This window comes from Rhinatrema bivittatum, chromosome 5, assembly GCF_901001135.1.
Source record: "Rhinatrema bivittatum chromosome 5, aRhiBiv1.1, whole genome shotgun sequence".
Taxonomy (NCBI): Eukaryota; Metazoa; Chordata; class Amphibia; order Gymnophiona; family Rhinatrematidae; genus Rhinatrema; species Rhinatrema bivittatum.
In genome coordinates this window covers 11,198,662-11,270,750 of record NC_042619.1, presented here as the reverse complement: position 1 = coordinate 11,270,750, position 72,089 = coordinate 11,198,662, and the positions used below count along the sequence as shown (strand labels likewise).

At 44.9% G+C, this 72,089-nt stretch overlaps 1 protein-coding gene across 1 annotated transcript; it reads left to right on the top strand.

Annotated features, from left to right (window-relative positions):
* Positions 1–55,779: 55,779 nt before the first annotated feature.
* On the top strand, positions 55,780–56,724 carry LOC115091672 (olfactory receptor 52E2-like). Its single transcript, XM_029601836.1, has one exon. It carries the CDS (start codon positions 55,780–55,782, stop codon positions 56,722–56,724), a length of 945 nt encoding a protein of 314 aa, XP_029457696.1.
* Positions 56,725–72,089: the final 15,365 nt, after the last annotated feature.

Below are 72,089 nucleotides of genomic sequence, written 5' to 3'. Positions count from 1 at the left end.
TGCTGCGATTCACTATGCCTTGCGGCATTAGTGAATCCAGGCGTTTGTGGGAAGGACCCCCCCCCCCCCCCCAACCAGAGTGTGATAGCTTCCCCAGGACTGTGGGGCCACCATTGTTTAAAGGGGCTGCTTGGCCCCAAGAATGATGCCTAAAAGTATTAAAATCCCTGGGAATGAAAAGACTTCCTTTACAAAACATTCCCCCACCCCCGCTACTCTTGCAGGCAGGCTATAGCTGCAAACTAAATAAATAAATAAATAAATAAATAAATAAATGTGTATTTATGACTGAGGTAAGCCACACTCCCACCCCCTAATCGCCCACCTTTGCTGAAAATCCAGACTCTGGATTCCAGGAGGCTGGGACCTCTTCCCTCAGACCCTGCTGTTTTTGTAAACCATTTGCCCTGATGCTCTGGTGGACCCCCCCCCCCCCTTACACAAAAAGAGATCCCTAGCTCTCTAGTGGACTCATGCCCCATCCCCCAACCTATTCCACCCCCTGTACCTCCCTTCTGTTATACTTGAACTTGGTTTGTGGGCCCTTGAGTGGTGGAGAGAGCTGACTCCACCCACAGGGAGGAACCCTGTGAGGACTCTCCACAACAGGCGGGGTCTCAGCATGATGGACACAGGAGTCAGAGATATATTTATTATACAGCAAAGAGAAACCCGAGGAGCAGGTTAGTAAGCTCAGTCCAGAGTAGGAAGACCTGAGATGGATTCTCCGGTAGTGGTCCGCAGAGTGGGGTAACCCGGATAGTACTTCCTTCTTGGTAGCTCTTGTGCGTGGTAGCTCCGGTAGTGGTCCACAGCATGGAGTAGGCCAGAGATAGATGTGGGTAGCAGGCACAAGGCAGCATGGATCCCGTAGTGGTCCACAGAGCGGGGTAACGCGAGGATCCGTACAGCAAGAGAGAAGCAGAGTTGTAGATCAGGTCTAGTACTCACTCTGTAGTGTAGCAGTAGAGATATCATCGTAGTGGCAGTGGAGACCCGGAGCATAGGAACACTGAAGAGTCATCCGTAGAAGTAGCGAGAGGTACTCACTAGGATGGCAAATGTGAGACTCGTAGAGAAGGCTCTCCGAGAAGCGGACAGCCCTGAGTGCAGCAAGGCCCCCGAGGAGCGGGTACCTGAGTCACTCAGTTTGGAATGCAGGAACAGTGAGGCAAAGCGTCTCTGAGGAAAGGCATTGAGAAAGATAGAATCTTTGCTAACTCGTAGGTAGGAAGGTCTGGTAGGCTTAAGTACACATAGACAGTGACATCATGTGGAGGGGACGCCCCCAAGGTTCCCACCATGACGTGGATAAGACGGAGGCAGGTGCGTGCATGCGTGCCCTAAGTTACACCAGATTCAAGATGGCGACTGGGATCACCCACGCCATCCCGGGAACGCCAGGGAGGTCGTCATGTGGAAGCAGAGGTGGCCATCTTTGCCAGAATCGGAGCTACAGGGCAAAATGAGGTGAGCAGCAAAGGTCGCAACCATCTGCGACCAATGGGTGCAACAGAACCTCCCTTCTTAGGGCCCCTCCCAGGGGGTTTCGGCTTCCTAGGATGAGTTAGATGGAATTGGTGTATCATGTCTTTGTAAAGGATGTTGACAGCAGGTTTCCAGATGTTTTCTTCTGGTCCATATCCTTCCCAGGAAATTAGATATTCCTAATGCTTTCCTCTCTTATGTACATCCAAGATGTCATCTACTTTGTATGCGATGACCTCATCAGTATCAATGGGCTGTGGATCTGGAGTCTTGCGAGAGAACTGTGAGAGGATGAGAGGCTTCAGAAGTGAAACGTGGAAAGCATTGTGCATTTTCATGGATAAAGGTAACTTCAGTCTGTAGGTCAAGGGACCTAGGTGACGAAGGACAGAGAAGGGTCCAATGTAGCGTGGAGCGAATCTGACTGAAGGCAGCTTGAGGCGGAGGTATTCGGTACTGAGCCATACCTTGTCTCCTGGCTCAAACTGGGGTGCTGCTCTGTGATGAGTGTTGTAGTGTCTTTTGGCCCATTGTCCTGCTTTGTGCAGAAGGTCCTTAGTTTGGGTCTTAGTTGGTGAATCTCTTCAGCTGTAGCCTGAGCCGCTGGTGATGAACCTGACAAAGATATTGGAAGTGGTGGTTGACGACCATATATGATCTGGAATGGAGTAGATTCAGTGGCAGAAGCAGGATGAGAGTTCAGGGCAAACTCAGCCCAGGGTCATAGTTCTGCCCAGTCACTCTGCCTAGAGTTGACATAGGTACGAATAAACTGTTTGATTGGGGGTGATACGCTGATGTCAAGCCTAAGACGATGCCAAATTTACGACAGAGCACCCTCCAGAACTTGGCGGTGAATTGAACAATTCTGTTGGAAACGATGTGTTTAGGCATTCTGTGCAGGCAGAATATATGTTGTATGAATGGTTTGGCAAGTTCTGGGGCAGATGGTAGTCCAGGTAAAGCCACGAAGTGCACCATTTTTGAGAAGTTGTCTACTGTGACCCATATAGTATTGTTCCCGCTTGATGGTGGGAAATTAACGAGGAAATCGGAGACGATGTGCATCCATGGTTCGTCTGGGACAGGTAATGGCTGTAGGAGACCCCAGGGGTGACCTGCCGGAGGCTTCTGTCTGACACAGGTAGCACAGGATTCAAGGTACGCTTGAACGTCCTTTTTCATAGATGGCCACCAATAGAAGCTGTTGCGTCCATCGGTCGCAGATGGCAGCGACCGCTCTGCCTCACCTCTCTTCTCTCATTCTCCTCCTCCCTTGGAAGGATGGCTGCCTCAGCTGCTGGTTGCCGAAACCCTCGGTGTCTCCGAGATGGCATGGGCATCCCCGTCTGCCATGCTTCTTCCTGAGGCCTCCTAGGGCATGGGCGTGCATGCTGCCTACGTTTTTGAATACATCATGGCAGGAACCTTGGGGGCGTCCCCACCGCATGACGTCAGTACCTCCAGGTATTTAAACCTCAGCTCCAATACAATGAGTTAGCAAGGACTTCGGTTTTGCTACTCTGACTGCTTCTAAGCTGCTTGCTTGGATTCCTCACTACCCTACGGGTTATCTTGCTCCTACAGAAGATTCGGGTACCCGTTCCTCGGAGGCCTCTCACTTCTACTTGCCCCTTGGGGTTCAACTGCCTAACCTTAAGGACACCCACTCCTCTGGGGTCCTGTCTGCTTTCTTTCAGGAACCCTCGGCGCTCCTAGGAACTCGTTCCTCGATGGCCTATTCTACCCAGGGTATCCTGCACCTCGGACCATTTATTTATTTATTTATTTAAAAAGTTTTATATACCGCACAAATGGATATAATATATCCGTCTAGGCGGTTTACAATATTCAAGACACATGCATAATTTTAAAAACAAATACAGACATTTTGAATACAACACAAGAAAAATATGTAGTGTTCATTTATAGATGAATTATAAAATATTACTATAACTGGAAAGCTTGAGTGAAAAGATGAGTTTTTAGTAATTTTTTAAATTCTCTACGGTTAGAGGTTAAATGGATACAGTCTGGTAAAGAGTTCCATAATAATGAACCAGCTACTGTAAAGACACGTTTACGAGTTAACGGGACCATGGGTCCTTCTCTACATTCTACTACCAAAGGAGGTTTATCAGCACTGCAACTTTGTGAGTATCTCTACGCTCCAGCTCTTCCTATTCCACCCTCCAGATTCACAGCCTATCCAGCACTGTGGAATACTACCAGACCTTTGCTACATCTGGGTGAGACCATCTACTACAGAGACTGTCTGAACTTTCTGTGATATCACTGGACTACTGTACTGTCTGTTCCTTGGACAAGATTCAGCCTTATCTACAGCAGTATAATAAAGCTTTCTTTTCTCAGTGTCTGCTTATTAAGAGTCTAGCCAATCGTGTGGTTCCCCACAGGGCCACACCCCATGGGAGGAGTCATCGCCACTTCAAGCAAGAGTCCAAAACTATGCACAAACCCAGCAACAGCATTGAAGGTGGGAGTCATGAGCCCACTGCCATTAGCAATGGTTACATGGAATAGACTTAGTTTTTGGGTACTTGCCAGGTTCTTATGGCCTGGACTGGCCACTGTTGGAAACAGGATGCTGGGCTTGATGGACCCTTGGTCTGACCCAGTATGGCATTTTCTTATGTTCTTATGTTCCAAACATTTTGAGGAACCACTGTTTTACCTGCTGGAACAGAATGGGTAGCAGCCAGAACTATTTTCTCTGGATTGATGATGTGACGGTGTGTCAGGGACATCTTCAGGTGTAAATGAGCGTGAGAGGGCATCTGCCCAGATATTTTTATCAGCAGGACGGTATTTGAGCAAGAAATCAAATCGGTTGAAGAATCATGACCATCGGGCTTGGTGATGGTTGAGTTTCTGTGCATGACATAAATATTCCAGGTTCTTGTGGTCAGAGAACACTGTTATCTGGTGCTGAGCACCTTCTATCCAGGGGTGCCATTCCTCGAATGCAAGCTTGATAGCGAGCAACTCTTTGTTGCCAATGCCATAATTTCTCTCAGCTGGAGAAAAGCATCTGGAGAAAAATGAGCAGGGATGAAGAGTATGTGTGTCACTGTGCTGATTGAGCACGGCCCCTACACCGACATCAGAGGTGTCGATCTCGATTATGAATGGCTGATGAGGGTCAGGATGACGTAAACAAGGTTTCTTGAGGAGTGCCTCCTTAAGGACTTGAAAGGTAGAGATGGCATCCAGAGACCACTGTGATGGGTTGGCTCCTTTTTTAGTCATGGCAATAAGTGGCGCTGTCAAGGTCGAGTAATTCTTGGTGAATGTGCAATAATAATTAGTGAAGCCCAGGAAGTGATGGAGAGCTTTAATACCAGTAGGCTGAGGCCAGTCTTGTATGCTTTTTGTCTTCTGGGAGTCCATTTGGAAGCCTTTGTTAGACACAATGTACCCTAAGAAGGGAACAGACTCCTGGTGGAAAGCACACTTCTTGAGCTTGGCGTATTAATGATTATCCCGCAGCCTCTGCAAGACTTTGATGACATCTGCTTGATGGATCTGGACATCACTGGAAAAGATGAGGATGTCATCCAAGTATACGACCATACACTGATATAACATGTCTCACAGGATGTCGTTTATCATATTTTGAAATATGGCCGGGGTGTTGCACAGGCCAAATGGCATCACTAAATACTCAAACTGGCCATTGTGAGTATTAAAGGCCATTTTCCACTCGTTCCCTTGACGAATGTGGACAATGTTGGAATCACCCTTTAAATCTATCTTTGTGAAGATCTTTGCGCCTTCTAGCTGATCAAACAACTCTGAAATTAATGGCAAAGGATATGATCCTTGATGGTAATTTTGTTCAGACCTCTATAGTCAATGCAAGGGTGAAGGGATCCATCCTTCTTGCCGACAAAAAAGAATCCAGCTCCTGCCGGTGTCTTAGATGGTCTAATGAATCCTTTCTGTAGATTTTCTTGAATATAGGCTGACATGGCCTCAGTCTCAGATAATTAGTGTGGATAAACTCTTCCTCTGAGTGGCTCTGTGTCAGGCTTCATGTTAATTGCACAGTCAAACAATCTGTGTGGTGGAATCACATCAGGTGCTTGTTTGGAAAATACATCTTGAAATGACGTGTACTGCGGCGGTAGACCAAGGAGAGCAATAGTGGTGGCCATACATGGTAATGGGGTTACTTTTTTCAAGCATCTGTCTTGGCAAGTCAGACCCCATTGTGATAATTCCAGTGAAGACCAATTGAACTGGGGAGAATGGTCTTGCAACCATGGGATGCCCAGCACTATGGGATGGATAGCTTTCTCAAGGATCTGAAACATGATGATCTCGATATGCAGGGACCCAGTGCGTAGGCAAATGGGTTGTGTGGTGAGCGAGATGTCTCCTGGCAATGGCTCGCCATGTATGGATGACAGAAGCAGCAGTGTGGGTACTGGTTCGGTAGGAATTCGTAGGTGCTCTACCAATCTTTTCAGAATAAAATTCCCACCTGCACCTGAGTCGACTAGTGCTTGTGTGGCAAATTCAAGAGGCCCAAAGATGATGGAGACCGGGAGTGTCAGTGGAGGAGATAGTGCAGTCAGACCTAGGAAGAGTCCTCTCCAGTGGATCCTAGATCTGCATGTTTCACAGACTTGCCAAAAGTCCAGCGGGGGTCCGGGAGCAACCTCCTGCACCCGGGCCGTCGGCTGCCAGTTATCAAAATGGCACCGATAGCCTTTGCCCTTACTATGTCACAGGGGCTACCACTGCCATTGGTCGGCCCCTGTCACATGGTAGGAGTACAAGATGGTGCCGGCAGCCGACGGAGGGAGAGCAGGAGATGCTCTGGGACCCCTGCTGGACCACCAGGGAAATTAGGCAAGTCTTGGGGGGGGGGGTTCAGGAGGGGAGGGGTTTGTAGTTAACTAAATTAAAAGGGAAATGAGTAAGAATGGCACGTATCAATGGATCAGGGGGCCCCTTTGAATGGATACAACGTATCTGGCCCCGACGAATACGAATGCTGTATGAAACATATGTTTCTCCTCTGCACATCCCTAGTGCATTCGTCCTGGTTCGGGGGACCTGAAACTCTAAACGGATTTTCTCAGAAATTCAGGAACAATGTGTTTTTCGGGTTAGTGTGTGGGGGGGGGGGGGGGGGGGGGGGGGGGGGGAGGGGCATATTTATTAAAAAAAATTACCCCAACCCTTCAAATTTACTTTATTACAACCCCACCACCATCTCGATCCCTCCTCAAGACTTACTAAATGCCATGGTGGTCCAGCAGAGTCCCATGAGCAATCTCTCCCTCTCGGGCCGTTTGGCCGTTGGGCCTGCCATGAATCAAAATGGCACCGGTGGCTCTTTGCCCTTATCATGTGACAGGGGCTACTGGTGCCATTGGTCAGCCCCTGTCACATAGTAGGAGCAATGGATGGCCAGCACCATCTTAGAAAATAGTGCGAGCCATCCATTGCTCCTTCCCGCCATGAAGTGGATAACCCTCTCTGCCCACACTGAACTATCAATGCCTATTTTAGAAGGAAAGTAGGGGTCCGGGAGCGGCTAGGGTGGGATGGGGATCTTGGCCTCTCACTCTCCGTGAGTCAGGTTTTCTGAGTAAAGAGGTGGAGCTTGTACCATACTATATATATTTTTTAATTCTTTATTTTCAAGTTTTGAAATTTACCAGGAATAACATTCCTATACAGAAAAATCAATGTCAAAAAAAGAAAAAATACACAATGAAGTAAATATTATTCATTTGATATATGGGCAGGCTAATATGGAGACTATTGACTATTGCCCACTCACAGAAGCCTTCATTGTCTGTGGCCTGCTTGCAACTTTGGCCATAGGGACAAACCTTTAACTGACCTTAGATTCAAGACTTTGGAAGACATCTGGAATACATTTAGGCTCTGCAAAGCCTATGCTAGAAGGTCATGAGGTTACAGATGTCAAATGGCTGAGGCCACATCCTTAGGCTATATTGTCTCTAAGCGAGAGGCCCAACTGAAATCAGAGTTTCCCATTGCCCCAGGAGGATGGACAAAGATTGACATATTGACAGGACAAAGAAGAAGCGGCACATCTGGCAAAAGCAAGGCTAGTCACAAAGGGGCCTTCACGTGGGTGAAGAGTTTCAGGTTAAAGTAGTTTCAGTCTATCCTATTTCATTTATGTCATACTGCGTAAGTGATTATCATCATAGGCTCACAGGCATTTCTCTATGGTTTAAACCTATAAAACGGAGCTCTCACGATATACTAAGAGAGACAGACTGTAGTGCTTTACCTGTGTTATAGGTCTGGCTGTCTGTGTCTCCCAAGGATATTCAATAATAAATTTATATTTGCTTTTACTAAATTCTGTGTAATATCCTTGTGCCCAATACATGCAGAGAAGCGCCTTTTACAAAGAGAGGTAATTTATACACATTCCATATAGTATGGCATTTATATTATAAGAAAAATAATAGTAATTGGTGGCGGAAAGGAGTATATCATTCAATATATATATATATATATATATATATATATATTTATTTATTTATTTATATATTTATATTAACATTTATAAGCGATGACACGCCGAGTTGCTACCACTTCCTACACTATGTCACACCAGGCTGGTGGAAGTTGTAGTAAGTGACCGTCCTGCTAAGAATGTTCTCAATTGCTCAGGATCAAGAAAAACATAATTTACATTCAAATATCTGATGCTTGCCTTGCAAAGGTACTTTAAGACAAAGCAAGCTCCCAATTTCAAAACCTCAGGTCACAGCCTGAGAAACTCCTTTCTACGTGCCTGGGTGGGTTTAATAACATCAGGAAATATCCATATAGGTTTGCCATAAAAAGAAGATTGCCTATTCCTAAAGAACAGATGCATTACATGATTTCTTTCAGAAAGAAAAGCAAACAACACTAGCATAGGTTTTCTCTGGTTAACCTGCAGTTCTGATGACATTTCTAATATATTCGTCACTTCCAAAGTGGGGGGGGGGGGGGGGGGGGGGGGGATCTTGTTCTTCATTTTATACATTTTGCTGAAGGTAAAAAGCTTTTACAACAACTGGCAAGGCAGTATCTGGAATCTTGAGAACTTGCATCATGTATGATCTAAACAAATCCATTGGAGAAATCAATCTCTCACCACAGAAAAATTCAAGATCCAGAGATTATGGGCTCTTAAAGCGTTTTCGATTGATTCCAGCCTTTTAGTAGTAATTGATTCAGATTCTATCAATTTAACTTGTTTATTTTCAATAGAACTCATTCATTTATCCACTTCTTCTATTTTATTCATGAAAGTTGATATTAAATTATTATTTTTAATCGCTTGATTTTTAATCTCCACTGTTGCCACAGATGATATTTTAATGGAACTCTCAATAGCACTGAGTATTGTCCAAATCCCGTCCAAGGATATTGCATCAGGTCTAGCAGTTAATGGAGAAACAGAGAACATTCTCAGCTGTTTCATCCCTTCATCTTCCCCAGTTCTCCCACTCACCCTATTCCCTGAAGTCGATGGTAGGACAGAGATCTCTGGTACAAACGGCAAAGAAGCCATTGCAGGACTCTCCATTTCTCCTTCTCCTGGGCTTGCTTCCCCCAGCAGCTGTACCTCGCTGGCACTCATGGCTCCTACACATTGGACTTCAGAGGTTTCATCCCAGGCCATTACCATGGCCGCTCCTGCCTCCACCGAGGCCGGGCTGGATATTGCAACGTTTCCTGGGTGAGCGGGTTTACATGGTTATCCAGGGTCAAGGGGGATGGCTTAGGGTCATATCCATGGTCAAGGGGGATGGCTTATGCTCCAGGGCCGTTCCCCCAGCGACCAAGCTTTCTGGGATTGTCAGTGGTGGACTGGCGAAGAATCCGGAGATCTGTGGCTGTTGAGGGTCTTCTAATGGTGAGCCAACATTCTCACCTCTTAGTCAGCCCTTTCGTTTCATATGTGGCATTGTTGTTTAGAAGAATTAGCAAGTGGAAGAAAAATTTCAGAAGCTCTCCCTCCGGCATCTCTCGCAGTCTTACAGCTCGGCAGCATCTTGCCCCTTCTTCTCCTGTACCGTACTATAAAGCTTATTTTGTTTCATTTTTAGGACAATGGGCCACCTGCAATGGTGAAAGGTATGGGACAGGGGGTCTATGTAGACCTCCAGGGATTTCCACTAGTATCCAGGGGAGAAAATTCTCGGAGTTGAGCGGACCCTTTAAGGCATTGGGACATGCATTAATGGCCTGGTGCCCCAATGAAAAATTAGTCACAACTCATGAGCTGTGACTAATTTCAATTCAAATTATGATGTTTTATGTTGCTTTTTAATTGTTGCTATCATGCCCTTGTATGTTGCTGTTTTTATAATTTTATTAATGATTTTAATTGAATTTATGAATATTTTCATAAGTAAACTGCATAGAAATGTTAATAGGTGGTCTAGACAAATCTTAAATTAATAAATAAATAACACAGCTTGTGAACTTTTTGGCAAGCCACAATTTTTTATTTCCATCTGTTAGGCTAGTAATGAGCTCATTTAAATATATGCAGTGCCAGACCAGGATTAATGCAGTATGGCATGTTCTTATGTTCATAATGTTGTTCCCATGCTAGGCATTTACTATAAGAATAACAACATTTAGTGAATGAGCCCCTAAGTTAGGTGACTAGTGCTGAAAATCAGTGCAGATCAGCAAACAAGTTTACTAACACTGCTGTTATTCGCTGCTGTTAGCTTGGCTTACTGATCTGCCACTTTTAAAATGTATCATTTCTAGACAGGAGAAAATCTCTGCTGGTAATGCCTGTTCTTTCCTATGCACTCCTGGTGAAACACAGCCCATTTTGGGGACTGAACTAATAATATTACCGATGTAACTTTCAATATCACTCACAGAATTTGTATTGTGTAGGGAGATATCCCATATTTTACCACTAAAAGCACCTAATATGAATCATAATAGTCAAAGAAGTATGCGGACCAGTGTGCTGACTGGCGAAAACATTGTCACAGCTAAAGAAATGAAACTTGGGCCAGAACTGTAAACTAGAACTGAAGGATATTTATCAAGATCTGCTTGTTTGAAAGAGCAGTGACTTAATCTCATAAGCAGGAGTCATGGAATGGTCAAGGGAAATGCAAAGGTCAGAAGGACCCCCCACCCTTAGATGAAGGGGGAGCACTCTGCAACAGAGAAAACACTGACTCTGTCATACAGCTTGGCATATGCGGCAGGAACATCCCCCCCCCCAAAGAAAAGGGGAGGGGGAAAAGACCTGCAATGTGGCAAAGACCTTCCACCCATCTTATGATAATGCACGTGCTTAAGCACATTTATTAGTTGGAAAGTATAAGATGGGACAAATAAGGAGAAAAGATGAGCGAACCCAGGGGAGGAAGCAAACCTGAAACAACAGTAATAATAGCCAGCACAAAACTACACCTAGTAGATTGATATATCCTGCACACGTGACACTAGCACTATGAAGCACTATGAAAACTAAACCTACCAGAGAACCAGCCAGCATGGATGACATAAATCCTGGGAAAACGAAAGTTAACTTGGTCTTATTCTCTGCTAATAATAACAAGAGGCTCCTGCCCATAGTAACAGGGCACACACACATGCTAAAATGTATTAATTGGCTATAAGGTAATGGGTGGGCATTTGCAGACATCTGTTGATTGGCTGAATAAAACCCTTAAATTGCTGAGCACACACGTCAGATCTTTGAGCAGGCTCGGATACACCACTTGTTTTGTGTTGCTTCTGCTCCTGGAGAAACCCTGCCTTCCTCCATAAATAAACCTCTTACTTTTATGACCTTTTTAGAGCTGGTTTTTATGGGGTCAATTAGTCAGGGGGGAGTCAGCCTTTTTACACAGCCCAGCACCCCCTGCTATCGAGGAGGGAGAAGACTAGGTGTGGCCAGGAGACTGGAGAGAAGAGACATCCTGCTAAGGGTTGGACTGTGACACGCAGTCTAAGGACATGAGGAGCAGAGAGCAGCCTGGTAGCTCTGCCAGTCCCAGACCCAGAAGCAAGTCACCTTCCCAGACCACCCACCAGCTTTTCCAGTATCAGACCCAGAAGCCAGCCTCTCCCCACCCACATTATGCAGACCTCCAGCCAGAGCTATTTTAGAGGTGATCAGAGGGATATCACTTGAAGTAGGGACCAGGGGTAAGTAAGTAAATCACAGGGGTAAGTAAGTAAGTCACAGGGGTAAGTAAGTTAGCCACAGGCTAAGGTTTATGGCATGTTTGTAACAAACCATGGTACAGAACTTTCTTAGAGTAAATTGGTGCTGAGTGGCAAGTATGTTAGAGACAGGAATTATTGCTATCTTCTAAATGCTAAATCCTCCATATCTGATAAATAAATAAATAAAAATCTAATTTGAGGAGAACACGCTGTCTTTTTTTTTTAACTTAGGATTGTGAAGTGAAGTGGGAAGGGAACTGGAATTGTCCTGTAGCAGACAGGTTCTTGCACCCCCAAACTTACAGTCTGGAGTTTCCCTGAGATATGGTTGACCATGTCCACCTGCAGAGATTACATCATATGTGCAGTTAGATTTAATAGAATTAGAAGATGAAGCACTAGTGAAGATTACATAGGTTTTCACTAAGAAAGAGATGTGCAATTGCAGATCTCTAGAGTACATGAGAATTTAAAAGAACATACCTACAAATAGGAAATTTTACTAAAGTAATTTCTACTTGACCACGTTGAAATTTTTAGTTACGGTAGTATATCTAAATTAACCCTTAAGACATTAGTTGAATATGCAATATTTTACACATTAAGAGAATTACTGCAAAAAGATAACTCACATTTACAGGCACTAAATCAAGAGTTGGAAAAAGATATGTCAGCTAAGGATAGAAATGGATTCAAGCAAAGCTGAAAATTGGGTTCAGGAATTAGAGTTGGCTATTAAAACCCAGCAAGAAGAGTCATTAAAAAAGACTAAATCTTTGAAAAATCAAATAACAGACCTACAACATAAATTAGTGTGAATAATAGCCAAAACAGTGATTTAAAAAAAGTTCACTCAGTTGGAATTTCAGGTCTCTCTTCAGGAGACTCACCTTGCTGAAATTGAACTTAGTAAAAGCTGAAAACAAAACATTAATTCCATAACTTGTGCAGTTTCAAATGCTTGTTAGAACACAGGAAGATAAGCAGCTCTCTGCAGATAAGCAAAGTAAGCAAAATACAACTCAGTTTACCAGCTACATGAAACAAATTTAAATTTAGAAAATGAGAAACAGGAATTGTTACTTAATCTAAATAAATCCAGGTATCCAGCTGTCTCAAAGTATGATCCAATTACTGAAAGTCAGATAATGTTATGCACAGCTCTATCTCCCTGAAGCAGATCATACAGGCAGCAGAATATCCCCACACCAGGCAAGTGCCCCTGACCCCACACCTCCCTAAGGATCAATGGGGGTGGAAAGAGGAAGTCACAATACAGAACCACAAACAGCCTTTTCCCCAAGACAGGGAGAAATTACCAGAACCATGGGAAAAGCAGAGGTGTAGCTTCTAAATACAGCCATAGTCTCCCACCAGTACAAAGGCAAGAGAGACACACACCTGCTCCCCCATACAGCCTGGGATGGGGAGAGGGAGCTGTTCCTCCCATCCTTCCAGAAGAGGGGCTGGGATCAGAAGCCAACACCACAACCAGCTTACTACCAGGTGACACTAGGGGGAGCTTCAAACCTCACTAAACAAATTAAGCTCCTCTGAGTACTAAGCACTCCCGTTTGGGATAATTCTGGCTCAAATATTTTGCAGCACTTAACAAAGTTGCATGAAATTTTTGAGGTAGGAGGTGCCCATTCTGAAAAACACCAGGTGGCCCCACTCCATTGAGGTTTCAGTGAAGAAGCGAGACAATACATAGGTAGCATCCCCAGTGAGGTAAAATAGTCCTTAGTAGAGATGTGAATTGTGTGATCGATCGTCTTAACGATCGATTTTGGCTGGGGGGGGGGGGGGGGGAATCGGATCGTCGCGGTTTTGTATTTTTTAAAATCGTGTAAATCGGGGGAGGGCGGGAAAACCGGCACACTAAAACATCCCTAAAACCCACCCGACCCTTTAAAATAAATCCCCCACCCTCCCAAACCCCCCCCCAATGTATTAAATTACCTGGGGTCCAGTGGGAGGGTCCCGCTGTGATCTTCCACTCTCGGGCCACGGGTGCGTTAATAGAAATGGCGCCAGCGCTACCTTTGCCCTGTCATATGACATTAGATACACAACAGCTATTGTGTATCTAATGTGAATTTTGAGGAATTGTTTGTAAAAAACTTTTTGTGTAGATTGTTGTGTGAATGCGTTGAATGGATGGTATGTGAAAGAATATGGTATTGGGGTATTTTTAAATGTGGTGATCCGGGGTATATTTAGAACAAAATTGTTTGGAGGTTTTTAATATTTTTTGTTATCAATAAAGATTGAGAAATATATTTATATGTCATTATATGTTGTTGAATATTACTGTAATGTGATATATTAGATTAATTGCCAGAAGTATTGTATCCTGTCATATGACAGGGCAAAGGTAGCGCCGGCGCCATTTTGGTTCCTGTCCCCCGACGTCACGAGTGCAGTAGATCGCTCCCAGACCCCCGCTGGACCCACAGGGACTTTTGGCCAGCTTGGGGGGGCCTCCTGACCCCCACAAGACTTGCCAAAAGTCCAGCGGGGGTCCGGAAGTGACCTCCTGCTCTCGAATCGTATTGCCGTATTGCAAAATGGTGCAGGCCTTACGGCCATACGGCCAGCACCATTTTGCAATACGGCAATATGGCCATACGGCCGGCACCATTTTGTATGCAAAATACCCCAGGTAATTTAAGACATTTTGGGGGGGTTCGGGAGGGTGGGGGATTTATTTTAAAGGGTCGGGGTGGGTTTTAGGGTTGTTTTAGTGTGCCGGTTATCCCGCCCTCCCCCTTCCCCTCCCCCTTCCCCCAATTTACGATTTTTGACGATAAATCAGGGGAATTCCTATTGTATATCGCCTCTAACGATTTTTGATGATTTAAAATATATCGGACGATATTTTAAATCGTCAAAAAACGATTCACATCCCTAGTCCTTAGACACATTTCAGTTTGCCCTCAAAGAGCACTTTGGGACTTATGCTAACAGCAGTTTGGCACAATCTAAGATGTGGTCCTGAAGAAAGTCCTTGAGCTTTTAGCTATCACTTAAAGCAGACTTTCTTTTATGGGAAGCCTTGTTCCATCAAAGCAGCCAAGATTGCTCTCTGAAACCTCTTTTTTGAGGCTCTTCCCCCAACTCTGCAAACTCCATTATATCTCCACCGGGAAGCACCCTTAAGTTTCCTCATAGAGGAAGCAGAAAAGCTGTATGCCATTTGTCATAAAGGACAGTCTGCCCCTAGGGAGCAAAAGTCAGATAAGAAGAAGGAGAGGAACCAAGTGTCCCCCATGAGTCAGAGTCCAGAGATACACTTTGATACTAATCCCCCTATCTTCTCATCCTAAGTCCCTAAGTCCAGACCCTGAATGCCTCCTTCCCAGGAGCAATCCAACAGCCCAGCAGCTAACCCAGAAAATGACACAGGAGATTCACATCCACCCAAAAGGAATCACAACTGGGGAAGTGGCAAAAATATAGGCAGAGACCTTCTGTGTAGAACCAGCTGACTGAGTTGACAGCCGTCATCCAGAAACTCAATGACCAAAACCACAGTGTGCCTGCTATACCTGAGAAGATTCCCCAGAAAAAAATGGAAAAGGTATGAGGAAACTATTATTTATTTATTTATTTATTTGATTGTTTATTTATTTATTTAAAGTCTTTTCTGTACTGTCGCTAAGTTGTATACCATCGCAATGGTTTACATGTAGGCACATAAGTAAGTTTGGAGTAAGCGTACTATAGTACATTCTAACCGGTGCCATTAGGTTTCGGTTACATTAAATCATAAAAATACGTACAAATGTTTAGTGATGTAGGTTCTGGCCAGGTGTACCTAGAAGGTACTTTTACAGGTCAAAAAAAATCATATTTACTGTGTTATATTATTACATTCATTGTGTACTCAATTTGTTAAAATATTGTGATGCACATTTATGAGAATAGTGCTGTGTGCCGGTGCTCTTCTTTTTATTCCTGTATATTTTCTATTCTCTGGTCTCTTTATAAAAGGCTTGTTTAAAAAGCCATGTCTTTAAACTTTTCTTAAAAGTTTTGAGGTCTCTCTGTAATCTGGTCTCTATAAAGGCATTGTGTTCCAAAGTGTGGGTCCTGCTAAAGACAATGCCCTTTCTCTTACCTGGGTTAGTCTCGCTGTCTTGACTGAGGGAATGGTTAAGAGAGCTTTGTTTGCTGAACAAAGGTTCCTGTGTGGGACGTGTACTTGTAATGCTGTGTTTAGCCAGACTGCTTTTTCATCATGTATTAGTTTATGTAATCCAACCAAGTTGGATTAGTTTATGTAATCCAACCAAGTTGGATCCCACCGACACAAGTCAGAGACCTTAGTGTCACCATCGACAATAAGCTGAATCTCAAACAATTTGTCAAAAACACAACGAAAGAATGCTTTCACAAACTACACGTATTGAAAAAGCTGAAACCTCTCCTACATTTTCAGGATTTTAGAACAGTCCTCCAAACAATTCTATTCTCAAAAATCGATTATTGCAACTCTCTACTAATTGGCTTACCAGCTATCACAACCAAACCATTACAAATGTTGCAGAGCTCGGCTGCCAGGATTCTAACTAACTCTAGGAGAGGAGAACACATCACACCGATTCTAAAAAACCTTCACTGGCTTCCTATTAAATGTAGAATCATTTTCAAAGTACTAACCATAACCCACATGACCATTCATTCCCAAACTTCACTAGATCTAAGTGACCCACTTCGTCCCCACGCATCACTAAGACCTATCAGAACCGGCTACTTAGGCACTCCAAATGCACCTCCAGCCAAGTCACTACTTATTAAGAAACGAGCGTTCTCGACTGCCAGCCCTGCTCTCTGGAATGCCCTCCCCATGGACCTTCGTCTAGAAATCTGTAGTCGAACGTTCAGAAAGAAGCTAAAAACTTGGCTTTTTACAAAAGCCTTCACTTAAAGGTCTCATTCACTCATCTTCATACCCCATCACGTTAGAAGCCAGTCACCGTTAGCCCTTAATTCTCCTGTGTAGCTCTACTTTACTTCAATCTGCACCCATGCTTATTAAGTCTGTTTTAATTCTGACTTTGTTGATTGTTATTTATGTATTTGTTTTTTTGTAATAATTTTATAATTTTATTTATTTGTAATAATTTTATAATTTGAAATTTTAATTTCTAAGTTGTCCTCAGCTCTGTCTATAAGTTCTCAGCATTATCAATACGTTCTCATGATGTTAGATATGTTATTTGTACCCTCTTGTTCGACAGAATGTTCGATGTAATTTCCAACTTTGGTTCTATGTAAACCGAAGTGATATGTACCAGTACATGAACATCGGTATATAAAAGCTCTTAAATAAATAAATAAAATAAATGTATGGTGCATAGTGCTTTGTATGGGTAGCCAGTGAAGTTCATCCAGAGTTTCAGTTATATGGTCTCTTCTTCTTTTTCCAGTCAGTATTCTCGCTGCTGTGTTTTGTAGAATTTGAAGTGGTCTTATTGTTGTATTTGGGAGTCCTAGAAAAAGTGCATTACAATAATCAAAACTGGCGAAAACTAGTGCCTGAAGCACTGTTCTGAAATCTGCAGGAGTTAGTAATGGTTTAAATTTTCTGAGGATCATGAGTTTAGCATAGCCGTCTTTTACTTTTAGCGATATGTGTTGTTTTAGATTAATTTCGGGGTCCATTATTATTCCAAGGTTTATTACTTTTTCCGCTAGTTCTATTTTCTGGTTGTTTTTTAGTATAATTGGGGTTTGAATGATTTTGATATTTTTTCTAAGTGTAGAAATTCCATTTTTTCAATATTGATCACTAGTTCCATTCGATTTAATAGTTTTTTATGATGTCTAGGTACATGTTAGGTAGGATTAATGTTTTTTCAATTGTGTCATCGATTGATAGAATTAATTGAATATCATCTGCATAGATGTAATGTATGATTCCTAATCCTGCTAGTAGATGGCATAATGGAAGCATGTATATGTTAAAAAGGGTTGCGGACAAGGCTGATCCCTGTGGTACACCTGTTTCAAGATTGAATTTGTCTGATAGTGTGTTGTTGATCTGAACTTGAAAGAACCTATTTTTTAGATATGAGCTGAACCAGTTTATTGTTTCGTTGAGTAGTCCAATCTCTTCTAGTCTTTTTAGTAGAATTTTATGGTTTACTGTGTCAAAGGCTGCTGATAAGTCTAACATTATTAGAATGTATTGTATTCCACTTTCAAAACCTCTTAGGATGTTGTCTGTAAGTGAGAGGAGTAGTATTTCAGTACTGTAGTGTTTGCAAAATCCAGGTTGTGATGGATATAGTAAGTTATTGTTATCAAGGTGTTCCGCTAGTTGTTTCTGTACCGTTTTTTCTATTAATTAATTTGGCTAATAAGGGTAGATTTGAGACTGGATGGTAGTTGTTATGATTGGTTTTATAATTACTCCTTTAAGTATATCTGGAATTGTTCCTTCTTTTAGGGATAGGTTTATAATCTTAGCTAAGGTTGGGGAGACTGTGTTGGCTGCTTTTTTTAATGTCAAATGTTGGTATTGTGTTGATTTTGTGTGGAGCCGGGTTTAGATTTTTTAGTATGGATTCTACTTCTAGCTCTGATATTTCAGTGAATGAGGACCATTGAGTAACGTCTCTTTTTTGCAATTTAATTTCTTGTTTGGTGTTGTTTGGAAGTTTGGATCTTAAGTTTGTAATTTTGTCGCTGAAGAATTTAGCTATTTCGTTGCATTTTGATTCTGGTAGACTTAGGGGTGATTCTTGTTTGTCATTGGTGAGATTTGCTACTATGGAGAATAAGGTTCTTGGGTTGTTAGCGAACATCTCAATGTTGTTGCTGTAGTATTCTTTTTTAACGATCAGGATTACATTTTTTTAAAAGGCAAGATGTTTTCTGAATTTGGGTAGGGTTTCGATTGTTTTGAGCTTTCTCAAAAGCTGAAAAGCTAGGCACAGGCCTAGCACACCAAAAGAAGGCCCCAGTACCTCCAGGTCCTCCCCTAGCACACAATGACTAACCAATCCTGTTTTTCCTTCCCAGGACTCTACTATAAGTGCCCAGGAACCTTCCCTGATTGAACCCAGAGATGCCCCTACCTCTACAGTACCAGGTATTATCCAGCCGCAGGAGACTCCTGCACCCCTTCTGGATGTGGATTCTGTCAGGAAGCATAAGTATTTCTTAGGAGAATTAAAGCCTCAGGGACTCTGCTATATGATCCCCATCAGAATACAGAATGCATTCAATTGGGAGGGTCTTCTAGATACAGGGTCCAGGGTTACCCTAATCATGGAAAGCTTTGTTAGACAAGCTCTGTTTCCTTAAAGAATAGGTTCACTCCAAGAGTAGTCCTATATAAAGTAGACATACGGAACTATGGAGGGTTGCCTGTGGAGGTCAGAGGTAAGGCCTAGCTCACCCTTCACATAGGGAAGATGAAAGTGAAGCACCCAGTTCTGATCACCAAGACCCCTGCTGAGGAATTCCTAAATGGGAATGAATTCCTCATGTGACTGTCCCCATTCTTGATTCTATAAATGAGGTCCTGTGGACTCAGGTCTAGTACCCTCTCCCAAATAGAAGATTGGCTCAAAGGGGGAAGGAAGCCCGGTCGTGCTCCATAGAGCAGAAAGAGACTACTCTCAGAATAAATTTCCAGCCAAACCCGCCCTACTAGTACTTTTGTTCAGGCAACCCGAAGAGAGGGGAGATAAAAATGACAATATTATCCTCTTGAAAAAAGAGACCATACTCAGCATTGTCCTAGATACTGATAAAATGGAGATTTGCCTCAACCAAAATCCACCTTCAACTGACCAGAGCCGAGAGGTCTCAAGAGCTCAGGGGATAAGCCCATCTGTAACCAAAAATGCACATCTGGCACAGCACAGGAATCTGACTGACATACTCTGGACTGGAGGTGCCATTTCAGTCTATGTCCAGCTAGCAGACACATAAAACATACAAGCACCCATGATGCTCAGTAGCAAAGACTTCTTCATGAGCAAATCCCTCTTCTGCAAAGTGAAAGGTAAGATAGAACTGGATGCAATAAAACACAGTGACAGTAATGCTTTGGTAGAGATACCTGTACATGAAACTAAATTGCAAGTGGGAGCATGTAACTTAGAGCTGAAATTAGGTAATAAGACATTTAAACTCAATTTCTCCATAATTAGAGGTTTAGATTCACTAATGTAATTGGGCTCAAACTGCCTCAACAGACTGGAAGCCTATGTTGAACTAGTGATTGATGTTGTCTGGAGCAGACTGGAAGGTGATCTGGTAAGTAGCGCGGACATTCTCAACACAACAGCAACCGGTTCCTACCCAACACTTTAAAATGCTATCCAGGTGACACACGAGGTTAGCTGTTGAACCCCCCTCGATCCTCCAACCCCTGCACACATAAAATGATCCCTGGTAGTCCAGTGGACCCCTCAGCCCCAGGCCTCTGTTTACAGACAAAATTCACTCTTGTGGTTTGATGGACCACCACTCTAGCCCACCAATTGGGCACTGTCTTTACCTTTCAAAGTCTTCCTGGCATTGTCTGTTTTCCAAAATGGAGCCACCAGGTCTTTGTTCTTATGACATGAAAGAGGCCAAGGCTTTTCAGCACTCTTTGGAAAATAACCATCGTGCGGTCCAGAGCTAGGAGGGCACTCTAGGCATGCACTGAACGACCAGGGAGAATTTGAAAAGAAATGAGGGAATTTGGAGGGATGGGAGTCCACTACACTTCCAAGTCAACTTGTTTCTGTAAGAGGGGGTGAGGAAGTGTTGGGATCCACTGTACCACCAGGGTTCATTTTATGTGTGTGAGAGAGGGGTTCAGGATATGGATTAGGGTTAGGGGAAGGAGTGCCGGCCTCTGGATATAGGATTTTATTACTGAATTAGAGGGGTTGGGAGTGTGTAGTGATGTATGTACTGTTATTGAAAAGTTTGTTTTTTATTTACTCAATGGGCCACCTCCATGGGTGATGGGGGGAGGGGGGGGGGGAAGACAAGAGATCTATGCAGTCCACCAAGATTTTGCACTTCTCTCGGAGGGGAGACTTACTCAATACTGATGGCCTCTTTAAACAATGGCAACTTCACTATCCTGGTCATCATTGCATTTGGAAGGCTTTTGTTCTGGTGGTAGTTTTCCTGACAAAAAATACTATAGATTGCAGTATATTCTGGGGGATTCACAAAATGTAAGGGTAATTTACCAGGGTTTTGTGGCTCTGCTGGTATTTTTCACTTATGAATGAGCTCCTACATTTGGAACTGAGGCAATGGAGTGTGACGTGACTTACCCAAGGTCACAAGGAGCAGCAGTGGGATTTGAACCCTGGTTTGCCAAGTTTCCAGCCCACTTCTCTAGCCTCTATTCTACTGCTGCTCACAAGTCTCCTGGCAATCCATTTATCTCCACTGCAATCTGTTCTAAATTCAGTTGCACAACTTATCTTTCGCCAAAGTCGCTATGCTCACATAACCCCTCTTCTGAAGTCACTGCATTGGCCCCCTAGCTGCTTCCGCATACAGTTTAAGCTCCTCTTTCTCACCTATATATGCCTCAACTCTGCAGCACCTCACGACCTCTCCTTTCTTATCTCTTTCTATACCCCTCCTCATGCACTCTTCTTGTTGGATGTCACTCCTATCCGTGCTCTTCTCCTCTATTGCCAATTCCAGACTCCGTGTTATCCACCTGGCTGTACCATGTGTTTGCAATAGTCTTCCTGAATTGATGCATCATGCATCCTCTCTTGCCATGTTTAAATCCCATCTAAAGATCCAACTTTTTGAAACCACTTTTAAATCTTATGCTTGATTGTCTGCTTTTAGTCTTAACTAAATTTCATTTCTTTTAACCAAGTCTCTTGTCCTGTGTGTTAGTCATATTATATTGTAAGCTCTATGAGCAGGTACTGTTTTTTGAATGTTTATACAGTGCTGCGTATGTCATGTAACACTTTAGAAATGTTAAATAGTAGTAGTAGTAAAAAATGTGAAAAAATAAAAAATAAAAATGTCTCTTCCTACTCATCTCTTTAATGGTTCTTCCTTTTGTTCTCTCATACTACAGTCTTCCACCCTGCCTAATAAGTTGATTATAGTGGGAAGTTTTATTACCAGGAAAAAAGGTGAAAAAAGTTCAAAAATACAAGTTTCTCCTCCCACCTTCCCTCTTTTATATGTTTTCTGTCTCACAGTCAAAGCCTATCTAGGCCTTTGTGCTATTTGTTTTTCAGTTCATTCCATGCCTTGGTGGTTTAGACAACTTTGTGCTGTTTGAAATTTCCTGGATTGTGCATCTTGGTGGTTTAGACACCTTTGTGATGCTTCTAATAGACAAATTTCCATGCTTTAATGGTGGTTTATTCAGCCTAGTGCTGTTTTCAATTGGCTACACTGCATGCCATGGTAATTTAGACACCTTTGTGTTGTTTGCACTAGAATGCACTCCACACCTTGAATGTTTAGATATTTTTGTTTTGTTTGTGATGAACTACACTGCATGCCTTGGTGGTTTAGACATTTTTGTGCTGTTTGATAGATCATAATGTAGGCCTTGTGAGTCTAGTCACTTCTGTGGTGTTTGTGATTTTCTACCACATATGCCTTCGTGATAAAAACACCTCTGTGCTGCTTGCAATCCCCTGCACTGTATAGCATGGGTGTATAGCCACAATTGTGCTATTTGTGATTCTCCACACATACTCTATGAGGGTTTTGATGCATGTATGCTATTTGCAATTCTCAGCCTTTGGAATTTTGACATCTCTGTGAAGTCTGTGGTTCCCTTAACCAATTGACTTGGTGGTTTTGATGTCTTTTTAATGTTTGCAGTTCCCCACACTCTAAACCTTGGAGGTTTTTATGTCTTTGTGCTCTTTGTGATTCCTCACAAAGTATGCTATGGGAGCTTTGACACCTCTGCACATTTTGTGATTCTCTGCACTGAACACCAAGTAGGTCTTGATGCCATTATGCTGTTTGAAATTTACCATACTGTACATCATGGGACTTTTGATACCTCTCTACTGTTTACGATTATATGCACTAAAAACCCTAGGGTTTTTGACAGCTTTGTGCAATTTGTGATTTCCCATATTGTACACCATGGGAGATTTGATGCTTTGTTAAAACCCCCACACTGTAGGTCATGGGGGTTTTAACACATCTCTACTGTTTGTGATTCCTAATTCTATAGGCCTTTTGGGGTTTTGACACCTCTGTGTTGATTGAAATTATCTGCCCGGTACAGTTGGTGGTTTCGATGTCTTAATCTTTATGCCATTTGTAATTCTCTACATTTTATACCAGTGGCCAACAGCAGTCCACAAGAGTCATGGACAGGCCTGGCTTTTAGGATATCCAAAAGAAATATGTATGAGATAGATTTGCAAAAATTGTCTCCGTTGTATGCAAATTTCTTTCATGTATATTCATTATGTATATCATGAAAACCAGGTCTGTTTATGGATCTATTCATTGAGCATTTTGCTTTCCCTCTGCCTTGCTGTCATGCCCATGATGCAACACCTTGGGGGTTTTGCTGTCACTCTGCCTATGCGCCATGGCCCTGATGGACTTTGTGCTATTCTCTTGATGAATCACTTGCTAAGCAGTGCAATGTAGGCCATTGAAGGTATTCCTCTCAGGATCTCATCAGTCCCTTTTAAGAATTTCTAAATGCCCAGGAATTCAAGAAGTGAAAAACAGAGAGAGAGAAAGAGAGAGAAGAGAGAGAGACAAAGTAGGGAAAGGAAAGAGACAAGATAAATTAAATAAATAAATAAAATTAAAAATTAAAATAAATAAATAAGATCGTAGATTGAAGTATCAGAGAAATAATACCAGTTTGAGGCCAGAGGTGTCCTCCATCTTTCTCATCTCCTGCAGTGGGAAAAAGGAAGAAATGTGCCACAATTCCACATTTGTTATCTGGCAAAAAATCACCACTAAAAGAAACAGAGAGAGTGAGAGAGGTGAGAATGATGAAACATTAGGCCGAGGAAGAGGCAAAGAGAAACTGTGAAAAAAGAAGAGTAGAAAAAAAAGAAAGAAGTAAGAGAAAATTGCAGAGGAGAAACAGAGAATAAAAGCAACAAAAGATTTGCAAAAGCTAGGAACTGAATTAAGTAACAGAAAGAAAGTTGAAAATAATCCTATAATCAGAAATAGAGAAGAGTAAAGGGGAAACAAGACAGAAGGAAGGTAGAGAGAGAGATCCTCCAGCTGCAGCAGGGAATTAGAGTTACCCAAGCCTCGTTCTGCTGCTGAGACTCCCTGCAGGTTATGAAACTGCTGGGATTTCTAAGGAAGAAATATAAAGAGCAGGAGATCACAGCCAGGGCTCCCAGATGGAGAATTCATAATCCAGCAGTGAGGAACAGAACATCACTCCTGCCACATCTGGATAATCGCACTCCCTCCTTCTGGTACAGATGCAGCTCTGGTAAGCAATCCGAGCTTCTACAGATGTATTTATTAATAGGGACTTCTTGGGATGGGAATCCTTACACCAGTAACAGAAATCTGGTGCTCTTAATAGCGTTTGGACAATTGTTTTCTTCAGTTGTGGTTAAAGCCTTTCCAGGCTGTTAATCTTTATAATATGAATTTAGTTCATGTCTCTTTTACCTTTACCTTTATTCTTATTCCTTGGTCCCACTATACATTATTCATACTGGTACATATATATGCTGCATACAAGGTTTGTCTCCCCCCCCCCCCCAACACACACACACAAACAACTACGACCATAACCCCGCTCAATCCTGGCCGCACTCCTTATCTCTGAATGTTTCTCTCTGCTATTTATGCTACGGTACATTCACGCCTTGCGTGGATCTGGATTTATTTTCCTGATTTTGCAGGGCATGAAATCCTTGGGTAAGAAATATGTTCTTTGCATACGCTGAACCACTTATACAAAACAAGCTCTTTAGTTGCATTCTCATCAAACAGAGTTCAAAGATATTTTATTTTACCTTTTGGAGGAAAATTGTCAATGGCTTGTACAGGGCACCCGGCCCACTAAAGTATTGCTCAGCGAGATTTCCTAGGGTGCAAACCGTCCCTCTTGGAGTGGCTAAAAGATTGTCTCACTTCTACAACATGCGTACTTTATGTCAGACTGAAACGGGACGTTCTTTGGGATGTGCTTAGTCTGGGGAATAAACAGTGCATCTACAAATTCTCTCTCATATGAAACCCCCTGTTCTGCTGACTGTGAGAACGGCAGACACAAGGTGAGCGGCCTCAGGAAATTCACTGCAAGATACGCTCACGGGCACAGCTATGGTGGGAGCTTTTGATCTGATTTGCTTCCTCCCGAGTTGCCTGCATGAGCTTCCTTCTTGCCTGTCCCAGTACCTCAGTAATATAAGAAGAAGTCGTTGAGCTATTTTTTATTATAAATAAATTAGTGTGACTTCCTTTAGGTCACTGTGACAGGTGATGCAGGGGGCTCTTGCTGCCTCTTCTGACCTCCTTCATTATCAGTTATTAATTGTGAGTGTAAGTGACAATATCTGAGTACCAGGCCCAGGATCGCCCCTTCCCTCCTTCCATCACCCGGGGTTTGAGCAGAGCCTGCACATCTGGAAATGTATTGACCTGACCGAGAGCATTTCCAGATGTTCCTCCTGAGCTCCTTTTCCTGTGGAGTGGATTACTGAGCTGATTTCTTTCCTCTCTTATCTTTAGAGTTAGTCTTGGTCCTTGGCCTCAGCATACATTAGTCATAGACTTACATAGATGTGACCCCCCCTACATCGGTTTTAGGGATGAATTGGTACAGGGGACACACTCAGTCCTGGGGCTAAGTCCCAGTTGCTCTAGCACTAGTCCTTTCAACCCCAGGGCATGGATTCTTTCAATGGGGGGTGAGGTTTAACCTCCAGGGCCCAAGGAGAGCAGGGTCATGGAGGGACCCACTTTCAGTCCGTTTACTTTCCCAGTTAGTACTCACTCTCCATTGGCTCACAGGGATGGTACCTTCCTTCAGGTTAAAGAACAGGTGGTGTTCAAATACATTTGTTTTTTAACAAAAATAACAGCACGGTCCAGCCAAATGATAAAGTGCAGGGGCCTTCACAAAAAGACGAAAGTCCACAGTGCCTGTTCTCACCTCGTTGGTCTCTGAGCCGGTATTCCCTATGGGGTAGGGACAAACTTAACAGCCACTCTCCTGGGGCTTCTGGGAAAAAGGCCGGGTCTCAGTCTCTCCAGTGTTATTCAGGACTCCTCGGTCCAGGGATGGCAAAGTCCAAAAACGTCTAACACTGCAACAAACTGCTTCTCTCCAAACGTCTTTTCTCCAGGCCTGTGCAGAAGCCACCACACTCAGCTGAGTGTAGGGCCAGCAACCCTCACTCAATCTCTTTCCCTCAGGCACAGGGGATCCTCCTGAAACAGGGATAAAACCCAGCAAAAGCATCGAGAAAAATATCTCTTCCAAAACATTTATCTGCACAAAACCTCCTTTCCCTTTTCTTCTCTAGGCCAGGGAAAGCCTAGCAAGGGACAACAGCAAAAAAAAAACAACACACTTATCTCCTGCTCAGCTCCAATACTCTCTGCTTTCTGCATGTGCTCAGCTCCAATTTGCAAGGCCAGGCTGACCAATCCCAGTGTAGTGTCTGCAGGAATAATGGACCCTTGGTACTGTGGTGCAGTTGGCGCAGGCTAGAGAGAGCAAGCCCACTAGGCCCGCACCAGCAGCTGGCAGAGGAGCCCTGTTGTGGGACCAGCCGGAGCTTCACCTATACCTGCTCCCTTCCGTGCTGGTTGAACCCTTAGGTTCTGGCAGCCAGCAGGTCTTATGTGGGTCCCTGGGGCAATCCAGAGTCGAGAGTCGGGGCAGGCGGCTGACAGCAGAGTCGAATAACGATCCATAGTTCAGAGCAGGCAGCAGACTGTGAAGGCTAAGAACAGGCCAGAGGTCAGGGCAGGCAACAAACCAAGCAAAATCAGGTCCAAAGCAGAGGGTCCGGTCCAGGCACTGATCATGGAAGGTCAAGGTCCAAACCAGGGTCAGACTCCAAGAAGTCAAGCCAAGGAGAACAGGAGAGACCAAGGAACAAGACAAGGAAAGGTAAGAGACAAGACAGGAATGGATAAGGCACAAACAAGGTAAGGACAGAACACAAATAAGGTGAACACAGGAGGCATAACACACTGGGACACAAGGCATACCAGGAGATCTGTTCCTGAGGTGCAGGCTGGTTGCAAAGGAATTCCTTATATACTTTTGGAGGATGTGATGTCATTATCCAGTGCCATAGAAGCCCAGGTTAGGGGATCTATAAAGGAAGTTATAGGAAGTTCTATCCTGGGTCCATGGAGGAGAATGCTGCCAGAGGCTATGCCAGAGTTTTTTCAGATCAGAGATGAGGGGTGTAACTGTTCCAATTTCCACCCATGGAGACCCTAAAGCGTCTTACTCAACTTCCCCGATGCCATCAGTGAAGCCTCGGTCCAAGTGCCGCTGACTCTTGCTGCTGCACGGCAGGGAGCCGCTACCTCTTCATCCTCGGTGTGGCCTGGATGGAGCCCCGACACTGTCACCACCATCGCTGTCTCCTCTTCATGGCCTGGATGCTGCCAGCACTGACTCCCTTCATGGCTGAACACTACTGCTTGCTGCTTCACCTAAAGTGCCCCTAGGCGATTTAAAGGGCCTGCGATGGGAAAAGCCCCATGGCTCTCTTTGATGACATCATCACCTCATCATGAATTCAGCCCTATAAAAGGGTTTCCCTGCCAGTTAGCTTTGCCTGCACAAGGATCCTTATGATCGACCATGGTGTCTTCTTCTTTCAATGTCTTCCATGATCATGTTCCTGTCTTGATGGTTTTTATTTTCTTCTTTGAATGTTCCTGATCTTCTTATTCCTGTTCCATGTTCCTTGTCTCTTGTCAGTTCCTCATCCAAGTCTTCTGAATCTTTGCCTTGTCCAAATCTTCCATCAAGTTCCAGATGTTCCAGTCTTCCTTCTCAGGTTCTTCCCTTCATCTACTCTCTCATCCTTCCTCCAGGCGTGCCAGTGTTGTAGTCTGTGACCAGCCCATGATGGATTGTATTGGGCACCTCCTGGCACAAGGCCTGTCTCAAGTCAGTCTTTGCTGGGTCAAGCCCTTGGAGTCCATCCTTGTTTTTAGAGTTCCAAGTTTCAAGTTCCAAGTCAAGTTTCAAGCTACAATTTTGTGAAACTTGTCCAGCCAGCGAATCTCCTTGTTCCTTGATCCAAGCTATGTTTCTCCTTCCAAGTGATATCCTGGCTCCCATGCTCATCTGAGATTCAGTCCAGAGCCTTTTGTGCTCCCAGCATGGTCCGCGACCAACCCATTGGCTGTGTAGGGTGTGCTGTGGTGCAGTGCCATTTGAAGCTGAATTCTAACCTGAACATAAGCCTTCATTTATGTTCCTCATCTCCAGAGCCTTCATCTCCTCTAAGCACTTTAGTTCCCCCTGCCTCACACTGCTTTGTTTCCCCCCCCCCCCCCCCCCCCCCCGTGAGTTGACTCCGCCCCCCCAAGGGCATCGAGGGGGATTCAAAAGCAGTGCAGGGAGCCGGAGAGACACTCTCCAACTTTCTGCCTGCTGTAACATTGCCTCCGGGATATCGAGGCTGCTTTAAACCCTGTTGGATTACCTGCTGCTGCTCAACATCTCTTCTAAGCACTCCGGTTCCCCCTGCCTCACACCGCTCTGTTCCCCCCCCCCTCCCTGTGGGTTGACTCTGCCCCCCATGACAATATCGAAGGGAGTCGAGGGGGGTTCAAAAGCGGCACAGGGCGCCGGAGGCGTCGTGCCCTGGCATCGCACCCTGAAGGAGCACGACAAAGGGGATTGCCCCTTTGTGAGTCCCTTCGTGCAGCTTCAAGTTTCACAGAACCGAACAATGGACCACTCAGCCATGTAGGTATCTACAAATTACTCAACACAAACATATTGTTACGATCTCCAGCCACGGGACACCGCGGCTGGACCCCTACCTTCCTGCCAGCCGGACCCGCAGCCCGATTCGGGCCCCAGCCTGGTCCTTTCGTGGTAGTGTCTCCATGAGGGAGACACTGCTGAGCTCCTGCACTTCCTCCGTCAGCTGTCTGCTCCACCCCCTAGGCGCACGCGCGCATGCGCGCAGAGCTTTCTTATTTAAAGGAACCAGTGGGGGAAATTCAAGGTCCTCCTTCTGGGTGATGTCAGACGCTGTGAGTATTTAACCCTGCAACTAGATCTTCTCCTTGACTTGCAATGAGGTTTTCTCTGTCCCAGAGGTTGCTAGTTGCTGTTCCTGGTTCCTGACTTCAGCTCGTCCACTGGCTTCTGACTTCGGCTCATCCCTGGCTTCTGACTTCAGCTTCTGTTCAAGGTCCACGACTTCTCTGGCTCTTGGCGCCCTGTTCCGCTATGTCCAGGATGCCTCGCCTAAGTCCAAGCGGCTTTGATCCTCACGGACTCCTCCTGGGGGACCTCGGGCTTCCAGTGGTGAAAATCCCTCCGGTCTCCTGACCTGTGCCGCCTCCCAGCTTCGAAATCCACTGTGGGTCTTTCCACGGTGCACCATCATCTGTCTCAGCCGGCTTAAGGGTCCACGAATCCAACAGTTTGCAAGTCCATGGACCCGGTGGACCTGGCCGGCCTTCAGGCCATCCCCTGAATCACCCAATGGCTGCAGCAGCAGCATCACTGCCTAGATGTCCTGACGGCGACCATAGAGCATCTGGCTAACTGTTTGGATGCCATGTTTTCGGCAACACCTCCAGCACTCACTTCTATACCCAGTCCTGCTCCTACAACCTCTACCCAACTGCCAGTGCCACCCAGATTCTCTGGGGAAGTGAAGCAGTGTCGTGGATTCCTCAACCAGTGCTAAATACGCTTCACCCTGCTGCCTGCTCAGTTTCTGACTGACCTAGTAAAGACCAGCTATATCGTGTCCTTGCTAGATGGGAAACCCCTGGCCTCGGTCTCCCCTTTATGGGAACGTAAGGATCCCATTCTTGGAAACTTGGAACAGTTTGTTTCTGCCTTTCGACATATTTTTGATGAGCCTGCCCGCAGACCCACAGTGGTTGCCGAGTTACTCCAGTTACGCCAAGATACCCGTTCCCTTGCCGAGTATGCTGTTGAATTCCGCACGCTGGTCGCCGAACTAGATTGGAGGGACGATGGTCTTCACGGTATATTACTGGAAGGAATGTCTTCACATCTCAAAGATGAGTTAGCAGCAAGGGTCCTCCCAGATGACCTGGATAGCTTGATCGACCAAGCAGGAAGGGTCAACCGCTGAATCCAACATCGGTTCCGTGAATGGAAGTCCGGTCGTAGACCCAGTAACTTGGGTCCACATTTCCCCGACCTGTGCCTTCCTCCTCTGCTTCTACCAGCACCCAAGGGGCAGAAACCATGCAATTAGGACAAGGCCAGATCTCGCAAGAGGAGAGAAGACATCGCCACACTCAGGGCCTGCGCCTATACTGCGGCAACAAGGGACACTACTTTGCTCAATGTGGTGAGTGGCAAGGAAATGCTAGAACCTAGGGATCATTGGGGAGCTGACCCTAGGAAATACAGATTCTGCATCCCCATGCACCATACCGGTTACCATTGTCTACCCCGGAGGTACTTTTGATAGGCTGGCTTTGGTCGACTCTGGAGCAGGAGGGAATTTCATCCTTGCAGATCTCGTCCAACAGTTTCAGCTTGAGGTCCAACTCCGTCTTCCTCCACTCCAAGTATCTTCAATCCACGGTACTCATCTGCCGGGAATCATTTCTACCTGCACCAAGCCCTTGATTCTATATACCGGTCTCCTACATGCCGAAGAGATCTCGTTCCTCATACCGGCGAGGTCCATTCACCCTATCATCTTGGGCCTGCCCTGGCTTCAGAAGCACTCCCCCGTGATCCACTGGGATATGAACCAGATCGCATCTTGGAGTCCGTCTTGTTTCGACTCCTGCCTGGTGACTATTCCTCGACCCAGCATACCACTTCTGACCATGTCGGTGGCAGTGCAGCCGCAATATCTGGATTACCAGGATGTCTTCTCAAAGGAGAAGGCTGAACTTCTCCCCGAACATCGGCCCTTTGACTGTGCCATAAACTTGATCCCCCGCACTACACTGCCCAAGGGACGGGTATACCCTTTGTCGCTTCCAGAAACCCGGACCATGTCATCCTCCATCCAGGAGAATTTAGACATGAGCTTCATTTGGCCCTCTACTTCCCCTGCAGGAGCTGGATTCTTTGTTGCGAAGAAGGATGGGTCACTCTGGCCCTGTATAGACTACCGTGGTCTCAACGCCCCTACACGTTGTGACAGATATCCCTTGCCATTGATTCCCGAGCTGCTAGCTCGACTACAAGAAGCCAAGGTCTTTACCAAGCTGGATCTCTGGGGGGCGTACATTCTGGTAAGGATATGACTAGGCGACAAGTGGAAAACAGCATTCAACATGAGAGACGGGCATTATGAATACCTGGTTATGCCTTTCGGCCTCTGCAATGCCCCTGCGTTGTTCCAGAACCTAATGTACGAGGTGTTAAGGGATATGTTGCACATCTCTGTCATAGTATATCTTGATGATATATTGATATATTCTAAGGACCTGGTCACACACCGCATACACGTTCGACGAGTGCTACAGAAGCTTCGAGACAATCTCCTCGCCAAGATGGAGGCTTCTACAACCATTACCCATTCCCACCGAGCCATGGACCCATCTGTCCACAGACTTCATTGTGGATTTACCTCCCTCAGAAGAGAAGACTGTGATATGGGTTACAGTTGATAGGTTCTCAAAAATGGCCCACTTCATGCCCTCTCTAAGTTATCCACAGCGCTCGAACTCGCAAGTCTCTTCACTCAACACATCTTCCGTTTACATGGGCTCCCTCTCCATATTGCCTCAGACCGAGGCCCGCAGTTCACGGCTAAATATTGGAGAGTTCTCTGCTGGAAATTCAGGGTCCAATTAGACTTTATGACGGCTTTTCACCCCCAAGGCAATGACCAAGCAGAACACACAAATCGGACCTTAAAGGCCTTCCTCCGTGCCTTTGTGGGCAAGATGACTGGGTGGCTTTACTGCCATGGGCAGAATTCTCCTATAACCGCCATAAACATTCTACTACCAACATGTCTCCCTTCCAAGTGGTCTCTGGGAGATGCCCTAGGCCTCCCTTGCTATTGCCGCTGATGGATCCATCCCCTGCAGTGCAACTTACAGCACAACAGTTACATGACCTTTGGAGATCCACTCAGGAGAAGCTTCGACAGACTGCTGCTACGGCGAAGAAATATGCAGACAGGCTACAATGCCCTGCTCTTGTCTTTCTCCTGGGGGATAAGGTATGGTTGAGCACCAAGAACATTCGATTGTGGATTCCCTCTATGTGCCTGGCTCCCAGGTATATTGGCCTGTTTGCCTTAGCGGAGCGAGTGGGTATAGTTTCCTACCGCCTATGCCTTTCATCCACCCTGAAAATCCACAACGTCTTCCATGTATCTCTCCTCAAGCTGTTGGTACTGTCGGTTTTCCATGAGAAGCCCCCTAAACCCACCAACTCAGTGGCTGAACAAGACGTCATCTATCAGGTGAAGGACGTGTTGGATGTGCGGTTCCATCATTGTAGATAGGAATACCTCCTCTCCTGGGAAGGGTATGGCCCCGAGGAGAATACTTGGGAGCCAGCCTCCAACATCATGATAAAACTCTTTTTTGTCAGTTCCACTTGGACCACCCTGCAAAGCGGAAACACCTGGGAAGGGGGCGTAAGAGGGGGGGTACTGCTATGATCTCCGGCCACGGTGTCCTGCGGCCGGACCCCTACCTTCCTGCCAGCCTGGTCTTTTTGCGGCAGCGTCTCCACGAGTGATATGCCACCGAGCTCCTGCACTTCCTCCGTCAGCTGTCGGCTCCACCTCCTAGGTGCGCATGCGTGCAAAGCCTTCTTATTTAAAGGAACCAGCAGGGGAAATTCAAGATCCTCCTTCTGGGTGACGTCAGGGCTTCCAGTGGTGAAGATCCCTCCGGTCTCTTGCCCTGTGCCACCTCTCGGCTTTGACATCCACTGTGGGTCTTCCCACGGTGCATCATCATCATCTGTCTCAGCTGGCTCAAGGGTCTACGAATCCAACACATATAGGATTCCAGTTTTAATTAATCAAAGAAATCACATGCGTAATTGCCTTTCGGGCAAGATGCAACATTCAACTAAGTGAAACAAAATGAATATAAAAAATTCTAATTCAAATTTAACCAGGATTGATACACAAAGACCGAACTTTATAAATAACTATTTTTTGCTCTCTTTTTTATTGATTAATATCCAAGCACTTTCAAAGAAAACACCCATTATTGATGATATGCTAAATGATTACTCACCTGATTTCATAGCCATAACAGAGACATGGCTAAAAAAATCAGACACTGTGAGAGCGGTGGTGCAACAGCATTGGGGCTCCTTCCAGGCTGCACAGAGGATGGAGAGGCGGTGGTTCCCTGCCATGCAGCAGCAGGGGTCATGGGCACTTGGACTGAGGCTTCAGTTATGGCATCGGGGAAAGTGGCTCCAGGACCCCCACTGGACCACCAGGGACTTTTGGCAAGTCTTGGGGGGGTCAGGGCATAGAGACAGACCTTGTGCCAGGAGGCACCGTACACAAACTGCTGTGTGCTGGTCAAGAATTGAGTCCTCAACAACATTAATCTTCATCAGTGCTTGAGTAGTTTGTGGACAGAAAACTTAATTTGAGTCTCCTTCTGGTAATGTCCATGTGGGAACCTAAGAAACTGGACCTGTATTTCAAGATGCCACAGTCTATATCTGCACCTCCAGTCAAGTCCTTCATTGTGTTCTCATCTAAATGCTTCTACTATGTTTCTCCAGTGTGTTCCAAATGGTTCCTCACTTCAGTTCCTGAAACCAAGCCTCTTTAAATCCTGTGTTTGGACCCTCGATTCCCCGTGCTGGTATAGAAGATATATCTTTGTCTGCTCTGAGGCTGAACATAAGCGGCTTGAGGAGGGGGCTTTGAGGATGGGGTACAGTTGTGATTGCCATCCGCAGAGGCCAGCGAGAGACTCAATCACTTTCCCCAATGCCATCACTGAAGCCTCAGTCTGAGTGCCCATGACCCCTGCTGCTGCATGGCAGGGAACCACCGCCTCTCCATCCTCTGTGCAGCCTGGAAGGAGCCCCAATGCTGCTGCACCACCGCTCTCATGCAGTGCTGTTCCGCTGCTGTCACTGTCTCCTCTTCATGGCCTGGATGGCGCCAGTGATGGGGAGATAAAAAGTGAAAGGGTTTTCTATGTCCCGTGGTATTTTTCACTTGGGAACGATACCATGGCTTAGTGAATGAGCCTCTAAGTTTGGAACTGATGAAGTGGAGGCTGAAGAGACTTGCCCAAGGTCATAAGGAACGGGAATGGGATTTCAACCGTGGCTTGCCTAGTTCACAGCCCACTCTTCTACCTGCTGTTCTTTTACTGATACATAGTTCAGGAAGGCAATTTTAAAAAGTGTTTAAGGAGATTGGAAAAAAGTGAGCAGGGTAAGGTCAGGAGAAGGAAACTGCACACCAGGATTTCATTTTGAAATCCCTACAGGAGCATTTACATGCAGATTTTGTAACTGCTTCAAAGCAGATGCCAGGTACACCATACAGAAGTACCGGCATTCCCCTGGCTCATCCTCATTTCCAAAGAGAAACTCCATGCGGCGTCTCCCTCTGAAACTGAACTTACAGTCCCACAGGTAAAAGGTTCCCATGGGCATGCAAGATGTACAGGCATTTTGAAAATTGCTCCTTCAATAGTTATTTTCTATGAAGACTTCATACAAAAATCTTCTGACCTTTAGTGTCTGCAATGTCTTAGGTGTAAAAGTCGCAGGATTATAAGAGCCATGTCATTTCTGAACTGTATCAATCTTTTCTTATTTCCAGGGGCTAAACGTGTCCTAGTACTGAGGGTAGGTGGACATCATGCTGTCTGTCAATTTCACTCCCAGCCACCCATCAGCATTCATCCTCACTGGAATCCCGGGACTGGAAGATGCACACATCTGGATCTCCCTCCCAATTTGTGGGATGTACATCATAACCTTTTTTGGAAACTGCATTATTCTGTACGCTGTAAAAACTGAACGAAGCCTCCATGAGCCCATGTATTACTTCCTTACCATGCTGGCTGCCACTGATCTGATTTTATCCTCTTCTGTGTCACCTAAAATGTTGGCCATATTTTGGTTCAATTCAAGAGAAATCTATTTTGAAGCCTGTGTGATCCAGGGTTTTTTTATCACCTGTTTCTCTTTCATAGAATCAGGGGTATTCTTGGCCATGGCCATTGATCGTTATGTAGCAATCTGCAACCCACTGAGACACTCGATTATCTTGTCCAATACAGTGATATTAAGGATAGGACTGATGATATTAATCAGAGGCATGGTCATATCACTCCCAGATTGCTTTCTTCTGGTGAGGCTTCCATTCTGTTCCAACAGGGTGATCTCATTTTCGTATTGTGGACTTGGAAATGTGTCAAAACTTGCCTGTGCAGATATCCTTATCAACACTGTGTATGGACTAACTGTCTCCATTTTGCTTGTGGGGTTTGATTTGACTTTTATTGCCTTGTCTTATGTTATGATTCTGAGGGTGGTCTTCAGATTTAATTCCACGGAAGCACGCCTCAAAGCCTTCAGCACCTGCAGTTCCCACATTTCTGTCATCTTAATGTTTTATATGCTGGGTTTCTTTACATATTTAACAAATAGATTTGGTCACAACCTTCCTCTTTATATTCGGGTAATTGTAGCCAATCTCTTCTTCCTTGTTCCTCCCATGTTCAATCCCTTAGTCTATGCTATGAAAATCAAACAGATCCGTTCCCAGCTGCTCCGAATGATCTGCTTTAACAGGAGCTAATAATTAAAGGGTTTGTGTTTTTTAATTGTTTTTTTATCATCACCTGTGAAATAAATGTCTTTGCTTCTTCCCTTCCAGCAGTTCTTAAGAAACCATCATACCTGACCTTTCATCATTCGTCTTGCCTTGCAGCTCTTATAAGACAACAAAATATTTTGTATTTTATTTATTTTATTTTAAAAGTTTTATATACCGCGAAATGGTCAGGGTCTGGCCATCTAGGCGGTTTACAATAACATACATAATTTAAAAAACAAACAGTATACATTCATTCATTCATATATAAAGCAGTAAAAATTAATAATCAGTGCCCTAAAATATGATCTCTAGTGTTTTCTCAGTTATCTTCCATATTCTCTGATATGTACAGGCCAAATAAAGCTCTCCACAGCTGGAAATGAGGATGCAGCTCTTTTGAGTGCTACTTCCATTAGTATTGCTATAATGGAAGTACTTGATTCAACTCTCCTTCTGGAGTTGAGAGTGTTTCTTTTATAGCGAGCCCAAGGAATCAAACCCAGGTCTGGCATATCTCAATAGAGTCTGTTAGTCACTAGGATATGGAATTGCTGCCCGGCTTGTACTAAGTTTAGTTCTTCTGGCGTCTAGAGAGGGTTTCTGGATTCTCTGGGAGTGATGCAGCCTGAAGAACCTGAATCATTTGCTGTTACTGTCCCATGAATCTCTCAATAAAAAGACTGCCGCATCTGGAGACTGGTTTATGACTGAAAAGAGAAACACAACTGAAGCGGGGTTTGTAGAGGATAATTAGTGATTTACTGGGATAAATTGGGTTCTCTGATCATTAGGGATGTGAATCGTTTTTGAACGATTAAAATTATCGTCAGATAATTTTAAAATTGTCCTAAATCGTTAGAGTGCACAATACAATACAAATGCCCCCGATTTATCGTCAGGGGCATTTGTATTGTATCGTAGGGATGTGAATCGTTTTTTGATGATTTAAAATATCGTCCGATATATTTTAAATCATCAAAAATCATTAGGGCCACGATACAATACCAATTCCCCCGATTTATCGTCAAAAAATCGCAAATCGGGGGAAGGGGGAGGGCAGGAAAACCGGCACACTAAAACCCCCTAAAACCCACCCCCGACCCTTTAAATTAAATCCCCCACCCTCCCGAACCCCCCCCAAATGCCTTAAATTACCTGGGGGTCCAGCGGCGGTCCGGAACGGCCTCCTGCAATTGAATCGTGTTGTCTTCAGCCGGCGCCATTCTGCACCGCCATTTTGCAAAATGGCAGCGCAAAATGGCGGCGGCCATAGACCAACACGATTCGACTGCAGGAGGTCGTTCCGGACCCCCGCTGGACTTTTGGCAAGTCTTGTGGGGGTCAGGAGGCCCCCCCAAGCTGGCCAAAAGTCCCTGGGGGTCCAGCGGGGGTCCGGGAGCGATCTCCTGCCGCGAATCGTTTTCCGTACGGAAAATGGCGCCGGCAGGAGATCGACTGCAGGTCGTTCTGCTTCAATTGCAGGAGACCGTTCCGGACTGCCGCTGGACCCCCAGGTAATTTAAGGCATTTGGGGGGGGGGTTCGGGAGGGTGGGGGATTTAATTTAAAGGGTCGGGGGTGGGTTTTAGGGTGTTTTAGTGTGCCGGTTTTCCTGCCCTCCCCCTTCCCCCGATTTAGCTACGGACCGCCGCTGGACCCTCAGGTAATTTAAGGCATTTGGGGGGGTTCGGGAGGGTGAGGGATTTAATTTAAAGGGTCGGGGGTGGGTTTTAGGGGGTTTTAGTGTGCCGGTTCACGATTTTAACGATTTTCACGATACTCTAAACACCCAAACGGCGACGATACGATTCCCTCCCCCTCCCAGCCGAAATCGATCGTTAAGACGATCGAGGACACGATTCACATCTCTATTGTATCGTTAAATAGGGCACGGGAATTATTTGGGGGAGGGCGGGAAAACCGGCACACCGAAACAACCCCTAAACCCACCCCGACCCTTTTAAACCAATTCCTTACCCTCCCCCACCCTCCCGAATCCCCCCCCAAAATGTTAAGTTACCTGGTGGTCCAGTGGGGGGGGGGGGGTCCCGGTGCGATCTCCCGCTCTCGGGCCATCGGCGCCATTTTGGCTGCCACTAATTAAAATGGCGCCGATGGCCCGATAAAAAAAAACCCCTTTAAATCGACCCCCCTTAGCCTCCCCCACCCTCCCAACCCTGGGGATAGATAGAGCAGATTAGGCACATGATGAAGACTAATGCCTTTTCAGAAGTGTTACCTGTTTATAGAAAGGGGAAGGAGAGGCTAAGGCATATGAATAATTTCAGTGCATGGCTCAAAACCTGGTGTAAGGAAGAACGTTTTGGAAATATTGGGGGCTGGGAACATGTATGGAACAGTAAAAGGCTCTATGTCAAAGATGGCTTACATCTGTCTGCGGCAGGAAAAAGGATCCTAAGCGAAGAACTCAATTCAAAATATTTCAGGCCGCCATAAGGCAGATGGTGGCTTGAAACTGAGCAAAGATTCTCTTGCGCTCCTGAAGCATAAGGGTTCCATCAAAATGCTGGCTCTGTCGGACATGAAACATTGAGCAGAGCTGTTGATCAGTCTGTAAGTAAATACTTGTACTGCCAATCTTAAGATAATTAAGAAATGGTATTTGCCTGCTCTATTTCAAAGAGAGATGGAATAATGAAGAGGACTTTATAAGCCAGCAAGTATTGTAATTTATGGACATTAATTTTAAGTTTAAGAACATAAGAACATGCCATACTGGGTCAGACCAAGGGTCCATCAAGCCCAGCATCCTGTTTCAAACAGTGGCCAATCCAGGCCATAAGAACCTGGCAAGTACCCAAAAACTAAGTCTATTCCATGTTACCATTGCTAATGGCAGTGTCTATTCTCTAAGGGGCGGATTTTCAGAGCCCTGCTCGCCTAAATCCGGGCGGATTTAGGCGAGCAGGGCCCTGCGCGCTGGTGCGCCTATGTTCAATAGGCGCACCAGCGCGCAGACCCCGGGACTCGCGTAAGTCCCGGGGTTTGGCGAGGGGGGCGTGTTGGGGGCATGTCGGGGGCGGGCCCGGTCGGCGCGGCGTTTTGGGGGCATGTCGGCAGCGTTTTGGGGGCGGGCCCGGGGGCGTGGTTACGGCCCGGGGCGGTCCAGGGGCTGGGCCGCGCCCTCCGTACCCGCCCCAGGTCGCGTCCCGGCGCGCTAGTGGCCCGCTGGTGCGCGGGGATTTACGTCTCCCTCCGGGAGGCGTAAATCCCCCGACAAAGGTAAGGGGGGGGTTTAGACAGGGCCAGGCGGGTGGGTTAGGTAGGGGAAGGGAGGGGAATGTGAGGGGATGGGAGGGCAAAAGAAAGTTCCCTCCGAGGCCGCTCCGATTTCGAAGCGGCCTCGGAGGGAACGGGGGTAGGCTGCGAGGCTCGGCGCGCGCCGGCTATACAGAATCGATAGCCTTGCGCGCGCCGATCCAGGATTTTAGCGGATACGCGCGGCTACGCGCATATCTACTAAAATCCCGCATACTTTTGCTTGCGCCTGATGCGCCAGCAAAAGTACGCCAATTCGCGCGGTTTGAAAATCTACCCCAATGTGAACTTAATAGCAGGTAATGGACTTTTCCTCCAAGAACTTATCCAATCCTTTTTTAAACACATGGAGTTTCACATGGAGAAATTTTTGAACTGCATAGAAAAATTTAAAAAAGTTAAAAAAAATAGTAAAATCTGAGAACTATTCCATATTAAATATGCCAATAATACAATAAAAATGGTGGAGTACATATTCAGCAGTGGAGAGGAAAAGCTAGTGGCTACCACCGCTGTCTAAACTTACCGGACAAAAGTTAAACCAATGTTTGCCTTCACATTTCCCCTAGTTTTGCTTTTCAAGATGGGATTCAATGCCATGAAGTGGAGAGCCATGCATCTGGGATGCGGAAATCCAAAATAGTGGTATGTGATAGGGGGTGAATGACTGATGTGCACAAAGAGAGGAATCTTGCTGTGGTAGTGTCTGGGGATGTGAAGACAGCAAAGCAATGTGACAAGGCAGTAACTAAAGCCAGAAGAATGCTGAGCTGCACAGCGAGAGAGGAATAAGCAGTAAGAAAATGGAGGTGATCATGCCATTGTTCAGGTCCTTGGTGAGGCCTCACCTGGAGTATTTTGTTCAGTTCTGGAGCCCATATCTCAAACATGATAGAAACAGGATGGAGGCGGTCCAGAGAAACATGACAGGAATGGTATATGGAGTCTGTATTGGAATACCTATGAGGAGAGGATGAAGGATCTGGATATGTACATCCTGGAAGAGAGGAGGTGCGGGGGAGATAGGATACAGACCTTCAGATACCCTGGAAGAGAGGAGGTGCGGGGGAGATAGGATACAGAGCTTCAGATACCCTGGAAGAGAGGAGGTGCGGGGGAGATAGGATACAGAGCTTCAGATACCCTGGAAGAGAGGAGATGCTAGGGAGGTATAACACAGACCTTCAGATACCTAAAAGGTTTCAATGATGTATGAACTTCAAACCTTTTCCATTGGAAAGAAATCACTAGAACTAGGGGTCATGAAATGAAACTCTAGGGGAGGCGACTCAGAACCAATGTCAGGAAATATTTCTTCATGGAGATGGTGGTGGATGCTTGGAATGCACTTCAGAGGATGTGGTGAAGAAAAAAACAGTCAAAGAATTGAAAAGAGTATAGGATAAACACTGTGGATCTTTATAGGCTAGAGGAAGGAAATGAGATAAGCGTGCAGGTGGTTAACTTGCTGGTACAGCAGTTACTTGCCATAGCAGAAGGCGTGCAGATCACTACCCTTAACCTATATGTTTTCAGGCTTTTAATCCAAAGGGAACATTGCAAGTTCCCACAGACAGCAGGGGGAAACGAGGAATTGGATTAAAATGTCAACCGAGAGCCCTGACTTCCATGGTCTGGGATACTGATATGCAGAAATAAGGGAAAAAGCACAGGACTGCTTCCTCAGCTAAGTCCTAAAGGAAACGAAGAATGTGTGCATGGGGGTAACTTGCCGGTGTGGCAGTTATCACCCTTGAACCAAGAAGCCTTGATGCTTTTGATGCAATTCCAAAATTGCTCTCTGCCTCAATGGCAGGGGAAAAGGGGAATTGGATTTAGACAACAACCAATGAGGGCCACGGCTTTTATAGTGTGAGTAACTGATAAGCATGGGGGTAACCTGCACAGAGCAGCAGTTACTTCCCTTAACAGAAGGCATGGGATTACTACCCTTAACCAATAAGCCTTGATGCTTTTGATGCAACTGCAACATCGCTCTCTGCTTGGAGGGAGTGGGTGGGGGGTGAAAGGAAATAGGAATTTGGATTCAGAGACAACCAACACAATCCATGACAGTCTGGGGAACTGATGCACAGACATCAAGGAAAAAAACCACATTACTGCTTCTACAGCAAAGTCCATAAGGAAAGCACGTCAAGCAGTACTGACTGATATATGGGGGTCAATCACGAACTTCAACCCTTACACCACTGTATTCCAGCGTACCTTAATTGTGCACCCACAAACTCAAATCAATCGTATCACTGGTAAATAATTCATATGAGTAAATCTTGCCAAGTATATGTAGGCCCCTCACTCTGAGGGTCTGTCAAATCATACAGACTCCTAAATAGGTATGGGGCCACCTTGCTTTAATTATAACATCGTTTTTTGAAATTTTAACTTTTTATATTAAAATGTTCCCATGTCAAACAGACTATTCAATAGTCAGCATTCAGTCATCGCTTTTCATAACACAAAGGTTTAAAAGATACGAGAGGAACCATCAATACTCATCTACTCCCATTTTTGGCTGGTCTCCCTCTCCCCCAGCTTCAAAGTCGCGATTTGCCTTCTTCGATTTCTTTCTTCTTATAATTTCTTGGTATCTTTTGATGTATCTTAATTTTTCCAGCGGCCGCGTCCCGCCGCCCTTGTATTTAAAATGGCATCCCGTTGAAAGTGAGACTCTTATAGCCTGGACCGGAACTTACGTCATCACGGGAAGTTTACCTTCACGTCCAAGGCCCCTTATCCATCTATGCGATCACCACAGAGTATTCCCATTCAATCACACCACGTATTCATAACTCTTAGTATTACTGCTCATATGAGCAATTGTTAATAAGCAAAAAACTGAGCGTTTGTTCTTCTTTCATTGTCTCAAAATTGGAAATCAGGTCTGCCAGGCAACTAAGCATCCTCTATCACGTCCGCATCGACGTCACCGGGTATTGTCACCAAAGTCCTTGATCTTCAAAATATTAATCCTCATCAGGATTTCCTAATCGCCAACCCTACCTATTACCCTTCTGTTTTAACTCAATGTTTTGTTGTCACTTCTTACTTTTGATACGCTCTGACAGCACATCTTTTATAGGATAAGCACACCATGATCACTCCAGTGTCTTTTAATCATTACTATAGACTACACATCCTTTGGGAACTGGCATAGTTTATTAATAGAAAACGGCAGATCTAAATCAGGGAATACCAGTTTATCTTTTCATTCAAACCTGCCGGATCTATTGTATTTAGCCAGTAAATCCAAAACTGTTCCCGCATGTTTAAGCGAGCTTGAATATCCCCACCTCGTGGACCACAATGCACCTGTTCCACAACTAGCCACTTCAGATCAACAAAATTATGTTGGGCATTAATACAGTGCTGTACCAATGGTGCCGTAATTTTCCCAGTTTTGATACAACTTCTGTGCTCTATGAGCCTGGTTCTGATCTTCCGTTTAGTACGGCCAATATACAGCAGATTGCATGGGCACTGTATAGCATATATGACTTTCTCTGATTCACAATCTGTGAATGCATTTAATTTCAGAACCTTGTCTGAGTTTGCCATTAAACAACTCGCAGCTAATCCACATATTATAGTAAAACCTGCGGATAAAGGTGGTGCCACGGTGATCCAAAATACAGAGGATTATGTATTGGAGATACTCCGGCAATTAGATCAAAGGGAGTATTATCAAATTCTATTAAGTGATCCAACAGATGAGATACGGCATGCCATTGACGAGTTAGTTGAAAAAGGTCTTCAAGAAGGATATGTGACCTCCAGAGAAGCTCGGGCATTGAGGGTCCAACAACCGGTGACTCCGGTATTATATACCCTCCCAAAAGTTCATAAGGATGTTAGGGCTCCCCCTGGACGCCCTATAGTTTCCAGTAAAGGTTCAATATTAGAACCTCTGTCTATGTATCTTGATTTCTTTTTGAAGCCGTACGTGAAAGAGGCCCGCTCATTTTTACAAGATACATCCCACATGCTCCGAATTCTGGAAGAAGTATCGGATTTACCGGAAGAATATTGGTTGGTTACCCTGGATGTGACCGCTCTATACAATATTCCACAACGGGAAGCATTTGATTTGCTGAAGAAGATTTTTCACTTTCGCCCTCGTCCCCACTCGGTTCCCTCAGGTTTCCTACTTGGGCTTCTAGAACTAGTAGTATTCAGGAATTTTTTCAAATTTGATGACACACTGTACCTTCAAGTAAAAGGGGAGGCAATGGAGGCTACAGTAGCCCCTGATATTGCCAATCTATATGGTGGAGTTTGAGGTTGAGAAATTGTACAAATCACATTGGTTTCAATACATTATAATTTACAAGAGATACATAGATGATATATTTCTCATCTGGGGGTCATCGGAAGCTAAATTGCAAATGTTTCTAACATGGATTAATACAATTGATAACAATCTACAATTCACAGCACATACAGATCAACAATCCATTGCATTCTTGGATATTTTGATCCAACGTGATGAGGACCGCATAAAAACCACCTTGTATAGGAAGAAAATAGATCGAAACAACTATCTAAGATATTCTAGTGATCACCCTTTGGGCCTGAAGAATGGACTCCCTATTTCCCAGATTCTGCGGTTGAGGCGGATTTGCTCATCAGTAGCCGAGTTTAAGGCACAAGCACCAGATTTAATAGCGAGATTTTCCCAGCGTGGGTACCCCAACACAATTGTGAAGAAAGCATATAAGAGGGCGTTATACGCAAATAGATCTCTGCTATTACAATATCAACAACGGCCTTTTTCCCAGAAGACCACATGCACTCTTCAATACTGCAAACAAGCCAATATAGTGATGAGCATTATTAAGTCACACTGGCATATATTGACCCTACATTCGATTTTTCAAACAGGACCAAGATTCGCATTCTTCAGGGGCCAAAATATTAGAGACATGGTGGTAAAATCCACCTTTACATCCACTAGTCTGCCCCTGCTAACAGGGGGCCACCATGAGTGTGGCCACTGCGACATGTGCACCCTGACATTGAAAGGGAGCCAGTGTCAAGTACCAAACTCAGACAAGGTTCTGAAATTAAATGCATTCACAGATTGTGAATCAGAGAAAGTCATATATGCTATACAGTGCCCATGCAATCTGCTGTATATTGGCCGTACTAAACGGAAGATCAGAACCAGGCTCATAGAGCACAGAAGTTGTATCAAAACTGGGAAAATTACGGCACCATTGGTACAGCACTGTATTAATGCCCAACATAATTTTGTTGATCTGAAGTGGCTAGTTGTGGAACAGGTGCATTGTGGTCCACGAAGTGGGGATATTCAAGCTCGCTTAAACATGCGGGAACAGTTTTGGATTTACTGGCTAAATACAATAGATCCGGCAGGTTTGAATGAAAAGATAAACTGGTATTCCCTGATTTAGATCTGCCGTTTTCTATTAATAAACTATGCCAGTTCCCAAAGGATGTGTAGTCTATAGTAATGATTAAAAGACACTGGAGTGATCATGGTGTGCTTATCCTATAAAAGATGTGCTGTCAGAGCGTATCAAAAGTAAGAAGTGACAACAAAACATTGAGTTAAAACAGAAGGGTAATAGTTAGGGTTGGCGATTAGGAAATCCTGATGAGGATTAATATTTTGAAGATCAAGGACTTTGGTGACAATACCCGGTGACGTCGATGCGGACGTGATAGAGGATGCATAGTTGCCTGGCAGACCTGATTTCCAATTTTGAGACGATGAAAGAAGAACAAACGCTCAGTTTTTTGCTTATTAACAATTGCTCATATGAGCAGTAATACTAAGAGTTATGAATACGTGGTGTGATTAAATGGGAATCCTCTGTGGTGATCGCATAGATGGATAAGGGGCCTTGGACGTGAAGGTAAACTTCCCGTGATGACGTAAGTTCCGGTCCAGGCTATAAGAGTCTCACTTTCAATGGGATGCCATTTTAAATACAAGGGTGGCGGGACGCGGCCGCTGGAAAAATTAAGATACGTCAAAAGATGCCAAGAAATTATAAGAAGAAAGAAATCGAAGAAGGCAAATCGCGACTTTGAAGCTGGGGGAGAGGGAGACCAGCCAAAAATGGGAGTAGATGAGTATTGACGGTTCCTCTCGTATCTTTTAAACCTTTGTGTTATGAAAAGCGATGACTGAATGCTGACTATTGAATAGTCTGTTTGACATGGGAACATTTTAATATAAAAAGTTAAAATTTCAAAAAACGATGTTATAATTAAAGCAAGGTGGCCCCATACCTATTTAGGAGTCTGTATGATTTGACAGACCCTCAGAGTGAGGGGCCTACATGTACTTGGCAAGATTTACTCATATGAATTATTTACCAGTGATACGATTGATTTGATATATGGGGGTAACATCTATGGTGCAGCAGATACCATCATGGGAAGCTTGCTGGGCAGATTGGATGGACTATTGGTCATTTTCTGCATTATTTCTATGTTTAGTCATCTTTGTGCTGTTTGCAATGGAATGCACTTCACACTATGGATGTTTAGATATCTTTGCTCTCACTGTGATGGACTGAACTCCATGCCTTGGTGGTTTAGTCATTTTTGTGCTGTATGTGATGATCCACACATATGCTATGGGGATTTTGATGCCTTCATGCAGTCTGATATTCCCAGTAATGTATGTCATGGGGGTTTTGACATGTCTCTGCTTTATGCAATTCTCCACGGTTACACCTTGCGGATTGTGACATCTCTATTCTGTCTGTGACTCCCATATTATACACTATGGGGGAATTTATGCCATTATGTTGTTTGTGATTCCCAACACTCTATGTCATGGGGGTTTTGATATCTTTCTACTGTTTAAAATTACCACTACTATATGCCTTGGGGTTTTTGTCAACTCTGTGTTTTTTGCAATTCCCTGTATTGTATGCAATGGAGGTTTTGATGTCTTGATGCTGGTCACAGTTCCCAGCACTGTATGTCATGAGGTTTTGACCTCTCTGTATTCCAGTGGTTCTCAACAGATGTGTCAGGCACACTAGTGTGTCGCAAAGTCCCGGGAGGTGTGTCACAGAGCCAGCAGAATACTGATCTTTCCTCATCAGTCAGAAAGGAGTGCGATATCACCAACTCCTGTTCATATTGGCCCGGCAGGATATTAATTTATCTTCCTCTGTCTGAGCTGGCAGAAAGGCTGATGATGCTCTATTCACCCCATGGGGGCTGGATGTAAAAGCAGGAGCAGAAGGGAGAAAGGTGCATGCTCTGTAGATCCGCTGCCGCTGCCTCCTCATCTTCATCTCCTTGATGCTTCTTGCCCTCATCTGCTGCTGATAAAGAGGGAGGGAGAGTCTGAAATGGACTGAAGTATATTCTGCTGACTGGGAGCCAGGAGGAGAGGGAAATGTGCTGAGCAGGAAGGCCTGGGGATATAGGGACTCAGACGTTTGCTGGATAGGAAGGGGTGGGGGAAAGGAGGTTGGGGATGGAGGGTGGAGGGGTTGGGGGCTTCTGAGCAGGGAAGAAGTTGGAAGTAGAGAGAGAGATGGAGGTGTGGGGCGGCTGGGTTGGAGTAGAGGGACGCGGGAAGAGGGGGTACTGAGCAGGAAGAGGTAGTCAGAGGTATTCTGGGTAGGGAAGAGGAGAGAGAAGGTCAGAAAGAGTTGAGCAGGGGAGAGAGGGAGCACGGGAAAGAGATGTGGGGTGGGAGTTTTGGGAATTTTGGACAGGGATAGGAGCAGGTGAATGGATGATTGAGTAGTTGGGAGAAGTGAGGGGTGATGGGGGCATGGAGGGGAGTGACCGGGTACAAGACTTGTACTATGTCAGTTTTGAGAATTTGCATTTCTTCTCGCTGAATTTTGTTTAGTGTAGGAAGAAATATTTCTGTTTCTAGTTCTCCAGTTTTGCACTGCATGCAGAAGGTCTTGGGGTTTCTAGTCCGGGTTTTGTTTGCACATTTGTAGTTTGTGGTTTTTTATTCTATATTTGGTGAAGGGAGGTCTGCCTGTGCTCTGTGTGTGTGTGTGTGTGTGACTGAGATGAGGTACTTTGCTAGAGCTTTGTATCAGCTTTAGTTGTTGTACTTTCTCCATATGATATTGCACTGGGGTTGACCTGCTGCCTTTTCATGGGTAGGGCTATTGCTGTTTCTTTTCTTGTGGTTAATGCTGCTGAGGTATGGCAGGTTTGATAGACAGGTATAGAGTGGGGTTTATTGTATTATTTTACAATGCACCTGGTAGCAGAGGGAGTTTCTGATGCTGTTAAGATGACACCAAAATCAGAATATTTTTTGTATGGTGAGCTGCACATGGAAATGTAGGTTCTGATTTGCACCCATTGTTAGGAAGCTGGAGATTTCTGTGGATGCAGATTATATGTTTATATTTAGTCACATGATGGTCATGTTTTCAGTGTGTCATGCATGTGAGCATCATCTCTCAGGTGTGATCTGATAGTAAAAGGGTTGAGAACCACTGCTCTATATCATTCTGCACATAGTTTATTGTATTAAATTGTTACCGTACTATGATGGCACATGATTAATTTGTAATCTATACGACTCATATTTTTCATTATCGTGATGGTTATCTAACTTAACGACGGTATAGAAGAGTTTTTAAATAAATAAATAAATAAATAAATACCTCTATGCCATTTGTGATTCTCCACACTATATGCCTTGGTGGTTTCATTTTCATTTCATTTATTAAAATGTATTAATTGTTTAACACAAAAAAGGTCTAAACGATTTACAATTTAGTACATACATAATAAAAGCTACAAATAAAATACATAAACAGCACCAGAAAAGACATAAAACAAATAAGCTCTAAATAAAATTAATTAACACAAAAAGCATCACAGGGTACAAGACCAAATAGAAGTCTGATAAGCCATGGTCAAAACAATGCCTGCTGCAATAAAACATTTTTTAAAAGATGTCTAAACTTTTTAAGGTTGTCCTGTAACTGAAGTTCCATGGGCTGGGGGTTTTGTGCTGTTCTTGATGCTCCACATTCTAAGCCTTGTGAGTGTTGATGGCTTTGTGCTCCTTGTGATTCCACGCACCAAAAATCATGGATGATTTGACACCTCTGTGCTGTTTATGAGTCTCTGCACTGTACACCATTGGGGTTTTTGACTGCTCTGTGTTGTTTGAGATTCCCCGTTTTGTACGCCATGGAGGTTTGGATACCTTTATGCTGTTTGAGTTTTCCTGTACTCTACATCATGGGGGTTTGACACATCCCTACTGTTTTGTGATGCCCTGCACTTTATGCCTTTGGGTTTTTTTTAACTTTTCTGTGCTGTTTATAATTCCTCACACTATACACTTTGGCATTTTTAATGCCTTTGTGCTATTTGTGATTTCCCATATCCTACACCAGGTATGGCCTATGCAGGCCACAAGAACAACAAACAGGCCTGGTTTTCAGGATATCAAAGATGAATATGTATGAGAGAGATCTGCATTCAGATCCCTTGCAGCCGTGCCCCTGATGTCACACCTTGGAGATCTTCCTCTCACTCTACCTGCCTGCCATGCCACACATGTACTAACCTGGGGGCCTTGCTGTCACTATGTCTGGCTGCAATTCTCCTGATGAAACACTTGCTAAGCAGTGCAATGTAGGCCACTGAAGGTTTTCCTCTCAGGATCTCATCAGTCCCTTTGAAGGATTCTTCAATGCCCTGGAACGTAAGGAACAGGGGGTGAAAAACAGAGAGAGAGAGAGAAAGTAGGGAAAGGAAGGAAACGGAATGGAGGATGAGGGGTTAAGATAAAACTGAGAAGAAGGCCTACACCTTCTACCCCTGCAGCAGTAGGAAAATTAAGCAATCTGCCACAGTTCAAGAGTGTCCAGGTATGTGACCTGGCAGAAATCACAAATAGAGGAAATAAAGACAGAGGACAGAGTGAGAGAGACGAGAAGGATGGAAATATTAAGCAGAGGGAGAGGCAGAGAGTAACCTCGGAAAGGAAGAGAGTTGAAAGAAGGGAGAGAAAAATGCAAGTGAGACTAAATGCAACAAAAAGGTAGAGAAGAGCAGGAATAGAATAGAATGACAGAAGGAAAGTAGATAATGATCAGAGAGAGAAGTAGAGAAGAATGAAAGGGAAGAAGACAAAACAAGCAGGGAGCGAGCCCCCAGCTGCAGCAGATAATTACTTAGAGTTTCCCAAATCTTGTTCTGCAGCAGAGACTCCCCGCTGGTTATTAAACTTCTGGGATTTGTAAGGAAGAAATATAAAGAGCCACGGCTGATGGAGAATTCATAATCCAGCAGTGAGGAACAGAACATCACTCCTGCAACATCTGGATAACCGCATTCCCTCCTCCTGTTATAGATGCAGCTCTGGTAAGGAATCTGATTGTCTATAAATGTTTTTATAAATAAGGACTGGGAATCTTTGCACCAGCAACAGGAATACAGGAATCTGGTGCTCTTTACATCGTTGGGACATTTGTTTTCTTCAGTTGTGATTAAGGCAGATCCAGGCTCTTAATCTTTAAAATATAAGACTGGTTCACGCCTCTGTTGTCTTTAGAGTTAGTCTTATTCTTGGTCTCATGATACGTTATTCATACAGGTATATATATATATATATATATATATATATATATATATATATATATATATTTGCTGAATAAATGGTTCCCCCCTGCACACAACCATCCCCACCCTCATCCTGGTCTCACTCCTTATTTCTGAATCTGTCCCTCTGCTATTTATGCTACGGTACATTCACACTTTGCGTGGATCTGGATTTATTTTCCCTTTCCTGATTTTGCAGGGCATGAAATCCTTGGGTAAGAAATATGTTCTTTGCATACTCTGAACCACTTATATAAAACAAGCTCTTTAGTTACATTCTCATCAAACAGATCTAATATTTTATTTAAACCTTTGGAGGAGAATTGTCAAAGGCTTGAAGGGCGGTCACTGAAATGTTACTCTTCGAGATTTCCTTGTGCACAAACCGTCCCTCTCGAAGCTGCTAAATGCGGTTCTCCCTTCCACAACATTGCGTCTTTTCACTTAGACTGAGACAAGACGCTCTTTAGGGATGCGCTTAGATTGGGGACTAAGCAATGCATTTTCCTATGCACCCTGATATCCTGCCTGTAAGAACAGCAGACACAAGGTGACAGCCCCAGGAAATTCACTGCAAGATACCCTGACAGGCACAGCTATGGTGGGAGCTTTTGATCTGATTTCCTTCCTCCTTAGTTGCCTGCGTGAGCTTCCTTCTTGCCTGTCCCAGTACCTCAGTAATATAAGAAGAACTCATTGAGCTATTTTTTAATTATAAGTAAATGTGTGTGACTTCCTTTAGGTCATTGTGACAGGTGATGCAGGGGGCTCTTGCTGCCTCTTCTGACCTCCTTCATTATCAGTAATTAATTGTGAGTGTAAGTGACAATATCTGAGTACCAGGCCCAGGATCTCCCCTTCCCTCCTTCCATCACCCGGTGTTTGAGCAGAGCTCCTTGAAGGACATCCACAATCTCTCTGCTTCTTACAGGTTCTGCAGAAGGGAGAATTCAGTCCTCCTCCATCAAGGTAAACTCTCCAGCCAGCCGCTCCTCCCCCTTCCTTCCCACCTTGGGATCTCTCTGCAGTTCTGTCTGGAGACCTCACCAGGGTAAATGGAGGTGTCCTCAGCTCTTTTTCACTACAGCCCATTCTGCTTCCTCCTTTCCCTTTCTTCTTATTGCTTGGATATTATTTCAGTCATGAAGAGCTCCTCCATCCCTTCTCTCTCTCCTCTCTGAACAGATTATATCCCACTGTGGCCGTATCCCATGCATGAGACTCACTCAGAATCCTCTCTGTAATAGCAGCAATATGCAAGCCTGCCTCCGCCATCAGTGCCTGCACATCTGGAAATCTATTGCCTGACTGTGAGCATTTCCACATGTTCCTCCTGGTCTCCATTTCCACACTTTTGCTGTAGATTGGATCTCTGAGCTGATTTATTTTGTTATTTTCTCCACCCACTCCATGTTTGTTCAGGGTAACTTTACGAATCCCTTGGCTTCCATCTGTCACCTCTCTCCCTTAGTTTAAACACCTGATGACATACAATCTGAATTTCTGACTCAAGATTATTTTTCCTGCCACAGAAAATTGTAGCAAGCAAATCAATGAATTTTTCCACTCAAAGTAGGATATTCAATAACAATATCCAACCCACTAAACATACCCAAATATTTAATTTATTGCTGTGGATTAAATCTGCTTTTCATGCTCAAAAAGGAAAATTTAGAAAGTGAATGGTGGTAGTTTCATATGAATACTGTTTATAGGTACCTTCTGGTTACCAATAGTAAGAAAAATATAATTGCCAACTCACCACCAACCACCTTTTGATATTTATGTGTAGCAGTGCCACCCATAAAAAAAAATGTTGTGTATATATTTTCTCATTTAATCTTAAAATAATAAACTCAATTTTATTGTATGCCACCAAACCTACTTATGTAACAATTATATGAATCTTTTGAAAACTCTGTTAAACATTGATACTTTGTAAAGCGTTGTGATGGCGAAACAGAACGATGGTTTATAAAACTCGTTAAATAAATAAATAAATAAATAAATACATATAATCCAATGCCTTTGTCATCGTTATGGTTCCCTATTGAAACCTTCAAAAACACAAAGTTACAATATACTATTGATGTCAGCCTAATTGTACGTAGCTGTTTAATTTTCCCGATTGTACTTAGCTGCTTAATATCCGCAACATGGGCTAGTTTCGGAAAAATCCTTTTTCAGGGGCCACAGTATACATCCACAACTGACTGTTCGGAAGGAAAGTCTTGAAGCCATTATCAACAGTGTACTTCTATCAATGTGGATTTTTCCTCTCTCAGATAGTAGAAGGACCAGGGGGCATGCCATGAAGTAGCTCATTTACAACAAATCAAAGAAAATTATTTTTCATTCGTTGCATAGTTAAGCTCTGGAATTCATTGCCAGAGGATGTGGATACAGCAGTTAGTGTAGATGGGTTTTAAAAAAGGTTTGGATAAGTTCCTAGAGGAAAAATCCATAAACTACTTTTAATTAATAATCAATAGGCGCTTGAGATTAATTTAATATTTGGGTACTTGCCAGGTATATGTGACTTGGATTGGTCACTGTTGGAAACAGGATACTGTGCTTAATAGACCCTTAGTCTGCCCTAGTATGCATATCTTATATGTTTTTATGATAAACATCATTTAACGTGCATTATACTTATTATGGCTTAGTAAATCTAGGCCTTAGCTGGTCAAAAATACTGAATATGGACCCATCTATCTGTTTTATAGCTGATCAGATTAATTAATTTCAAGTTAAACCTGAAATATATCCTGTGTTCTATGACTGAGAAGGGAGGAAGATGCAAAACAGCAGCTATGAAAAGCAAATGAGGAGACTGCATTGTGCATGATAGCACATGACGTTAGCCCCATACTAAATTCTTTTACCAGATATCGGTGCATCATGGATCAGTGGGGCTATGGAAAGAAATCCTCCCCTCCCAGTCAGAATTAGCTGGTGATGTTTCAGAAGTTGAGGGAAGGAACAGTCGATATCTGTGTTTTATAGTGAGTTTTCTTTCATAACTGGCTGAACTTCCTGGATGCATCCTTGGGATGCATTATCACGAGACAATGCATCCCATTGTGCATTGAGATAGCAGAAATTATGCTAACACTGGAGAGAGTTGTCGACAATTCTGTATCACATAGAACATAAACTGAGCCTTAATCCTTACAAAGCCCATGCATTCAGATGTACTGTTCCTTTACTTAAATAAATCAGAACTCTAGTAGGGTGAAAACAAGGCTGGATCAACTTTCTGGTATGACGAGAGTTTGTTGGCATCCCTAATAGAGAATAGGGATGTGAATCGTTTTTTGACGATTTAAAATATCGTCCGATATATTTTAAATCGTCAAAAATCGTTAGGGCCACGATACAATACCAATTCCCCCGATTTATCGTTAAAAAATCGTAAATCGGGGGAAGGGGGAGGGCAGGAAAACCGGCACACTAAAACCCCCTAAAACCCACCCCCGACCCTTTAAATTAAATCCCCCACCCTCCCGAACCCCCCCCCAAATGCTTTAAATTACCTGGGGATCCAGCGGTGGTCCAGAACGGCGGCGGTCCGGAACGGCCCCCTCAATTGAATCCTGTTGTCTTCAGCCGGCGCCATTTTGCAAAATGGCCGCCGCAAAATGGCGGCGGCCATAGACAAAAACGATTCGACGCAGGAGGTCGTTCCGGACCCCCGCTGGACTTTTGACAAGTCTTGTGGGGGTCAGGAGGCCCCCCCAAGCTGGCCAAAAGTTTCTGGGAGTCCAGCGGGGTTCAGGAAGCAATTTCTTGCCGCGAATCGTTTTCCGTACGGAAAATGGCGCCGGCAGGAGATCGACTGCAGGAGGTCGTTCAGCGGGGGTTCCGGACCGCCGCTGTTCTGGACCACCGCTGGATCCCCAGGTAATTTAAAGCATTTGGGGGGGGTTCGGGAGGGGGGGGATTTAATTTAAAGGGTCGGGGGTGGGTTTTAGGGGGTTGGCTCACGATTTTAACGATTTTTCACGATAGTTTACACACCCAAACGGCAACAATACGATTCCCTCCCCCTCCCAGCCAAAATCGATTGTTAAGACGATCGAGGACACGATTCACATCTCTAATAGAGAATGAAATCTGAATTCTTGAACTCCAGAATAAGACTTAGTTCATTATTCTTTTTGTTATCTGTGGGGAGGCACTCATATTCCCTTATTGCTCTTTCGTTTGCATAGTGATGATGTGCAATAATATGTTTATAACGCCGGCCGCGGCAGCTCACGTCCTTTGAACAATGGCAAGCACGCAGTCCCATATCATCGTTGTACATTGTTTGGAAGACTTTAGATCTGGTAGCATTTCTCCTGACAGGAAAATACCACGACAAGCAATCAACAGAGAGAACTGTTGCAAATGAAATGAGTCTCTGATTTAAAGAAGCACCTATCTGTGTCTCCTGATATAACAGGAATCTGGAAGTAGAAACCACCAGCCCGACATGTGTTTTGATATTTCACCAGGGGATGTGTTTAACCATTTATTTTCAATAAAAACGCATATAAAGAGTTGCGGCTCACCACCATTAGGAGCGTGCGTCTCAGGATTCACCATGTGGTTTTCTTCTTCCAGGAGATGCAGATAAGTGCTTCTTTAATTCAGAGACTTATTTTATTTCCCACAAAAATGTGTTATAAAAATCTAATCAGACCTATGATCAAAATCTTTGAGCAGGTGGTTTACATAACATTGTGAAACCCCTAATAAGGGAGGATCTTAAATCAAGCATTTGATAAGTTGGTTCACAGATTGTGAATTTGCCCGAGGATGTATTTTTTTAGGAAAATGCCACGGGTTGCAGTATATTCTGGGGGGAGTCACAAAGAGGAAGGGTAATTTTCCAGGGTTTTGTGACTCCCGTGCTATTTTTCACTTGGGAAAAAATACCTTGGCTTAGTGAATGAGCCCCTAAGTTTGGAAGTGAGGCAATGGAAGGTGAAGTGCCTTACCCCAAATCACAGGAAGCGGCAGTGGGATCTGTACCTGGCTTGCCTGGTTCGCAGTCCCCTGCTCTAGCCACTATTCTTCTATTGATATATATAGTTGGGGAAGGCAATTTTCCAAAGGGCCAGATCTTAAAAAATACGCGCGGGCGTAGATTTGTTCGCGCAACCTGGCGGGAACAAATCTACGCACGATTTTATAACCTGCGCGTGCAGTGCGCGCAGGTTATAAAATCCGGGGTCGGCGCACGCAAGGTGCACATTTGTGCACCTTGCGTGCGCCGAGCCCAAGGGGAGCCCCGCTGGCTTTCCCCATTCCCTCCAAGGCGGCTCCTAAATCGGAGTGGCTTTGGAGGGAAATTTTTTTGTGATCCCACCACCTTCCCCTCCCTTCCCCTATCTAGCCCACCCCCAAGCCCTAACTAAATCCCCCCTACCTTTTGTTTCCGAAGTTATGCCTGCCCGAGGCAGGCGTAACTTGCGCACGCCAGCTCGCCATCCCCCGGCACAGGCCACTGTGCCGGAGGATTTGGGACCGCCACGGACCGCCCCCGAACCGCCGCCATGCCCCCTGCCCTGCCCCCGGATCACCCCCGAACCACCGCCATGCCCCTGGCCCCACCCCCGGACCGCCCATTTTTGAAAGCCCTGGGACATACGTGCGTCCCGGGGCTTGCACGCGCCACCGAGCCTATGCAAAATAGTCTCTGCGTGCGCAGGAGCAGATTTTCTCAGGTTACGCACGTATCTTACGCACATAGCCTTTGAAAATCCACCCCAAAGTGTTTTGGGAAGTGGAGGAAAGTGAACAGGGTTAGGTTGGAGAAGGAAACTGCACACCAGGATTTCATTTAGAAACCCCCTGCAGGTGCATTAATATGCAGATTTTGTGACTGCTTCAAAGCAGATTCAGCATTCACCATACAGAAGTAGCGGCATTCCCCTGCCAGTCCTCATTTACAAAGAGAAACTTCATGGGGCGTCTCCCTCTGAAAATGAACGTACAGTCCCGCAGGTAGGAGGTGTTCATGGGCCTCCCCGTTCTGAGAATATTTTGAAATTCCTCAATTTAATAGTTATTTTCTACAAACACTTAACACAAACATCTTCTGACCTTTCGTGTCTGCAGTGTCCTAGGTGTACAAGTCGCAGGATTTCGCATAGCCATGCCATTTCTGAACTGCATCACATTTTTCTCATTTCCAGAGGATGGAAGTGTCCTGGTACTGAAGGCAGCTGTCCATCATGTCGTCTGTCAATAGCACTCCCAGCCACCCATCAGCATTCATCCTCACTGGAATCCCAGGGATGGAAGCTGCGCACATCTGGATCTCCCTCCCATTCTCTGGGATGTACATCATAACTTTTTTTGGAAACTGCATTATACTGTACGCTGTAAAAATCGAACGAAGCCTCCATGAGCCCATGTATTATTTCCTTTCCATGTTAGCTGCCACTGATCTGGTTTTATCTACTTCTGTGTCACCTAAAATGTTGGCCATTCTTTGGTTCAATTCAAGAGAAATCTCTTTTGAAGCCTGCATGGTCCAGACATTTTTTACCCTCAGTTTCTCCTTCATAGAATCAGGTGTTTTCTTGGCCATGGCCATCGATCGCTATGTGGCAATCTGCAACCCACTGAGACATTCAGTTATCCTGTCCAATCAAGTCATAATAAGGCTAGGATTGGCAATATTAATCAGAGGATTGGTTCTATCAATCCCAGATTGCTTTCTTCTGATCAGGCTTCCATTCTGCTCCAATAAAGTGATCTCATTTCCCTATTGTGGGACTGGAAATGTGACAAAACTTGCCTGTGCAGATTTCCTAATAAACATTGTGTATGGACTAGCTATCACCATTTTGGTTGTGGGGTTTGATGTGACTTTTATTGCCTTGTCTTATGTGATGATTCTGAGGGTGGCGTTCAGGTTTCCATCCAGGGCAGCGCGCCTCAAAGCCTTCAGCACCTGCAGCTCCCATGTTTGTGTCATCCTAATGTTTTACATGCTGGCTCTCTTTACATATTTAACAAATAGATTTGGTCACAATCTTCCTCTATATGTTCATGTAATTGTGGCCATTTTCTACTTCCTTGTTCCTCCCATGTTCAATCCCATAGTCTATGCTATGAAAACCAAACAGATCCGTTCACACGTGCTCCGAATGATCTGCTTCAATAGGAGCTAATAACTGATCAGATTTTTTTTCTTCTTTATCATCCCCTGTGAGCTAAATCTTTTTACTTTTCGTTTCCAGCTCTTCTGAAAAAAAAATCATACTTGACCTTTCTTCATTCATCTTCTCTTGCTTTTATTAGGCAACCAAATGTGATGCATAGTGTTTTCTCTGTTATCTTCCATATCCCCCGATGTGTACGAGCCAAATACTGATATGGCTCTCCTTCTGGAAATGAGGACGCAGCTCTTTTGAGTGCTACTTCCATTAGTACTGCTATAAGGGAAGTACTTGATTCAACACTCCTTCTGGGGATGTGAGTGCTACTTTTATAGCGAGCCCAAGGAATCAAACCCAGGTCTGGCATTTCTCGGTAGAGTCTGTTAATCACTAGGACATGGAACTGCTGCTCAGCTTGTGCTAAGTTTAGTTCTTCTACTGACTAGAGAGGGTTTCTGGATTCTCTGGGAGTGACGCAGCCTGAAGAACCTGAATCATTTGCTGCTACTGTCCCATGAATCTCTCAATAAGAAGACTGCAGCATCTGGAGACTGGTTTATGACTGAAAAGAGAAACACAACTGAAGCGGATTGAATGTGTATTATAATTTCAGTGTTTATAGAGGACAATTTTTTATTTACCAGGAGTAAATTGGGTTCTCGGATCATTGCCCTCCCTCCATCCAGCAAAAAGTGCTTGCAAAGTTCATTGCATGCTTGCATTTTTCTGGATTAAAGGAGGCTTTCCTTTTGCATGATTAGGGCAGGGTTGAAAAATAAAGCACATACACTGGATTTTCTAATCTACATGGGATGATTTCTATAGAGGTCTGCACTTAGAAAATTCACTTCTAAAGTACACACGTCCTTTCTACCCATGAGCAATTGTTTTTCCTTTAAAAATTAGATAGATTAATGAGTACAAGAACCTGTGGTCGTTGCACGTACGTTATCAGTTGGAAAATTGCCTTAATAAATAGTAGAAAGTTAATTGATTTAGTTGAGGTCACAGAAAGAGTTGTTGAGTTTGAATCTAGATTTTCAAACATTGGTGCCCTAATCCTTAATCTACACTGTCGGCATTGTCCCAGAGACAATGTAAATAATTTCCAACAAGACATTATAGATGTGCATTTCTTTAAAATGAAAGGCCAATCTGCGATGAATATGTTGTATTCATTTGATTTTTTTTTCCCTCAAAAATGAATGAACAACTCCAATGAATGAATATGTCATTTTTTTCATGTGTTTACGTTTCCCATTGAAAAGCATTGGCTGTAATGGAAAGATACAACCTGAGTCTGGGCAGGTCATGGGGGAGTTTCCATAGCAACCAGCCCTGGTGCCTATGACTCAAGTGTGAGATCAGAGAAGAAGAGGATCTACTGTCAAGGAAACCAGACTGACAAAGCAAGGGAATGTATCAGAGGGAAACATTTTTCTGAATCAGTGAATCACTGCTCTTTCTATTCTTCTTATAGTATTTCTGCAGTGGCAAGTCATAATATATTATATTATGACCAAGCAACTGGTCCTCTTTCTTTTCCGGTAACATTTCCACTGTTACAGTTTGCATTTGGATTTCTGTCTCGGGAAGGATACACAGCGGCCGATGCAATACAGTTCACTCAGCCGAGCGCACTGTATAACCCGCACTCCAATGCAAGTTAAATAGGCGCTAATCCACCCCCTAATGCAATAGGGGGATTAGCGCCTATTTAACGCATGTTGGACATGGAGTGAATGTAATAGCGCTCATCACATGCACATACATGTGAATGAGCCTGTTACTCATTCACTCCGCACGCAAAAAAATAAATGTGCGTCTCAGATGCACATTTATCGCTCAGCTATTAACGCCTGCCTGGAGCAGGCATTAATAGCTGAGCACAGGTAAAAGACGTACAGAAAAGCAGAAAAAATTGCTTTACTGTACTTCTTTTATTTAAGTAAAAAAAAAACAAAAAAAACTTGGCAGACCGCCTAGTTATGAAGACTGACGTTAGTAAACTCGGCATCGGTTTTCATAACCAGCCATCTGCCAGTAATGAAAACAGATGCCGAGTCGGTGTCCATTATCATTACTGGCAGACGGCCGATTATGAAAACTGACACCAAGTTTACCAGTGTTGGCCTTCATAACCGGCAGCCAGCCGGGTCGCATTAGCAAGGAGGCGCTAAGGTCGCGCAAGTGACCCTAGCGCCTCCTTGCTAGCACAACCCCCTAATTTGTGTATTGCATGGCACCTCTCCTTGCGGGCGCCATGCGTGTGTTAAGAAAGCAGGAGCTGAAAAGTCAGCGCCCGCTTTCCGTGAAAAATATTGCATCAGCCCCATAGTGCTTAGCTGTTGTGTGGGAATTTATTTATTTATTTTTTATTTATTTAATTTTATATACCGGCAACCGTTTGCACATCGTGCCGGTTTACAAGTAACTTACAAACAGAAGATATATAGGCATAGCCTTTACAGAGAACGGTATATAACGTTAAAACGCAGTAACAGAACAATTAACTAAGTAACTGGGGAGGGATGGAGGGGGGTAGTCGATACAAAAGGGGGGGCAGGGGAGGGTGCAAACAGATACATGGGGATAAGATGTGAATAGGGATTCGAGGTAGAAATATGTACACTGGTTATATACAGAAGTTGTATGAAACTTTAGAGGGGGAGGGTGTTGGGTGTAGGTCCTGAAAGGGGGGTGTTGGAGAGAGATGATGGTTGGGCTAGCGTGTTAGTTGGTGAAGATGATGAAGAATGGGGGTATGCTTGGAGGAAAAGCCAGGTTTTGAGTTTCTTTTTGAAAGTAGGTGTGGAGGTTTCGGTACGTAGGTCAAGAGGCATAGAGTTCCAGAGGGAGGGGCCTGCAAGGGAAAGGGCTCTGTGTTTTACTACAGTCTTCTGTGTTTTACTACAGTCTTCTGTATCAACTTTGCTTTTGTTCAACATTAGAAACATTCCATCTTTTCTAATTCTTTTAGCTGCTGTCGCATTGTGTTAATTTGCACAGGTTTAAAATATTTATTTTAACATCTTACTGTCACTGCCACTGACCTAGAGGAAGCTTAGTCTTTATCATCCACTTCACCCCTCAGGAAAGGCAGGATGCTGCCTAGCAGTGGCTGTATTTGCAGTGGATTATTAAATTTTAAACCTGTTGCTGTGTGAACCATTGTAGTACCAGTGTTACTAACTGTGCCACATTACCCAAGATAGAGAGGCTGTTTTAACTCTCTGTGTCTGGTCTGTGTACTGTGTAGAAGAGTCAGTGCATCCATAAAGAGAGCAGTCTATGCCAGTCAACACCACAGGTACAGCCAGCCATTTTGTAGATTAATTTATTTGTTACTGCATTTATTACTAGTGCATGGCTGTGCTACTACTCACACAAATATTAGAGATTTATACCATTCTTTGTTTTTTTCTGTGTGTGCATGTATGGATGCAGTGCGCTAGTCAGCAGAGCAAAATACTAAAATAGTTCTACTGTAGTGCATTTTGTCTGTGTGTTGTTCAACATTATGCACAGAGGGATCACTGTAGTCACACTATTCAGTGTCAGTGTGTCACACACACACATCCACTTCATTTGAAGAAATAAAGATGAAAACATCTTTTGTCCATCATTTAAATCCAGTAAGGCACTGCAGCAGATAAAATCCCATCAAGTCAGGCAAAGGTACCAGAGGATGTGGGAAGGGGATTTAAATTCTTAGCTAGACAACAGTGAGTCCCCCAACCAAAATAAAGAGGGATGCTTTCAAATTCAAAACATTAGCAGGAGAGGTAGGAATGTCAAGCCACAAAAAATTGAAATTTGGGGAGGATATGCCAGTTCCATCAGTGTCTCAGTCAGATCCTGCTATATCAGAGGAGAGGGAAAGTGAAGGCACTAGGAGAAGCCACAGAGTACAACCACCAGTACCTTTAGAAGTACAAGTACAAGTGATGAAACCTAAAGCACCAACAGCACAATCCCTTGGTGCAGCAGAGGCCATAAAAGAAGTTTTGTCATCCTCTTCCTCTGAATCAGAGCTTGAATAATTTCCCTTTAAAGCAGGGGTGGACAATTCTGGTCCTCTAGGGCCAAAAAACAAGTCAGGTTTTCAATATATCCCTAATGAATATGTATGAGAGAGATTTGCATGCACTTTGCCTCAGTTGTATACAAATTGATTTCATGTATATTCATTAGGGATATCCTGAAAACCCGACTGGTTTGTGGCCCTCAATTTCCCACCCTAATTTTAAAGAATTTTATGAAGCAGAGATGGGAGAGGCATTAGCTGAAGACCCAGAATTAGGAGGTTTAGTCAGTTCTGTGCTAGTTTCCACTTCACTGAAGGAAGCAAGAAGCAGGAGGGTGAGAAGGCCATACTGACAGTGCAGGAAGAGGGATGAATGAATCCTTTTCTGCACTTTCTCATGCTCCATCTATCTCCACCACTTCTTCAGTACCAGCATCATCCACTCCCAAGCATGCAGACAGAGGGAAGGGATCACAAAAGAAATCTGTGATCTGGAGGCATTTTCAAATCAGGGAGGACCCACACTTTGTGCATTGTGACAATTTCATGAAGGGCATCAGCCAAGGGAAGCAACTGTGCTACTTAAGTAATTCTGGGATGGAGCATCACCTGAAGAGGCAGCATCCCCTTCAATATGCATCTGGGTATGGTAAAAGCAATAATCATGGGGCCCTTTCTGCAAGACAGAGGACATTAGTATTTTTAAAGTATTTGATTAATGTTCCTCAAGCTGCTTCCAAGCCTTCAGTTCCTTCTACCATTCATACAAACAGTCTAACTTCAGTTAGTCAGCCAGAGTGACTCACTGCTTTCTTGATTAACAAATGTTGGTACCTATTCAAACCAAATCACACTACCTCAACACCTTTCCAAGATGAGTAACTGAACTGAACTTTTCAACCTTTTTACTTAGGTGTACACTGCTCCTAGCTTATTTCTAGCTTCTGGATACTTTTTGGGGGTTTTTTTTGTTTGTTTTTTTTTAAATACAAACACTCAGTTCTGCTTACTAACTGCCTTACAGACTTTTTAAAAATAAATACACTACCTACTGCTTACTAGCTGCCTTATTGACTGCCTATCTAAAAATACAAACAGTCTAACTTGTTTATTCACTGCCTTTCTTACTATTAAAAGCACAAACACACACACTAAATAATATTCCCAAATAGTTAACTTTGCCCCAATACTTTTAAAAAAGACAATGTCACAAGCAATAACTTACAGGACTCCTCTTAGTGCTGAGTCCTGCTGTGTCCCCACCACTGACAGTTGGGCCACACTTCAACAACCACACTGCTGCTGCCTCCCAGAATGAAAAGCCAGTCCAAGGGCCACAACACATCAATGTTGAGTCCTGCTGTGTCCCCACCACCGACAGTTGGGTCACACTTCAACAAACACACTACTGATGCTACCCAGGCCTAAAAGCCCAGATCAAGGGCTGGAACCCATGGAATGCTGGACCCGTTGTGTCCCCCAACACTTACTGCTACCTTCCTAGCCTGAAAAGACAATCCAGAAGCCACAACCAACCAATGTTGAGTCCTAATGTGCCCCCAACACTGCCAGTTGAGTCACATTTCAACAACCATACTGCTGCTGCCCAGGCCGGAATAGCCAGATCCAGGGCTGGAACACATACAATGCTGGATCCTGCTGTGTACACAACACCAACAGATGGGCCACACTTCAACAATCACACTGCTGCTGCCTCCCAGGTCTGAAAAGAGAAACCAAGGGCCACCAGTGCTGAAGCCTGCTGTGTCTCCGACATCACCATTGGGCCAAACTTAAAAAACCACACTCCTCTTGCCTCCCTGCCCCAAAAAAACAATCCAAGGGCCACTACATAAAAATATTAAGTCCTGCTGTGTCCCCAACACTGCCACCTATACCACATATCGACTGCTCATTCCTGCCATGTATCCAAGAAACATCATAGAGACTAATATGTACTGACTCAACTGCCTGCCTTACCCTTACCAAGATCACAGGGGCCAACATGCACTGACACAATCCACCTGCCTTGCTCTTACCAAAAATAGAGGGGCAAACATGCACTGACACAATCCACCTGCCTTGCCCTTGCCAAAAATAGAGGGGCAAACATGCACTGACACAATCCACCTGCCTTGCCCTTACCAAAATAGAGGGGCAAACATGCACTGACACAATCCACCTGCCTTGCCCTTACCAAAATAGAGGGGCAAACATGACTGACACAATCTGCCTGCCTTGCCCTCTTTGTTTTTTTCATCACTCGAGTCTGACCAATCCTGCTGACTCCTGACTTGTCCCCATTCACAAAACTGGGGCCTCTCACATCATGCTACCTCATAGAGATGTGAATCGTGTCCTCAATCGTCTTAACGATCGATTTCGGCTGGGAGGGGGAGGGAATCGTATTGTTGCCGTTTGGGGGGGTAAAATATCGTGAAAAATCGTGAAAAATTGTAAAAAATCGAAAAAACGTAAAATCGCAAAACCGGCACATTAAAACCCCCATAAAACCCACCCCCGACCCTTTAAATTAAATCCCCCACCCTCCCGAACCCCCCCCCCCAAATGACTTAAATAACCTGCGGGTCCAGCGGCGGTCCGGAACGGCAGCGGTCCGGAACGGGCTCCTGCTACTGAATCTTGTTGTCTTCGGCCGGCGCCATTTTCCAAAATGGCGCCGAAAAATGGCGGCGGCCATAGACGAACACGATTGGACGGCAGGAGGTCCTTCCGGACCCCCGCTGGACTTTTGGCAAGTCTTGTGGGGGTCAGGAGGCCCCCCCCAAGCTGGCCAAAAGTTCCTGGAGGTCCAGCGGGGGTCAGGGAGCGATTTCCCGCCGCGAATCGTTTTCGTACGGAAAATGGGGCCGGCAGGAGGTCGTTCAGCGAGGCGCCAGAACCCTCGCTGAACGACCTCCTGCAGTCGATCTCCTGCCGGCGCCATTTTCCGTACGAAAACGATTCGCGGCGGGAAATCGCTCCCTGACCCCCGCTGGACCTCCAGGAACTTTTGGCCAGCTTGGGGGGGGCCTCCTGACCCCCACAAGACTTGCCAAAAGTCCAGCGGGGGTCCGGAAGGACCTCCTGCCGTCCAATCGTGTTCGTCTATGGCCGCCGCCATTTTTCGGCGCCATTTTGGAAAATGGTGCCGGCCGAAGACAACAAGATTCAGTAGCAGGAGCCCGTTCCGGACCGCTGCCGTTCCGGACCGCCGCTGGACCCGCAGGTTATTTAAGTCATTTGGGGGGGGGTTCGGGAGGGTGGGGGATTTAATTTAAAGGGTCGGTGGTGGGTTTTAGGGGGTTTTAGTGTGCCGGCTCACGATTCTAACGATTTATAACGATAAATCGTTAGAATCTCTATTGTATTGTGTTCCATAACGGTTTAAGACGATATTAAAATTATCGGACGATAATTTTAATCGTCCTAAAACGATTCACATCCCTACTACCTCATGACTTGTTTCAGTCCAAAAAAACGGGGCCTGTCATAACCTGTTGCCTCCTAACTTCACCTCATGCTAAAAACAGGGGTCTAACACAGCTCACTTCCTCCTGACTTGTTCTCATCCACAAAACTGGGGCCTGCTTCATGACTTATTCCATCCAGAAAACTGGGGCCTGTGATATCTTGCTGCCTCATGACTGGTCCCCATCTAGAAAACTGGGGCCTATCACTCCCTGCTGCCTCCTGATTTGTCCCTGCCCAAAAAACTAGGGCCTGTCACACACTCCTGCCTCCAGACTTTTCCACATCTGCAAAACGGGGGCCAGTCACAATTTGCTAGGTCATGACTTGACCCCATCCAGAGAACTGCTTCCTGTAATACCCTCAAGCCTTCTGACGTGTCCCATCCAGAAAACTGAAGCCTGTCACATCCTGCAGCCTTCGTACTTATTCCCATCCACAAAGCTGGGGCCTGTAAGGCGATAGCTCATGTCTACAACTGAATCAAATGCGAATCATAATAGCCAAGAAACTGACAGGCCCCAGACACTGGTCAGCACAAGAAAGAAGACTTTTACCCAGGTGAACTTTAAAGCTACACTGTCTCAGTGGAAAATGAAGTACTTTTGTCCTGATGCACTGAAGGATACCTTACCAGATCTGCCTGTTTGCATGTTCCTGTGCCAGACAAAGAGACAATATGACCTAAGCTCCTAAGACAGTGTCAGGGATGATCCAAGGTGAGTCCATAGGTCAGGGAAAAATGATGATACTGGCAAGACAGCTTGACATACAGATGGGACAGTTCTCCCCTCTGAAGAAATGAGGAGGGGGAGCAAGACCTACAATGCAGCAGCACCCCTCCCAAAGTAATGGGGAGGGGGGAAAAGACCTGCAATGCAGAAAAAGTCCCTCCACCCACCACGAGGTTATGCATGAGATTATGCACATTCATCAGTTGGGAAGTATAAGAAAAAGGAGGCTGAATCAATGCCCCCCCCCCCCCCCCCGGAGAGAGCGATTCTGAAACCAAAAGGAGTAAAAAGGCAAGTGAAGGATCCCCTGAAAAAGAAAGGGAGAAAAGAAAATTCAGAGAGAAAGAGAGCACAAACCCCGGGAGAAATCCCGGAGAATGAATCCTGAGCATCCCTGCAAGCGAAAGGCTGGTAAGAAGCAGACCAGCACTCCCAGCTATCGAAGGGAGAATGAAGCATAGGCGTGGCCCGGAGACCAGAGAGACGAGGTCCCTGCTCAGGTGTGGAGAGTAGGGCGGAGTCTGAGATGGTGAGGGGCAAGAGCAAGCCCAGACAGCCCGGCAAGTACCAGAGGAAGAAGCAAGTCTCCTTCCGGGATCACCTGCCCGCTCTGCCAGTAACAAGCCCAGGAAGGAAGCCTCCCCCCTGCCCACACATTCCAGCCCTCCAGCCGAAGCCTGCTTCAGAGGTGAGCAGAGACAGAGCCTGAAGCCCAGACCAAGGGTAAGTAAGTTAGAAATAAGTGACAACATGTTCTAAGCAGGCTAAGGCTTATGGCAGGCTTTCTTACCACCCATGGTATACAACTTTCTTTAGGGAATACGGATGCTTAGTGACCAGGAGGTTAGAGTTAGGAATTGTTGTTGTTTTCTAAATGTTATATCATAGCAAATCTGATAAATAAAAGTCTGTTTCTGGGGAGAAAACACATTGTCTTTTTACTAATTTAGGATTGCAAGGAAGGCGGCAGGGCGGCAGACAGATCCCTGCACCCCTAAACCTGTTTACAGTCTGGAGGTTCACCGAGACAGGATAGACTACGCCCATCCACAGAAATGATGTCAGACGGGCAGGTAGATTCAGTTGAACTGTAGAAAGAAGCATTAGTGAAGGTCACACAAGTTTTCACCAGGAAAGAAGACGTTCCACTTCAGATTCTAGAGTACGAGAGAAATTAAAAGAAACATATCTGCAGTTAGGTAATGTTACTAATCTATACTTAATGACCTTGCAATTTTTGGTTAGTGAGTATAATTTAATTTAACCCTTAAGGCATTAGAGGAATATACCACCACTCGGCACTTATTAAGAGAATTACTGCAAAGTGATAACTCACATCTACAGGCAACCAATCAGGTATTGCAGAAAGACATTAGCCAGTTAAGGGCAGAGATGGATGTAGGTACCTGGACAAACAGTATATACCTGTGTGTAGACACCCCTGCCCTTCTAGCCTATCGGAGCAACAACCCACAGCAATATTTAGTTCCTAATTTAGACCTATGTCAACAAACAAAGAATTAAAGCCATTATTACACTCAAATGATTTCCGAATTGTAGTCCAGGCACTAATTTTACTCAAGTTAGATTATTGTAACGCCCTATGGTTAGGTTTGCCTTCATCGACCATTCGTCCGCTGCAATTGTTGCAGAACGCCGCCGCACGGCTACTGTCTGACACAAAAAAATTTGATCATGTTTCCCCGGTTCTGGTGGGATTACATTGGTTGCCGGTTCAGTTCCGCATACAATATAAGTGCTTAACTTTAATACATAAAGCAATCTATGGCATGAATTCGGAATGGCTGAATGCCTCTTTACTAGAGATGTGAATCGTGTCCTCGATCGTCTTAACGATCGATTTCGGCTGGGAGGGGGAGGGAATCGTATTGTTGCCGTTTGTGTGTGTAAAGTATCGTCATAATCGTTAAAATCGTGAGCCGGCACACTAAAACCCCCTAAAACCCACCCCCGACCCTTTAAATTAAATCCCCCCCCCCAAATGCCTTAAATTACCTGGTGGTCCAGCGGCACACTAAAACCCCCTAAAACCCACCCCCGACCCTTTAAATTAAATCCCCCACCCCAAATGCATTAAATTACCTGGGAGTCCTCCGTAGCGGCGGTCCGTGGCTAAATCGGGGGAAGGGGGAGAGCACGAAAACCGGCACACTAGATCGTGAGGTCTTCAGCCGGCGCCATTTTTCAAAATGGCCGCCGCAAAATGGCGGCGGACATAGACGAAAACGATTCGACGCAAGAGGTCGTTCCGGACCCCCGCTGGACTTTTGGCAAGTCTTGTGGGGGTTAGGAGGCCCCCCCAAGCTGGCCAAAAGTTCCTGGGGGTCCAGTGGGGGTCAAGGAGCGATTTCCTGCCGCGAATCGTTTTCCGTACGGAAAATGGAGCCGGCCATACGCGTATGGCCGGCGCCATTGTCTGTACGGAAAATGGCGCCGGCAGGAGATCGACTGCAGGAGGTCGTTCAGCGAGGTCCGGAAATCTTGCGAGGGTTCCGGACCTCGCTGAATGACCTCCTGCAGTCGATCTCCTGCCGGCGCCATTTTCCGTACGGAAAACGATTCGCGGCAGGAAATCGCTCCTTGACCCCCGCTGGACCCCCAGGAACTTTTGGCCAGCTTGGGGGGGCCTCCTGACCCTCACAAGACTTGCCAAAAGTCCAGCGGGGGTCCGGAACGATCTCTTGCGTCGAATCGTTTTCGTCTATGGCCGCCGCCATTTTGCGGTGGCCATTTTGAAAAATGGCGCCGGCTGAAGACCTCACGATCTAGTGTGCTGGTTTTCGTGCTCTCCCCCTTCCCCCGATTTAGCCACGGACCGCCGCTACGGAGGACTCCCAGGTAATTTAATGCATTTGGGGGGGGGGTTCGGGAGGGTGGGGGATTTAATTTAAAGGGTCGGGGGTGGGTTTTAGGGGGTTTTAGTGTGCCGGTTTTCCTGCCCTCCCCCTTCCCCCGATTTACGATTTTTTGACGATAAATCGGGGGAATTGGTATTGTATCGTGGCCCTAACGATTTTTGACGATTTAAAATATATCGGACGATATTTTAAATCGTCAAAAAACGATTCACATCCCTACTCTTTACGTATCCATGTCCCATCACGAAATTTGAGGTCCCTTGGGCAGGCCTTGTTGACCATTCCATCGCCCAAACTGGCTCACCTTAGCTCAGTGAGGGAGAGGTCTTTATCTTTAGCAGGGCCAAAAATGTGGAATTCCTTACCTGCTGAGATCTGGACAGAGGAGGATATCAATAGTAGGGATGTGAATCGTTTTAGGACGATTAAAATTATCGTCCGATAATTTTAATATCGTCTTAAACCGTTATGGAACACAATACAATAGAGATTCTAACGATTTATCGTTATAAATCGTTAGAATCGTGAGCCGGCACACTAAAACCCCCTAAAACCCACCCCCGACCCTTTAAATTAAATCCCCCACCCTCCCGAGCCCCCCCCCCCCAAATGACTTAAATAACCTGCGGGTCCAGCGGCGGTCCGGAACGGCAGCGGTCCGGAACTGGCTCCTGCTACTGAATCTTGTTGTCTTCGGCCGGCGCCATTTTGCAAAATGGCGCCGAAAAAATGGCGGCGGCCATAGACGAACACGATTGGACGGCAGGAGGTCCTTCCGGACCCCCGCTGGACTTTTGGCAAGTCTTGTGGGGGTCAGGAGGCCCCCCCCAAGCTGGCCAAAGTTCCTGGAGGTCCAGCGGGGGTCAGGGAGCGATTTCCCGCCGCGAATCGTTTCGTACGGAAAATGGCGCCGGCAGGAGATCGACTGCAGGAGGTCGTTCAGCGAGGGTTCCGGCGCCTCGCTGAATGACCTCCTGCAGTCGATCTCCTGCCGGCGCCATTTTCCGTACGAAAACGATTCGCGGCGGGAAATCGCTCCCTGACCCCCGCTGGACCTCCAGGAACTTTTGGCCAGCTTGGGGGGGGGCCTCCTGACCCCCACAAGACTTGCCAAAAGTCCAGCGGGGGTCCGGAAGGACCTCCTGCCGTCCAATCGTGTTCGTCTATGGCCGCCGCCATTTTTCGGCGCCATTTTGGAAAATGGCGCCGGCCGAAGACAACAAGATTCAGTAGCAGGAGCCCGTTCCGGACCGCTGCCGTTCCGGACCGCCGCTGGACCCGCAGGTTATTTAAGTCAAATTGGGGGGGGGGGTTCGGGAGGGTGGGGGATTTAATTTAAAGGGTCGGGGGTGGGTTTTAGGGGGTTTTAATGTGCCGGTTTTGCGATTTTACGTTTTTTCGATTTTTTACGATTTTTTACGATTTTTCACGATATTTTACCCCCCCAAACGGCAACAATACGATTCCCTCCCACTCCCAGCCGAAATCGATCGTTAAGACGATCGAGGACACGATTCACATCTCTAATCAATAGTTTTAGGAAGCAGATAAAAACCTGGTTATTCGAACAGGCTTTTAGCCTAATAATTGATCCCGTCCGCCACAGTAGTATAGGGGCATTAGGGGAGGAAGGAGATGAGAGTCGAGGAGGGAAGGAGGGGAGATGGGTGGGTGGGGGGGAGGAGGGTAGATGGATGGGTGGAGGGAAGGGGGTAGAATTGTTGGGACTTGAAAGGGTTTAGTTTTAATGTATTTTTAGCCATGCAATATGTATAATGATATGTTTTTAGTATATATGTGTTTGAAGGTTGCTACTGCAATTTCAATCAATGTAAACCGCCTTGAAATGAACTTGAAAGCCGGTATATAAGGTTGAATTAATAAATAAATAAATAAATAAATATGCATTGGGTGTGTCCCGGTAAGCCTTTCCTTAAGAATACTACAGAAGCTCTGTGTGGTTTGTCCTCGGACAACGTCTTAGAGAAATGTAAGATTACCATGACAAAATATGATGAATTCTCTGAAATAATGTAAATAATATTTGATTAGTTAGCCCCCCTCTGAAGGAACTTGCTATTTCTAACAAGCTTGATGTTACCAGTAAGGTTCCCTTACCCAGTAATGTTTCTTTAGTCACAGTACCTATACTACTACCTAGTCCTTATACTACCACCTAGAACCAGACCTGGTTCCCAGTACCTATACTACTACCTAGTCCTTATACTACCACCTAGAACCAGACCTGGTTCCCAGTACCTATACTACTACCGAGTCCTTATACTACCACCTAGAACCAGACCTGGTTCCCAGTACCTATACTACTACCGAGTCCTTATACTACCACCTAGAACCAGACCTGGTTCCCAGTACCTATACTACTACCGAGTCCTTATACTACCACCTAGAACCAGACCTGGTTCCCAGTACCTATACTACTACCTAGTCCTTATACTACCACCTAGAACCAGACCTGGTTCCCAGTACCTATACTACTACCGAGTCCTTATACTACCACCTAGAACCAGACCTGGTTCCCAGTACCTATACTACTACCGAGTCCTTATACTACCACCTAGAACCAGACCTGGTTCCCACACAGGTAGAAATCTTAGATGTGGTTTGGGGCCATGACATCAACTTTGATGAAAACCTCGTATATCTTTTAGGTTATAAAGACTCTCACCCTGTGGAACTGTCTGTAGACCAAGACTCAGCAGACATTGCTGACTACAACTCTGATTCCAGGGATTAAGATATTTTACAAACTGACTGTATACTGTCTTATTCCTTACCTGCCCTAGCCATGGTGTTTGTAGCCCATATCCTATTTTCATTCGCGCTCTATAAAAGAGTAAGGGCCCTAATAAGACACAAATGGGGAAGGTCTTCCATAAAGCTATGCGCTTGTGAAACCTCTCACAACCCCCATCTCAGGAGCTGTATGAGCCACCCTCACTCAGTGATCTCACTTTGTCACTTTCCAGACTAGGGAAAGGAGGGTTGCACACACACACACACACACACACACACACGCACACACACACACACACACACGCACACACACACACACATGCACGCACACACACATGCACGCACACACGCACACACACACATACACGCACACACACGCACACGCACACACACACACACACTCTACCTCAAGTCTGAGATTATGTCCCTACCTCATATTTCTACTGCATGTACCATGTGAGAACATTATTTCTTTATTTCTTAACACGCTTACATATATTTCCTGTTACTTTTCTCCATTTATTTTTCTTCATTATACCTTTTGCCTTTCCTCATTATAACAATGATTTTATTCACTATTAACCTACCTATTACATATCTCATTACTCCAATTCTAATATTACTATTATGATTTTTTATAAATAGTTAAATACCATGACCGCTATTATTGTTGCATTATTCCTACCTCATGTTCCTTCCATGTTGTCGTCATTGGTGGTCATACATGTCATTCGGCTGAGGCCTGTATAGTAGCCTAGTAATTAGGCTTAAGCAAGATGAGCTCCATTGCTGGCTCATCCCACTTAAGAAGGGGGAAATATAGGGAGATGTCCCATCTTTTACCACGGAAAGCACAAAATATGAATCATAATAGCCAAAGAAGTATGCAGATAAATTCTGACAGGACAAGACAATGTCGCAATTGAAAATAAATTAATACCTTGCCCTGATGAGAAATTTACACTGAAGGATGCTTTATCTAGATCTGCCTGTTTGTAAGGGCCTGTGTAAATAACCAAGGCAGAGAGACAATGCGACAACTTATGCTCATAAGGAGGAGTCATGGACTGGCCAACAGAGGTCAGTAATCCCCCACGCTTAGAAGAAGGGGGCAGTCTGAGACAGAAAACATCACTCCTGTATAGCAGCTTGGCATACAGATGTGGAAGTACCCCCCAAAGAAATGGGGAAGGAGAAAGAGACCTGCAACGTGGCAGGACTCCCCCTGAAGTAATGGGGGGGGGGGGGGGAGAAAGACCTACTACGCAGCAAAGACCCTCCACCCACCATGTGATTATGCATGAGTTCATGAATATTTATCAGCTGGAAAGTATAAGAAGGGGGAAAATAGAGAGAAGGGAGCGAACACAGAGCAAAACCAGAAAAGCAATCCTGAAAGAAATCCTAAAAGAAAAGGAACCAGAAGAGTAAAAGGGGAGCCCTAAGCAGACCAGCACCCCCCTGCTATCGAGGAGCGAGAAGACTAGGTGTGACCAGGAGGCCAGAGAGAGG

Excerpts from the sequence above, each read along its gene's own strand:
- LOC115091672 (XM_029601836.1), top strand. The coding sequence starts at position 55,780 with ATGTCGTCTGTCAATAGCACTCCCAGCCACCCATCAGCATTCATCCTC.